The 72,089-nt window shown below is 35.5% G+C and overlaps 3 long non-coding RNA genes across 22 annotated transcripts; 1 reads left to right on the top strand and 2 right to left on the bottom strand.

Annotated features, from left to right (window-relative positions):
• Positions 1-4,155: 4,155 nt before the first annotated feature.
• Positions 4,156-9,548, bottom strand: LOC113298770. Of its 6 annotated transcripts, none has more exons than XR_003334365.1 (5): positions 8,961-9,548; positions 8,277-8,807; positions 7,208-7,667; positions 6,645-6,908; positions 4,156-5,068 (listed from the first exon to the last, which is right to left on the bottom strand). It is a non-coding gene; the product is annotated as an uncharacterized LOC113298770 (long non-coding RNA). The 6 variants fall into 6 exon arrangements; XR_003334369.1 differs by lacking the exon at positions 4,156-5,068 and having other exon boundaries at positions 6,344-6,908; positions 8,961-9,082; positions 9,337-9,548; XR_003334368.1 differs by lacking the exon at positions 4,156-5,068 and having other exon boundaries at positions 6,342-6,908; positions 8,277-8,348.
• Positions 9,549-29,918: 20,370 nt separating this feature from the next.
• On the bottom strand, positions 29,919-36,292 carry LOC113298771. Of its 7 annotated transcripts, none has more exons than XR_003334372.1 (8): positions 36,200-36,292; positions 34,901-35,947; positions 34,728-34,809; positions 33,344-33,539; positions 32,964-33,042; positions 32,639-32,710; positions 32,462-32,559; positions 29,919-31,799 (listed from the first exon to the last, which is right to left on the bottom strand). It is a non-coding gene; the product is annotated as an uncharacterized LOC113298771 (long non-coding RNA). The 7 variants fall into 7 exon arrangements; XR_003334376.1 differs by having other exon boundaries at positions 34,901-35,065; positions 35,854-36,292; XR_003334374.1 differs by having other exon boundaries at positions 34,901-35,091; positions 35,854-36,292.
• Positions 36,293-37,856: 1,564 nt separating this feature from the next.
• Positions 37,857-42,203, top strand: LOC113298772. 9 transcript variants are annotated; one of them, XR_003334383.1, is made up of 9 exons: positions 37,857-38,641; positions 38,745-38,848; positions 38,926-38,968; positions 39,225-39,615; positions 39,788-39,994; positions 40,094-40,176; positions 40,878-40,991; positions 41,127-41,351; positions 41,434-42,203. It is a non-coding gene; the product is annotated as an uncharacterized LOC113298772 (long non-coding RNA). The 9 variants fall into 9 exon arrangements; XR_003334385.1 differs by lacking the exon at positions 40,094-40,176 and having other exon boundaries at positions 41,127-41,131; positions 41,278-41,351; XR_003334382.1 differs by lacking the exon at positions 41,127-41,351.
• Positions 42,204-72,089: the final 29,886 nt, after the last annotated feature.

Genomic DNA, 72,089 nt, shown 5'->3' on the forward strand with positions numbered 1-72,089 from the left:
CCCTTCCAGATCTAATCAGTATCAACACATAACTGATATGTAGTATCATATCAGTATTCATACTTAACATTATCAATACATAACTGATATGTAGTATCAATACATAACAGTATCAATACAGAACATATTAATATGTAGTACCAATACACAACATTTTTTTTTGATATGTAGTATCAATACATAACATATTTATATGTAGTAACATACTATACTAGTAGTAAATAGTACTATACTAGTAACATATGCAGTATAATATATTAATATGTAGTAACACATGTAGTATCAACACATAACATAACACATATTGGTATGTAGTATCAATACATAACATAACACATAACATATGTAGTGTCAATACATATGTAGTATCAATACATAAAATATTAATATATGGTAACATATGTAGTATCAATACATAATATAACACATATTGGTATGTAGTAACATATGTAGTATCAATACATAACATGACACACATTGGTATGTAGTGATGCTTATGGAGAGCATAAAAGAGGTTTTTACATAGTACTATATGTTAGGATTAGCAGAGTAATTTTACTCTTTTCAAACCTTTTTTGGACTAGAGAGTAAATATATTTCCCCCCTGGACTAGTCATTAACACGTGTCGGGTTTAATGGACTAAACGTTCTCATTTATTTTTGGTTTTCTTAACGGGTACCTGGATAAATATAAACTGTTTACCTTTTTGGTCGATGAAGAATTTTATGTTCACAAGTTTCGAACTCGGGTCATTAGTTTTATTACCAATTAACTTAACTGCTAACTTTAGCGAAATGAATAGAAAATATACATACACTAAACCTGTGTATATAGGGTATTTTCAATAGCGATGTATTTTCCCTGCCTTCACGGCGGGAGGTCTAGGGTGGGCGCCAACCCCTCATAGATTATGGTCGACTTGACAGGTCGGATCGTTTAGGTCATGGCTTTTAGCGCCCTAGTAGGGTGTGGGATAACCTCCCGAAAATGGATTTTTTTTGTTTTTTGTAAACCTCAATTCTATATACAACATGTTTGGATAGTCAAGGAGAAGTAACTTTTCGACTTCTGAAAGTCAAAAAGTCGAAAGTAAATATGGGTATTTCATTTTTAATCAACTTCTACAAGCAAATAAGCAGCTTCTAAACGAAGCAAAAAATCTCGACTTCTTACTTCTCTCAGAAATCGCTTTCTTTCTTCTCCTTGATCTATGTGTAATAAAATATTTTATCTTTCCGCTCCATCTTCCTTTATCTTCCCTCCCAAACCATAATCCAGAGTTGCAACTTTCTGCGTGGTGTTTTTAGGAGTGATGAAAACCGATCTGTCTCATTACGAATTTAAGGGAGAAAATATCTAAATTCCTTTACTTGGTGATTATGATACAACTTCCCAAATCTAAGATATGCACGTTGATTTTTTTCCCTTTTCTCATCATTATCATCGATATTTCCTGACTTCTAAGGATTACAAGTTTACACATCATATTAATTATATTGATGGCGTATAATTGATCGGTTATAGTAGATTATAAGGTATGTAATTTTGATTTTTTTTTCTCTTCTGTTTGCTGATTTTTTCCGACTCTCCATTATTTATATCACTATTTTTTTTCTTTGGATATGTCGGTTGGTATTTTTACCCTAATTCCTGGATTTCCTTCGATTTGAATCATATTACTGATTTGAAAATTATGTAATACTCTTGTGAAATTGTATTTAGGGTGTCATACTAATGACCCTAAACCGAAATTGTAATGGGTCTCATTATCTGCACATTAATAGTTGATTGGTTTTAAACAGTTAAACATACTTGAAGTCCTTTAACAATTAAATTCAGGACTGTGATTAGAAATCATTTTTGTTTAATATATAAAGAAATTTTATGTGATTCTTCTTCATATTATACATCCATCAAACAAAAACTTGTTTTCTAACGCCTATAGTCCTTGTGACTACAACCTTAGAGCTGATTTTTGGGAGGATATGAAAGAGACAAAACACTGGTGGGCGGGTAGTCTGTGTGTTGCTGGTGATTTTAACTCGGTAAGATCATGGGATGACAGGAATTGGGGTGAAGGAGATATAAGAAATAACGACTTCCTCAATAATTTTATCATGCAACTTGAGTTAATTGACCAGCCACTGATGGGTGGATCTTACACCTGGTCAAACAATCATACGGACCCTCTTTTGTGTAAGCTGGATAGATTTATATTCAGTGTGGAATTTGATGAATTATTTCCGAATGCTATCCAGAGTGTTCTTACAAGAACAACTTCCGATCATAATCCAGTAATGGTTCACACTCATCCAACAGCCACAAGTAAGCCTTACTTCAAGCTTGAAAGGTCATGGGTGGAACATAAGGATTCCGTAAGCAACATTGCACTTTGGTGGAATACTATGGATTTCACAGGTAGTTCCAGTACTATTTTTTTCTTAAATTTACAGAATCTTAAATTTTTTCTTAAACCATGGGGTATCCAGGAGTTTGGAGGTGTTAATAGAGAAAAAAAGATTCTTACAGAAAAAATAAGTGAACTTAACTTGTTGGAGGAAAGCGGGGCTTTGCAATCTTAACAGTATGAAGAAAGACTCCAAACAAACACCAAGTTGAGGTGTATTGAAGTGTTTGAAACAAGAAAATGGTAGTTGAGAGCCAAGCAAAATGGTTTTAAATGGGGAGACGATAACACGGCTTATTTTCACAGAATTTCCGGTACTAAAAGAAAGAGAAATACTATAGCTAAACTGCAAATTCAGGGAGAATATTGTTTTGATCCCAATGCTATAATAGAGGAGATTCGAAACTACTATATTGATCTCTTTTCTGATAATGGATCCGGTATGTGTACTATTGACTCTCTTCCTTCCACTAAGATTAGTAATGAATCTAAGGTTTGGTTAGAAAGACAATTTTCAGAAGATGAAGTTTTAAATGTTATTAAGAATATGGGTTGCAACAAGTCACCTGGGCCAGACGGTTTCTCTACTGAGTTTTATAAAATTTGTTGTAGTGTAATCAAGACGGATTTCATGAAGATGATAGATGATTTTCATAGATTTGGTTCTTTGGACTGGAGATTAAACTGTTCGTTTATCACCTTAATCCCAAAAAAGGAAGACTCTTGTACTCCAGGGGATTTCAAACCATTGAGTTTAATTAGTAGTGCTTATAAGATTATATCTATAGTGTTTGTTGATAGACTGAAGACGGTTATGCCTAGTCTCATCTCTGACTTCCATGGTGCTTTTATTCATGAGAAACAAATTTTGTATGGTGTTCTCATTGCTAATGAGTGCGTCGATAGTAGATTGAAGTCAAAGAAACATGGTTGTTTGTACCATCCTAAAACGGTATATGGATAATGGCTAATCAATGAAGCCCATTTCGTTTATTATAGAAACACAACTAGCTTATTTAGGAAGTCAAGTTGACTTATTATTGAAGCTAATTTCGTTTATAATAGAAACACAACCGGCTTATTTGGGAAGTCCAGTTGGCTTATTATTGAAGCCCATTTTGTTTATCATGGAAACATGACTGACTTATTTTGGAAGCCCAGTTGGCTTATTATTGAAGCCAATTTTGTTTATTATAGAAACATGACTTGCTTATTTTGGAAGCCCAGTTAGCTTATTATAGAAGCTCGTTTTGTTTATTGGAAACCATTTTTGCTTATTATGGAAGCCCAAGGACCCATGGGTTAGCTCTTAGAACCCGTGGATCGGTCTAGCAATCCAAATTATCCTCTCTTTAGGAAAGGGATTTAAATTTGGGTAAGGGTCATGAGGACTAGGATATTTTGAATATTGACTTTGGAATTATCTAAGATAATTATGGTTATATTAAATCCTAACAAAAGAGGATAAATGTTACCATGGGATAATTATCTTGGGTAGTTATAGTTATATCTAAGATAATTATAGAATCCCTAGCAGAAAGAGGATGATTATCTTTAATTTTAATAATTATTTAAGATAATAATTAAGATAAATACAAAAACCCTAACAGAAAGAGGAAGAAATTTAGATATTATAATTATTTATGATAATTATAGTTCCTAAGAGAGGGGATAATTATTATTCAAGATAATAATTAAGATTAATCAGAATTGTAATAAATAACAAACTTTTATTATGAATCTGGTTGTTTTCTTGGATTTGTACAAGTAAGGGAAGTTATTGAAGATAACTATGAAAACCCTAGAGATAGACCTACTCCCTGCCTATAAATAGAGGCTAAATCTCAACTCAAAGGTAGAGATTTTCTAATCCTTTTCCACACAATACACCTGCTAAGAAACTCTCCCGGACTTTTGCAGGTACCCCCACTATTCAACATCAATTACACTATCATCAACTATTTCTTGTGGAGTTAAATCAACAGTTGGAGATCAATCGGCCAACATCACTCACAATTTCTTCAGCATCTTTGGAGGAATCAGATCAACGACAGAGATTTAATGCACCTATACGCATCTCGGAGAGTGTTGGAGTGAATATTTTTGCACCAACATCTGTTGGCGCCGACTAAGGGGAACGAGCAAAAAACTCGTGATCTACCAACAACGAACTGGTGTATCACAACATACTGGTTTGCTCGTTCCTTTCCATTTGTCTAATTATTACTTGGTACGGTACTATGATCATTCATATATATCACACCGTTATTTGTATAAAAATATACTATAATCTACCAATACTCCTACTTCGAAGGAAAACAAAATAGGAGTGGAGTCATCCTAACTTACTTAAGATCTAACTCAATTGTTTAGTGGTCCTTTTTGTGCCATCTCGATTTTTTTTGGTTGTTTTCCATTCATGTTATACTGTGAGAATGCTGGTCGTATTACCTTTTCGTCGAGTACCATACATTAAATTAAGAAGGCAAACGGAGTAGAAGACTTTGTATTAGGTAGCCCTCTCATTTGTTCCTGAAGCCTCGCCCCTGCCGTGAGCACTAAAATTTCACCTAGACGTGGGAAAAAAGCCTTTCCGAGCCAGCAGTTCTATGTTCTCATCTTGAAGCTTCTCCCCTGCCATGGGAACCAACACTTTTCACCTGCAGCAAGCACCAATCCAGGGTGTCAGCGACGGAGCCAAGTCTCGTTCTAGCTCAAGCTAAGCTTCCCTCAATCAGACAAGTGGGCAGCAGAGTGCAGAAACATTGCATCTAAGCTATGAATAGGCAACAACGCCAACTAGCAAAGCTACGAAGTTCGGCATCCAGGATTCAAGCTCGATTACAACGATTCCTCACAGTCACCAACAAAGAAGAAAGCTAGCAGTATGTATAAAACTTATAGAGTTTTACGAGAAAAAAGTTCATTGAGCAAGATTCAAATTTCAAACACGCGGTTACGAGCACGACTCTAATTAAGCCTGTGAGGATAAAACACAACACATGCTACATGCGATAATATGAAGACGTGGTAAAGGGAATTTTCTTCAAAACAAGTTACGGCTTCTTCCAAGCTAAAACAGCCTGAACTCGGTCCTACCATGACAAAGACAAAATGAAGAGCCTGTATACGGACCCAATAAAGAAGGTTCTTTAGGGACGGTCCTCTCATGGAAAATTTACTTCGATGAGTCAACACGTGACAATCCGGGCCATGCAAAGGTTATCGGGAGCAACCTTGCCCATGATAAACTACATATATTTGGGGGCGTCTTTCATGCTCCAGGATCTATTGGATATCAAAGAAGCAGCAGTGAAAGGAGCAGAAAAAAGAAAAAGAAAAAAGAACTTGATAAATGCATGACTTGTAAGCTACATGACCCTTTTCTGAAGAGAGCAGCAAGCGAGCTATGACCGGCTATGAGTCAGTGACATTCAACGAGATGGGGTTGGATATTATGGGTTCCTTCCCTGAGTTCCCTCCTCACCTGGGGGCGTCCTCGCTATTTGGGAGTATCTCTACAGATAATGGGGACGGCTAATGGGAGCAACCTGTATTCCGGCGAGGTATGTACCAAATCTTCATATAAAAGGGAAAAGATTCTTAACTGTTTTTCAATTAGAGAGATAAACAAGTTAATAAATTGAAGTGTTTTTCTATCAAAGAGAAAAATAAAGGAACGAATTATCAGGCAAATCAAATAGTTCGGGAAATATCGTACAAGAAATGCAAGCTTGGAAACGAAAGTTCTAACAAAGAGAACATCTTTAATAAAAGTTGGAGCGAAAGAAGGAGCTAAAGAAAGAAGGTACTCGAAGAACAAAGAAGAGTACAAAAGGTCAGAAGTAAAAGGCTCGGAGATGCTCCAAGTGGGAAGGAATTTATAGCAACCACAGTGCTTCCCAACCTCTTATCGAGGAAAAGAGAAGGAGGACTACCAACTATTGAAGAGTTGATAGAGGTACAAATCCAGGATCAATAAAGAGCATACAATGTTTATTGGCATGGAATTTCCAGTAGATGAGAAAGAAAGCTTGTTTACCCTTTTGAAATAAAATAAAGATGTGTTCACTTGGAGTCTCAGAGACATTTCCATGGGAACATGTAAAAGCAAGTATTTCCATGGGAACATGTAAAAGCAAGTAAAAAGGCATCAAACGTGATACGTAGGAGAGTATCAAAGACTCGGTAGAAATACTTAGAAGAGATAGTGGTACATGGAAAATTTACACTTACGGATTAACAAAGGCGGATGGTACAGCCGTTGCTTGTGTACTAGTTTCCCAAGAGAAATACAAGTCAAAAAAGCCATCCGACTAAGATTTATAGCTTCAAACAATCAATCGGAGTATGAAGCAGTGGTCTCTGGACTAAAGACTACACTGCACCTGGGGGCGTGTACTACTTGCTAGCTACAATTGACTACAACACCAAATGGATTGATGTAGTATGTGCTATCTTTGGTGAGTATGGAGGCGGTACACACGTCTACAAATTCATCTGAGAAAACAAATACTTAGTTAGTCATATAAGCATGCGTCGATCGGAAGCATGGGAATATCGATCAGATTACGAGTTACAAAAGTCTTAAGTGTGGCATAATCCGAAGAAAAATCAACACGTTTCAAAAAGGTCAGCCAACATGGGGCATGTTTTTCAATATCACTACAAGTAAAGAAGGTGGCTAGGGTCGAAGTAACGACCAACCTCCTGTGAGAATTGGGAACACTTTTTGCAAGTATTTAATAAGGAAATACTTGTAAAAAAGAGAGACAAAAATAATTGCAATGGAACCATACCTTCCTTGTGACTTGAGAGGAAGGGAAGCAATCGTTTGCTGAGGCACATGATGGGTGCTGTGTGGATCATTTTGAAGGCAGGAGGCTAGCGCATAAGCTTTTATCCCAATACTACTCTTGGCCTTATATGCAGAGTGACGCAAGGACTATATAAGAAAATGCTTGGCTTGTCAGCTTCATGGCCCTCTTATAAAGAGACTAGCAGAGTGAGTTGCATCTGGTTGTGAGCCTATGGTCGTTCAACAAGTAGGGACTGAATATTGTATGTTCGTTTCCAGCTGCACTTGGGGGCGTCAAGTATTTGTTAGCTGCAACTGACTACATGACTAAATGGGTATAAGCAGTAGCTTTGGTAAGAACAGGGGTAATAGACATCTACAAAAATTTACAGATTCGATGTACTGATGATGATCATTTCTGACAACAGAAAAGAATGTGCCTAATCAAATACAGGAGAAACCTGCATTCACATAAGGTAAAATCCTCGGTAAAGCTATTATGAAACATTTCAGGCGCGCATATGTTTCAAAATATTTTATAATTAAAGAGAAAGGTAAATAGCTTGGAACATTTTCTATTAAAGAGAAAACCAAGAACTTTGAATGTTCATTATTGTAGGAAGCTGTCTTCGGTATGACTACAAACCATTGAAATATCCTAGAGGCTAATCAGTTAAGAGGTAGCTGATCATAGAGGATGCTAACAAGAATCGTTATGCGGTTCTTGTAGTGCATCTCTAGAGGAGTCTAATCCGGTTGCATGTTATGGTCAATCACATAAAGTTTCTTTCGTGGAAGGTGATGACGAGTTGCTGGACATATTGATGATAATCAAGGAAATTTAAAACAAAAGCAAGTCTTGTACAGTTCAAATACTAGTAGCGATCTTAAAGGAAAGAACTAAGACAGGTGCAGCGACAGTGCTCGAGTTACCTGGTATTTTCGAAGTAGGAGTAAAGAGATGAGTAAGTTGTTACTCAAACAAACAAAAAGCTACATAAACATGCTCTTGTTTTAGAAAAACATGAAGAAAATTCGAGAACAACAAAAGGAAGAATGAAAGTACTTACATAGGGAGGTAGCAAACTTCCGTTGTGGGTAATGAAAGGAGGTGCGAAGACGCTCATATAGAAGGAGATTAACTGCCGTAGAAGAAAGGAAATACATATTTGACACGGACTAAGACTTTCAGGATTTCACAAATCATTGAATTTCAAGTGTTGACGGCTATATTTTCCACCAGTTGATATGGACGCGATTGAATGAGAAGTGGAGGCTAATGGGGTTCTATAACGTGTGCTACCCATTGGAGATTGCTCAAGTTTGAAAACAAACAGAATGATCATCCAACCCAATCCCAAGCAAGGACAGCTGACATGTACAAATTGGTTGATGTGGTGTTGTCGTTCCAGTCCAAGTGAATGGCAAAGAAAGATTAAGCTACCAAGGGCAGTCTAGTATCCATCATTGCACGAGAAAATCAAAGCATAGGATTCATGGTGGATCGGAAATTGTCATTTTGATATACAAACCACATGCAATTGGAAAGAGTAGCTACATATAGGCAATCAACGACTAAGCCACAAATCCTAAACACTTCGCTGTGGACAAAGTAGAAAAGGCAACTGAGGCATTAATACGAACAAGTCATATGCTCTTGATGCACTACCATTATTGGTTGATTAACATATTGAAGATTACGAACATCAACTGAAAAGACAACGTCCAAGGTACATGAGATTATAAAAGCTTACCTTTGTTCTTCTATAAAGAGGGCTGTTCTCTCTACAAACTCCAAGGATTCACAACGTCGAACTACTAAGGATGCTGCTGCAATTCCGTGTAATCTTATGATGAAGGTTATTGCTAGAGACACCTGTCAGGAAGGAAGACATTTAAAAAGATAAATGCAAGAAACAAGAATGGTCATTCAGACTTTTTAACAGGTCGTGAGCCATATTCTTTTTGCCATAGCCTTAAACTTTTATGGCTTCAAATTCTCCAAAACAATTCCCGCAAGGTTCAATTCATATTAAACCCATAATTCATAAGCCATCCAACACTCGAAAATCATTTCATCATCGTTAATCAACGACGGCACAATTAAAGCGTATTGAGCTTGGAGATTACTTTGAGTAGGAGAAACACTATCATACAAGGAATGTGAAAAGCCGCGCGTAGCAAACTGGCGTCCCGACCGTATGACCACCAGTCTTGATCCTGGAAGTTCGTTTCCTAATGAGACACACTGCAAAGAGTACTTGGATTTTTGGCGGTTACGAAAGCCAACACACCAACAGTTGGCGTGAATCACACGGGAATGGATTATTCTGCGTAGGGAAGAGTTTATGGCGGCTACGTTTCCACGCCAAAAAAAATTGTGACGTGTTAGTTAAAGAACTCTGTTATTGGGGATTTGAGGGGGTGGGACTTTTGGGGCTTGAAAGACTATGTGGAGACTAAGTGGTATAGGGGGAGATCAGATTTATGTAAAAGTTCAAAAACACCCTCAATAATTTTCACTTATAACATTTCTACCCTTCCATTAACTGATTAATTTAATAAAAAAATCATTAAATTAAAAAAAAAATTGAAAATCAAAATCATTAAAAGAAAAAAAAAACGTCCCACCATCACCTCTCTCTTTTCTTTCTTCTTCTTCTTCCCTTACTCCCCCTTTCTGATTTTATTCTTCTTCATCTATCATTCTTCGTTTGAAACGATTAACCGTCGATTCAAAAAAATTACGTCGTCGATTAAACTCATTGTATAAAATCATGAAAGCAAAGGAAAAATTAGGTCATTCTTTGTCGAATCAACCTCCTATTGAAGCAGAGAAACCAACTTCAACTAATGAAGTGGTAAGTGAAGATGAAGAGGAATTGAATGAAGGAGATGGACCAGCCTCCCAGACTCCTGAGATGACAGCAATAAGGTATGAATCGAAATACCACTGTTTATTTAAGCTCTTTCTCGATCTTTCAGTTGGTTTCGAAGATTTTGGGTCTGAAAAAACAGTTTCAGAATTTGATTACGGCTGGGAGTTCTTTGATTCCCAGCCGTAAATATATATCACGGTTGGGATATGTTGAATACCCAGCCGTTTAATTGTAACATGGTTGGGAGATATAAGAACTCCCAGCCGTTTTAATTTTCACGGATGGGAAATTGTTGAATACCCTGCCGTAATTCTGGTCGATGCGTACGAGATAAATTATTCCCATCCGCAAAGATTGAATCACGGATGGGACTTTCCTAGCCGTATATGTCTTTGAGTTCGAATGCATGTTTCAGCGGTAGTGGTAACGTCTAGGTTTTGTTATCCGTAATTGGTTTTCCAAACCGTAAATAATAGTTTCCTAGCCGATTTTATTAGGCGGCTAGGTCTTCCTATCCGTAATATGAGAAAGCAATGAAAATAAAAAAAAATCCCAGCCATTATGGTTTTTACGGCTTGGTCGATAAATCAACTTCCCATCCGTTATTATATTTGCGGCTGAGATTTTTTATTTATCCTAGACGTTTTTTATTTACGTCTTGGACTTTTGATAATTATCCCATCCGTAATTCTGTTTTCATATGGAACTTTGTACACATCCTAGCCGTTGTGACTTATCTTCTTTTGCATTTTGGTCTGGTTTGTCTTTGAACAGAAAAGAAGAAAAGAGGAAGAGAAGATCAGTAGAAGTAACACCTTCTAGTGAGCCCACTCCGCAACCCCGTCACGGAATACCATTGGGTGCAAACGCAAGGAATACAAGTGAAGGTGTACTTGATATTACTGAAGGAAATGATGGTGTTTCTCTTACTGGAGGAAATGAAGGTGGAGGTGAGACTGTAGGAAATGAAGGTGGAAGAAACGAAGGTGAAGTTGTTTCTGGAACAAATGAAGGTGGAGGAAATGATGGTCTTGCTGTTGCTGGAGGAAATGAAGGTGGAGGAAATGATGATGATGTTGTTACTGTAGGAAATGAAGGTGGAGGAAATCAAGGTGTACTTGCTATTACTGAAGTTGGCACTTCTAGTGGTTCTGCTATTGATAAAGGTAAAGCAGTGGTTGAGGAGGACAAGAAGGATGGAAAAAAGAAGTATCCACCAAAGGAAAATGTAAGAGAAATCATTGATGCCATGGAGTTTATATCTAAGAAGGGTAATGGGAAACCTTGGGGTGAGCCAAGAGATCGTTCCGTCTTGATGGGTTACGAGTCTTCATGGGCTGCTAGACTCTGTGCCGCAAACGTAATAAATCAAACCTAGTATATGTTGTTTTCATTTTATCATGGATATTCAATCATAAAAACCAAAATTTTATATTATGTGTAGTTTCCCGATAAAGCGGTTCCTAAACTAAAGCACCAACAACCAAGGTTTTGGCCTTTAAAGGGTGATGATCCAGAGCATCCAGATGTGGTAGCTTTGGTAAAACCTTCGGGGTTATGGTCTGCAATCGAGGCGCTGCAGAAATCGTATGATGTTGTGACAGTTTGTAATTTTAGAGAAAGATTCTGGCCCGAAACCCTGACTTTCCAACTCCCATTCGGCGAGATGACTATGATTCCGGATGATGTAAAGTCAATCACTGGTTTTGCTTTGGAAGGAAAAGCTGTGTATGAGGGTTTCAACAATTCTCTACCTTATGATGAGCTTTATGCCTTGACTAGACATTGTATTGGATGGAGCAAAGATTAAACGGAAGAAGAGTTTGAGATTGGTTATGGAAACCAGCCCAGAGCTAAAAGGGGACCTAAAGAATTGGGTGAACCTCGTGAAGGTGTTAATATGCCAAGTAATATTAACCTGGTTCGTCTGAGGGGCCAGTTTGAGCATTCTGACCGTAGGACCAAGAATGGAGAGTTCGTGATGGACGGAGAAAGAGCTAGACATACGGCTATAGCTTACTTGTTGTACGCTCTTGGGACCGTCTTTTTTCCCGATTTCTCGGGAAATAGGGTAAATGCTTGTTTTTTGCAGTGGTTGAAGACTCTCAGTCTCGATCCGGAAACAAACGAGGTACCTATGTACTCGTGGGGCACCGCCCTCCTTGCTAGTGTGATGGAAAGTCTTTGCAAAGCTACTAGGTGGAACGAAACACAAATTACGGGATGTGTTTCTCTTATCCGGAAATATTTTTGTGTTAATATAACAAATGTTGGTTTATTTTACTTTTATATATATTGGTCTGTGTATATAATTGATTAATTTTTGTTCCGTAGTCATGAGTTTATGACCATTTCAAATCCTTGAGGCCTACACGGGATAAAAAATTGCCTCTAGAGAAACCTACAGGAGGAAGATACCCCTTTAACGGGACCCAACACAAGTATAAAGAGAATGAAATGGTCGAAATGAGGAGAAATTTGGATGCTTTGACAATTAATGATGTTTTGTTTGATCCATATTTGAAACTTGATGAGGATGGAGATGAGGAAGTTGGTGATAGAATATTTTCTAATGTGGCGACTTATACGGGCCCTTTGTTTCATTCAACCGGGTTCGTCATTTTGGATCCTCGTAGAACGCTCCGCCAAATTGGTTTTGTCCAGAAAATTGTACCTCAAGAATCTCGTTTTCCACTGAGCGTAGCCAACTCCATCTTTAAGGAAAGTACTGTCAAATTGAATTATGCAACGAAAATAGCTCTATCGATCGAGCATTGGAATGCTCGTTTCCAATCGACAAACTAAATGAGTACAAGAGGGCTTGAAGCTGCTCATGGGACTTCTGAAGCGGATCCTAATTACATGGGATGGTATAAAAAGTGGGCTTATCCTTATGTAGAAAATTTGGATCCCGAGGCGCGGAAGCATTATAAGAAGGCGGCGAAAGAGAGTTCAAAATCAGCGGAAGAGATAAATGAACAAAAGGAATGGGAGAACATGGTGGTAAGTATACTACTAATTATGTTTATAAATATTTTTTTTTTGATTATCTATGAATAAGTGTACTTGATATGAAAAATAGATTGAACGAGTTAATTGGTTGTCCAAAAGCATCACCGGTATGATTGATGCGGGAGAGATGTTAACAATCCCTGAACTAAGATTACTTCGGAATCGAGTCCAAGGCATAATACTCCCTGAGAAAGGAGGTTTATATCCTGAAGAAGGTGCACGATCAAGGAGAAATAAGAGGGCTAGTCTCCTTCTCCTATTGACAACGACTCGGATACTCCCCCCCCCCCCCCCCCCCCCCCCCCCCCCGTCAGCAAGCTCCATCAAAGCAAGGGAGAGGCGGCAAAAAAGGAGGAACAAGTGCTAAAGGCGGCAAAAAAGGAGGAACAAAGGGAGGTCATGCTGGAACAAGTGCTGCTCGTGGTGGAAAAGGTCGAGGTGGAACAAGTGCTCGAGGTGGACGTGGTGGAGGTAAAAAGACTCCACCTCAAGGTGCCAAAAGAAAAGGAGGTAAAAAGGCGAGAGTTGTTGAACTGGCACCAGTTGACGATTTGGATGAGTTTCTGAACGAGTCCACGGGGGAGGACTCAAGTGAATGACAATCCACTCGTTTTTTAGTATTTTACTTCATGGATATTTTGTTAGCCTTTGACATTTTAATGTTTTTCGTTGTTTGGTTAAGGATTGAGATGGATGGATTTTCATAACTTTGCATGTATGAATTAATTTTAGTCTTTCAATGTGTTTAATCAAAGAAAAATGAGGGAAAAAACAACATCTTGGTTTTGTTCAGGCATTTTCGGCTAGGTCGATGCTTCACAAAACCTAGCCGAAAATGTCTATAAATCTTGAAAACAATCTTTCATAGACGTAAAAAGAACAACGGTTAGGAACTCCCAGCCGGGAAACTCAAAACGGTTAGGAAACCCGTCCGTAAGAGGTTCACGGTTGGGGAACGCCTAGCCGTTTTTTGGTCTGAATTACCTGAACTACAATGACTTATGTTTACGTCTAGATATCCAAGCCGTGTTGGAATCACGGTAAGGAATTATATCCGTAAATATATTTACGTCTTGGTCGACCTAGACAATTCCCTGCCGTTAAACTCCGCACGGTTAGGAAACCCATCCGTGGTTGGTTACGGTTGGGACATTCCTAGTCGTTTAGTACTCTGATAAACCCAACAAAAAAAAGGCTCATAAAAACGGCTACATATCCAAGTCGTAATGTTGTTCACGGACAGGAATCCCAGCCATTATTCTGCCTAAAATTAAAAAATCAGAATTTCGACCGGGAATCCCAACCGTAACTCTGACAGACCACCAAATCTGCAGGGCATACATAATTACGGCTTGGTATACCTAGCATTTCCCAGCCGTAATTCGCTATAATTTCACTTGTACCACTTCAAATCGCCTAGTTTTTTGGATTTTGAAAAATAGATCCGTTTAAAGACTAATCTATAGAAGGTGCTAGCTGTTCAACCACCTATTTAAACTTGAAATAACTTGTTCTCCATATAACCACCCATTCCAAATCAAAATCACACCTACAAGCTCTAGTAAAACTCTTAATAACTCAATGCAATGTACTCAAAGGATAAACCCGACTTTAATTTGGATGAAGACTTATCTCTTTGTCAAAATTTTGTGTTATGCTATCCAAAGAAGGGAGAAAAACGAAGGAATGGTGGTGTACCAAGTCAATCTTATTGGAAGACGATTTTTGAATTTTTTTGTAGTGAAACAGGTAACCCTAACAACCGCGATGGGATTGAATTGTATCTTCGATTCTCAAACATACGCAAAAAAAGTGGAAGAGTATATGGCTTTACTTCGTATGTGCAAGCAACTTCGATTCTCAAGCTAACAAGGAATGCAGAAAATGGAAAGGTTATAATTTCAACTTCGAAGCTCAAATGACCATCGTCAAAGATTTCTTGATACATCGGAAGGGATGTTACTAAAACCAACTTTGTAACGTGGATATATTAAGCATGTAATGAGTTTTATTGTGGTCTAGTTAATGAAAGTATCAGTAATTTTCAATCGTATTAAGAATTCATGTTGAATCAAAAAAAAATCAGCTTTCAAATCTAATTACGGTCGGGAAAGTTTGTATACCCAGCCGTTTTGCAGACTCGGGTAATTCATGGAAGAATTACGGCCAGAAGTTCGTAATGTCTCATCCGATATTTTTAATCACGGCTGGGAGTTCCTAATATCCCAAAGGTTTTAGTTATTTACGGCTTGGAATTCTTAATATCCCAACCGTTATGTGGTGTTTCGGCTGGGTCGACAAGTTTACCCAAGCGTTACTGCAGAAAATTCCAGATTTTCGACGGATTTGAACTGATAAAATTGATGTCGGGAGTTGATTATAAGGTTATCTTGAGTTTTGTGATGAAGGGTTTCGTCATTTGTCTTCAAAATTTGTCAATTTTTTTTCTTTCCAAAATCAACATTTATCCTTCTTCAAGACTCAATAAAATCAAATTTTGATTTTCAAATGATTAGTGTTTTGATTAAATCGATTCATTAAGACTGATTAATTAGCTTAATCAATTTAATTAGCACTAATCAAATGAAGGGTAGATTAAACATTAGAGAAAAATATAGATAAGGGGTCCTATGGGTTATTATTTCATGACTCCAAAAAAACCCCAAAAACCCATCTGTTTTAAGCCCCAATAATAGGATTCTAGTTAAAGGGTAAAAATTAATGGGCTCATTTTAACGTATAATGGTCAAGGCAAAGTTTACGAAGTTTAAAAGAGCCTATCAGATGGATTTAAAAGAACTTATCAATGGAGGTTTGGCTAAATGTAGAGCACAATATCATACCAAGATCGGCATGTTTGGTGTTCAAGTAATACTGGAATATAAAATGTAAAGTACATTTTAGGTGCTTTACATTATTATTAAGCTCAGCTTGGGGCGACTCTAAACAACCTGCTGGCCAAGGCCACGAAGGGCGCCAGATAAATGGCTTAAGGCGATTATAGACGAGCCACGACAGATGATCCGTTTTTTGATTTTCTTAATTCTCCAACGAGTTAACAATTAAGAGGGGTGATGTTTGTACCATACTAAAATGGTATATGGATAATGGCTAATCAATGAAGTCCATTTCGTTTATTATAGAAACACAATTGGCTTATTTAGGAAGTCCAGTTGGCTTATTATTGAAGCTCATTTCGTTTATTATAGAAACACAACTGGCTTATTTAGGAAGTCCAGTTGGCTTATTATTGAAGCTCATTTTGTTTATCATGGAAACATGACTGACTTATTTTGGAAGCTCAGTTGACTTATTATTGAAGCTCATTTTGTTTATTATATAAACATGACTTGCTTATTTTGGAAGCCCAATTAGCTTATTATGGAAGCTCATTTTGTTTATTGGAAACCATTTTTGTTTATTATGGAAGCTCAAGGACCCATGGGATAGCTATTAGAACCCGTGGATTGGTCTAGAAATCTAAATTATCCTATCTCTAGGAAAAGGGCTTAAATTTGGGTAAGGGTCACGAGGATATTTTGAATATTGACTTTGGAACTATCTAAAATAATTATGGTTATATTAAATCTTAACAAAAGAGGATAAATGTTACCATGGGATAATTATCTTGGGTAGTTATAGTTATATCTAAGATAATTATAGAAACCCTAACAGAAAGAGGATAATTATCTGTAATTTTAATAATTATTTAAGATAATAATTAAGATAAATACAAAAACCCTAACAGAAAGAGGAAGGAATTAATTTAGATATTATAATTATTTATGATAATTATAGTTCCTAAGAGAGAGGATAATTATTATTCAAGATAATAATTAAGATTAATCAGAATTATAATAAATAACAAATTTTATTATGAATCTGGTTGTTTTCTTGGATTTGTAGAGGTAAGTGAAGTTATTGAAGATAACTATGAAAACCCTAAAGCTAGACCTACTCTCTGCTTATAAATAGAGGCTAAATTCTAACTCAAAAGGTAGAGATTTTCTAATCCTTTTCCACACAATACACCTGCTAAGAAACTCTCCTTGACTTTAGCATCGGAGTGTTTTTGCAGGTACCCCCACTATTCAACATCAATTACACTATCATCAACTATTTCTTGTGGAGTTAAATCAGCAGTTGGAGATCAATCGGTCAACATCACTCACAATTTCTTCAGCATCTTTGGAGGAATCAGATCAACGACGGAGATTTAATCCACCTATACGCATCTCGAAGAGTGTTGGGGTAAATATTTTTGCACCAACACCGGTATTTTGTACAAAATTGACATAGAGAAAGGCTTTGACAATGTCAATTGGCAATCTCTCTTTTGCATTTTACATAATCATGATTTTGGTGGTAAGTGGATATCTTGGATGAGATGGTGTGTTACTTCTCCTCACTTGTTTGTGCTGGTTAACAGAGCTTCTACTGAAAAGTTTAAACCAACCAAAGGTTTGAGACAGGTAGACTCTCTTTCACCTTATCTTTTCCTTTTAGTTGTGGAAATTCTCTCTAAGTTGATGAATGATGTTGTTGAAATAAATCAGATTCATGGATTTCTGGTGGCAGATACTGGAACTATGATTTCTCATTTACAGTTCGTCGATGATACTTTGATCTTTTTGGATGCAACTGTGGAAGAGTTAAAAGTTTATTCATTATTCTTACAATGTTTGAAATTACAACCGGTACGAAGCTAAATTTAGAGCAGGACACAATGGTTAGTGTGGGTGCAGATGATGTTATTAAAAAAATTTATAAGGAGCTGGGATGTAAGACTGAAAAGCTGCCTATTAAATACCTGGGTCTTCCAATCGGAGCTATATCTAGAAGTACTTCAGTTTGGGAATTGGTTTTAGAAAGAACGGAGCAGATGTTAGCAACTTGGAAAAACAAGTTGTTAGAGCACTGCTCGGTCGAACTCACAAGCGTTGCTATCTCAAGCTTGTTTGTCAATTTTAGTTGCCAAAACTATAAGTCTTGATTTCTAGTCTACTTATAGCTAAGTCTCGGATCAGGATAGAAAGTGTAGTTGAGCATTAGACTTCACGGCGTTCATCGTTTGAAGACGAAGAACTACTAAGGAGAGCTTGTGTAACTTCATCAACAAAAGGTATGTGGAGACTTGAACTCATCCATCACTCAAAAGTCTATCTACTCTATCTCCTATTTGAGATAAAAGTCGTATTGCTACATATGCTTCGATTATACACATTTGATATTTCGAGCTGAGTTTAACCCGCTTACATATTTCTCGAAATATGTGTTGGTAAGCTTTCGCTTTAACCAAGTTCATCTTATATTCTTGAAGAAAGTCAAAAGATGATCATGTGAAAACCGATTGGTAACATATTACATGATTTGGGTGAGACAGTCATTTGATGTAGACTCAGAATGTTTCGTATTGATCATTCAATCACTTGAAAATTGCTTTGAATCTAATAGTTTGTGTGAGACAGCTATTGTCATCTTCCAAGAATGTTTTGACGGTTGAAATGTGAGTTTAGAACTATTAACCATGATTGGATATAACACAATATGCGTACTTGTATGTTAACTGTTGCAAGTTCTTCCAAGTCCGGGAACCATAGTATGCATACCCTTATGCGCACTGGTTGGTTTAATGAAAGTCCGGGAACTTAGTATGCATACCCGTATGCGTAATGGCGTAAAGTTCATGTCCGGAAATTCAACTGAGTTTGGAAGGTATGCGTACCCGTTCGCATACTGGCGAACCCAAACTTAATCCGGACACTTAGGTATGCGTACCCGTTTGCATACTTGAGTAGGTTATGTTTTAAAATCATTTTGTTCATGAACTAGTACATTTATATATTAAGGAATGCAATCTTTGCAAACCGTGGCTGTAATGTTCATGAACTGATTCGAGTGAATCAAAATCGATTTTGCTTCAATTGTGTCTTGTATACTTCTATGAGAATATAAACAATTGAACAACTCTAGAACTAGTTTGATTTGAGTCATTTGAACTAGTTATGGTTAAGATGAAAAAGGTTGATATGAAAGTATTCATATGGCTAACTTTGGTTAACTATTGTTGAGCCAACAAGGTGTACACGTTTAGGTACGGTTACTCATATCTAAATGAAGTTACTTTTCATTTGTGTGTAACAAGCTAAGTTCGATCTAATGGTTGAAAGATATTAGCTTGAGTCTAATCAGGTTTTCATCTAACGGTGAATATTGAATACTTTGTTACCAAGGTTACATTGATTGCAAACCCTAATTTAAAGACCATGTAAGGGAGAACTAGCAACTGAGAAACCTAATCCCAACACCTCCTGTGTGATACTAGTTGCGACTAGAGTTGATTATCCTTTAACCTTAGTTTTTTTCCAAAACCCTGTAGGTTAACGACTTAAAGACTTCATTGGGATTGTGAAGCCAGACCCAACTATTTTCTTTGTAGTTGCGTGTTCTGACCTTGCTTTTTTCTATCGTATTGAGTATTATCTTCTCTAAGATTTTCTCGAGATTTAATCTCCGACAGGAAATATAAAAAGTAGTCACAAACATCTTCGTCTCATCGTTTTTGGTTCCACAATATCTTTTTTCGCTACCATACGATTAAGATTATTGTGAGGTGATTGATATTACTAGGCTGTTCTTCGGGAATATAAGTCCGGTGTATCAATTGGTTCATGTTAACCTTGATTTATCAAAAGACGGAACAAAACTCACAGGTATTTCTGTGGGAGACAGATCTATCTATTCAATAAACTTTTCAGTGTGAGACAGATTGGTTTATCAAGTCTTCGACTTTGGGTCGTAGCAACTCTTAGTTGTGGGTGAGATCAGCTAAGGGAATCAAATGCGCAGAGTCCTACTGGGATTCAGAGGCGTAAGAAACACAATTGTACCTTGATCAATGTGATATTGGTTAGGGCTCAACTACATTCCAGTCCGAAGTTAACTTGGAGTAGGATAGTGTCTGTAGCGGCTTAATACAGTGTGGCTAGACTAGGTCTCGGGGGTTTTCTGCATTTGCAGTTTCCTTGTTAACAAAATTTCTGGTGTCTGTGTTATTTATTTTCCGCATTATATTTGTTTATATAATTGAAATACCACAGGTTGTTCCTAGTATAATCAATTAAATAATCCAACTTTTGATTGACACTTGAACATTAGTCTTTGGTACCGTTCAAGTTGTTTCGCATAATAATCAGGCTCGCGGATTTCTATCTGTTTGATTTGCTGATTACATTGTGAAACAGAGATACAACTCTTGGATATATTTCCATTGATTGAGTCGGACTGTTAGTTGATTCTCTTGGAATTATATTGGAGTTTGTCCATACAAATTGCCTAAACGAGATATTGGGTGAGGTTGTTAGACCCCCGTTTTTTCAGAAGTTCTTGAATAAAGCTGAAAGACTTATTCTAATCAAGAACAGTTTATCTTGCCTTCCCATCTATTATTTGTATTTGTATCATCTTCTTGTCATTGTTGAGAAGAAGATGATAAAGCTTATGAGGAAATTCTTATGGGCGAAATAGATGGCAAGAAGAAAATGTCATGGGTTGGTTGGATTGGACGAGAATTTTCCTTTCTAAAGCAGATGGTGGATTGGGAGTTAGGATTTTAAGAATCACTAATAAATCATTGTTGGTGAAATGGATATGAAGGTACTCTAAAAATAAGAATTCTCTCTGGAGAAGGATTATTCAACAAAAAATCAATGCAAAAGAGGATGTAGCCCTGCCAATTGATGATAATACATCACAACGTAGGAGTCTTTGGAATATGTTACCAATCTAGTTCCCGAGATGCAATCTCATATATATTTCACATTGAGGAATGAAAGGAGAACCCGGTTTTTGGCATGATAAGTGGATGGACAGGGGCGTGTTGAAAGACTTGTTTCCGGTCGTCTACAAAGCGATTAAACACAAGCAGATAGTGGTGGCTGACTCTATAAAGGATGGGAGATGGAATTGTGACTTCAAAAAACAGCTAAATGCAAATGCCAAACTTGAATGAGACCTGTTGAGGAGAGATTTGAGGCATGTTCCGTCTTTGGTAGATGAGGATGATGTTGTTGATATTTTGAAGAATTTCACCATCAAAAAATGCTTTGATATCTTGTCAGGCGAAGCTCCGGATTGCGCATTCACTAAGTATTTGTGGATAAAAGAAATTCCTAATAAGGTCAGTTTTATTATATGGGCTACATTTCGTAACTCTTTACCTAAAAGAGTGATGCTACAACATAAAGGGGTTAATGTTAAATATGACCCGTGTCCTCTCTGCAACTTAGAAGTGGATACATCTGACCACTTACTTCTTCATTGTCCCTTCTCCTTTGATATTTGGGACTACTTTATAAAGGCTTTCCACATTTCCTGGCCTAATGCCGGAAACAATGTTATATTTTTTCAATGCCTAGGAAACGAATGTGTTAGCGGGAAGAGCAAAGAAAATCTGGGACATCATACACTATGCAATAATCTGGAATGTATGGTTGGAGAGGAATAACAGGGTGTTTGGTTCTTCTAGGCCTAAAGTTATTGCAGAAGTGAAGATGTTAATAAAATAGAGTGTGGTACTCTGGAGCTGCGATCTCGGTACTTTTAGATTTTTTGATTCAATCCAAATACTTCACAACTGGGAAACGACCATTAATGCATAGTCATTGATCAACTATAAGCTCTGTATATGGATCTTTCTTTTGTACTTTGGCCTTTGGCATTTTTTCTTCTTTAATACCAGTAGTCTAATTTCATGGTACTGATGTCATTAAAGTATATATATTATACAGTCCCCATATAATCCCCATAATTAACCGAGGGATGTCTCTCTTATGCAGTCGAGGTTATGTATTACATGTATTAGGAATGGTGGTCGCAAGAGGCAAGCTCAAAAGGTGTATTCTATAGGTAAGCCCCAAGAACCAATAAATTATCTGAATGAATGCCCAGAGGAACAAATGGTCAGTCGCTAAACTCTTATTACTAGATCAAATGATTTCGGATTAGGGAGGGTTGGAAACAAATATCACGCGAACTAGGCGCAGTGTAGGTATACTCTCTGAACTTAATTGCGCCATCTAGTTATCAAATTGTCGCTTGATATGTAAATATACATATCTTTGTTGTTGACTTATCTGTTATTTTCTCTGTGAATAACTTTGTAAAGCTCTTACAATAGGTTGGTTTTTAAATGATTGGTTCGACCTCCCGAAAAGAAGGGAGAAAGTTACATATTACACGACCAAGGGCTTTAACTTGAATAAGAACCCACTTTTCTCTTCTATTTTATTTTTCGTGATTTCAAGTATTCTTGTTGTCTCCGTGGTGATTTATACCCATATGTTCTCTCGCTTTATACCATGTTGTAGTTTATTTGTATCACTGTACACATTCATAACTCATTTGCTTGTTATTTCTTCTCGGTCATGTTGTTTCTCCAATGTAGAATTCAACCTACAACTATTTTGAAATCATGGATGCCGCATATAATGTCGTTCTTAGCGTCGAAGGATCAACTCGAGTTGCAATCATGTTCACAGCTACATGGAATTTCGCTGGCTCACATCAGCTAATACAAGGTCTGTGAGAAAAAGGTCATTTTACTACAAGATCTTCACAAAGGGCTACCTAGATATATGCAATAACACAATCTTCCTCCCTTGTTATCGTTGAATTTGGATGTTTGATATATTTTGGATTCCTCAAATTTATACTCTGTATTACAATAGTTTTACAATAAGGAACATTTATCTTTGTTATGTTGCCAAACTTGCTTATTGACTTTTTGACTTATAAGTCAAATAGTTTTCATACTAACTTATCAATTTTTCTGGTATTCAAACAGGCTATTAGCCTGAAATTGAATAGATGTGATCTTTTCCATTCACCACCATTAATGCCTGTTGGAGGTATCTGTTGGTGATGAAAGGAATCTCTAGCATATGTAAATCCTAAATAGTGATCAATTGATTCTTAATTATCACATTAAATCTTTTTGTTTTCTCTCTTCTCTAAACATCATCAAAACCTTCTTTCTGTGTGTTCGTGGTTGAATCAAAGGGTCCAACCTTGGATTCAATTATATTGTTAAAGCACTTCGTCGTATCCTAAAAGCATTATTTCACATATCCATTTGTACTCTCCAATTGAATGGGAATGGTCGAAATAATTATCTAAAATAATCTTCACATGACCTTAGTCATATTACAACTTTCATGTTCTTTGTATATCAAACATCCTTCCATAAATTTCCAACAATGTATATTCACCAAGTTGTTGCTTCCAAAAGGCTAATACAGCTGATTCATCTTTACTTAAATCTCTAAAATTACGTATATGGCATAACTTTTTTGAGATTTGTAAGGCGGTTAACTGCGTGGTTCATGGTCTCTTATAAGTAACCGTCCAACATAATTAGTACTGGTTTAACTCGTGCTTCAACCGGGAGTACGGTCTAATTTGATACTCACCTCTGCATAAGTCATAAGGCCAGTGGCCAATACTACGTATTGTCAAGATGATAACAGTGTTTGTGTACGAAAAAGTTAAATGCTCAAGTGTCAATGCAAGATACATTTCTTTAGTCGTTTTGCAAGGAGATAATCAAAAGAGTAATATATAGTAAACAGAAAAAAATAGAGAATCCTCAAAAAAAACCTTATTCATGGAATCAAAATATCATCGTGCTAGTTTTTATACAACATTATACAAAATTAATTTGTATAACATGGATTATGGGTATAACATCATTACAAGTTACAACAGATAGGGAAAAGGGGAGATTTAGGAAGCCTTCAATAAGCATATACAAAAATGAGTGATGCAAATAGAGAAAAATATTTCCATCTGAAATGCACTGCATATATGCTTGAGGCTGTTTATCCTATTCACTTTAACTTCCGAAGAAAAATATTGCAAACACCAAGGCGGAAAGAAAATTAACCATCAGATTCAACGTTGTCTTAGTTTAGTAACAGAAACAATGTATCCAGCAACTCAATCAATCTACAATACTTCATAGTTCACCCGGTAAATTAACCATGAGATTCAAAATTGTGTTACTGTACTTGATAAATTGAATTACCCAACTCAATGAATCCACATACTTCACCTGGTAACTCCATACACTTCTCATTTCAAGCCTTAAAAATAACAAGGCATACAAAAAAAAAAAATCATAATATATGAACTTCTGGTAACGAGCTTGCCTTGGGGGAAATTTCGACACAAGAACCCATTTAAAGAAGCACACATTTAGGCTGAAGCAATGGAATTGTCATTTAGGTATGGTGTAAAGAATTGAAGAAAGCATATATTAGTGTTCTTTGTGCAGGTTTGAGATTACCATACCAAACGAAATTAACTGAGATTTGACTTGAAATTGGTGGATCTATGTGATTTTCTATTGGTATATATAGTTGGACTAACTCATTAAGATTTCTATTTATGGCTTAAGAGTAATGGAAGATACAAACAAATTAAATAGATGGAAACACAAAAGGGGAAGTAAAAGTAGAAGCCATTGACTGATACTTTCTTTTATAATGACGGTCTCCTGTAGCATCTAGTGACTAGCATGAATAATAGCTTTAAAGACAATAATGTGATTGATGAACATAGAGCCGAACTGGATTGTATTACCGTGAGCCTTTCCCATCCGTCCAAGTCAAAGCTCGATCCGGATGCTGTGGACCGCCGGATGACCCTCCCGGCTAAATCCTGTCAAGTGATTGACTCTTCGATCACAAAGACAAACACCACCTTTTTTTATAACAGTGAAGAATCGACCGAATACAGTGACGCGTTTATATGCGCCTAAACCTTGCTTGCACTGTCTAGTCCCTGGTCATGTCCTAGACCAACACATTAGTCATTGCATAACCAACTTCATGTCCTTACTTCCTTTTATTGGTTGGTACTAGAACTTCACCAGTGACGTAATGGCACGGTCTTAATAATAAGTAAAAGAAGAATATGTCCGTTTTAACCGTTGTAATTTTTTTATTGGATATATATAGTGACAATATTTTTTGATGTTTTTTTTTAGAATTGATAGGTTGACCGTAGCTGTCTCGAAGAAACCACCGCGTGAAACATGTAGGGGACCAACTGAAAACTTTTACTATCCAAATAGTAGATTATTACCCTATCATCCTTGAATTATTCTAAGGCTGTTTTTAGGGAAAATTACGGTCAACCTGTACAATTGTTTCTTCTGTATTATAACCAGCTTATTTTCACATTAAAAAAATCAACCACAACTTCCATTTTCACATTAGAAAAATCAAGCACAACTTCCATAATAGTTTACTTGCGTCCTAACGACATAGAATAATAATTGTCCATTACCTGGTTACCACACTGACCACTGCCTCATCACCATCGTCACCAGCTTCCATGGACCACCACCCGCAAGTACCACCCGACTGATATGATTATTAACGAATTTATTATTTATTTAATAAAAGTATCTATTAAGATAATTATAAAACATTTAAAACATTAACAAAAAATTTAATAACAAAACTATATTTATTTAATGATGAATATTTAATGTTGCGAATGTTAAAGTGAGAGATTTTTTTTTACGTAGGTTAGGAACTTAGGGTTGTCATTTAAAAATAGGTTGGAGTCCATCTTGTTGCAAGGCTCCCATCCAATTTCTTGTAATATGTTCCACTCTACTTCGTACTCTTTCCCACTAAAGGAAAATATGTTTAAAAATTATAACACATTTATAATGAAAAATTAATAAAATATTAAGTGAAAGTTAATTTATAAAGATAATTATAAAATATTTATGATGTAAAAAGATATTTATAACGTAAGATTAATGAAAGTTTATTTATGAAGATAATCATAAGATATTTATAATATAGGATTAATAAAATATTTATTATGAGAAATTATTGATATACAATTATGATGTAAACCACTACAACTGTTTTTTATCTTTTCCCTAAATAAATCTTGGCCACTCTTTATTTTTCCATAATGGCAAGGGTGTTATATAAATTACGTATAATCATGTTAGATTATTTATTGAAAATAACTTCTAGTCAAATTATTTTGTACTTTGAAACATAAGCCCGGAGAACAGAGGCTTTTGTATACATGTAAGATTATTTTGTAAATACCAATCTATTGTCAAATTATAATGTGTAATCTGAATAACCTTATAAGTTTCTCTCTAAGTTTATCTATCAAGATGAAATCAAAATTCTATTTCCTCTAATGTCTAAACCTAGATAAAAAAAGTTGTGAATAAATGAAACCCCGACGACGTGTGATAGACAAATTTTCATAACCTGACTAATCACAAAATACAGGCACCCCTAAATTTCAACCATGGAGTTATTGTAATCAATAAGGTTATCTTTGAAAATGTATGCTTCAGCTAAATATACAATACAACAAATGATATTCAAGAAAATGATAGAAATTCCAAAAAGTCATCCATGAAACAATATATATATATAAAGCGATTTTCTCATATGTTGTTAGCTCAGAGTAGTTTAAGGTCACAGATGTATGTTTTGGTGGACAAAGATTGAGAGAAAATTGAAACAATATTGAGCGGAACTATACTCTTAGATTTGAGTTTTTTCCTCTCCGCAATCTATCTCCCTTCCCAACTTTATTTCTGATTTTCGTTTGCTCTAAATAGGGGTGTAAATTGGGCCCGGCCGGGCAGCCCGACCTATTTATTAAATTGGACGGTATAGGGCGGGCCGGAACATCTCTTATTCATGAAATTAAAAGGGCCGGGCGGGCAAGGTTATTTATCTACAGTTAGTACCCATGGCCTACCTAAGCCTGTTTTGTAATTTGGGCTCGGGCGGGTAGGGCCGGGAGGGCCTTGAATATTACAAACAAATATATATATTATACATATATATATTGTTAAAAATAAAAAGAAAGTAGTAATAATACACAAGTTTTACTTAAAATTAATAATCAAATACGAGAATTAAGATGGGAATAAGATAAACCAAACTTCCTATAGTTTTTCCTGAATTGAATCATCAGAAAAGGAAACTGCCTTAGATTTTGCTCAATATTTTCTCTATATGGTTACAAAATTAGACTCCAATGGAATAAAAGTTAAGAAATACATATGAAAACTATGAGGGTTGACTATATTAAGTATATGTACCAAGTATACTCTAGGATAAAACAAATGAGAACAGTCACTTAGGCTAGGTAAATGGATAACACTAGCGGGCTAACATGGCGGGTAGCATTGACGGGATAATAGGGAGGGTATTGGACCGGGCAAGAAAATTTGAATTGTGGCATGTGCCCGCCCTCTTATTTAAATGGGCTAGGTCGGGTCAGCCCGTAAAGGGCCACGGTCACCCATGGGCTGTCATGGGACAGGGCGGACAGTACTGGGCCTCGGGTTGCCGGGCAAAATTTACACCCCTAGCTCTAAAGTAAGAAATTAGAGTTTTCAAACCCACTCATACTACCGAATGTGAGCGACAAATCAATTGGTCAATTTTATGGAAGGCAGGTTTGTTATTTTCAGTTGATCAAATTTTTCTATTTTGATTTTGACTTTTGAGATGGGAATAAAAGAATATGTATTGAATTTTTCTCAAATAAACGTGTACTCATGGGATTGACAGAAACCGTGGATTTACCGATTGGAAGGACAAATCAGGACCGGTCTTTATCTTCCTAACTTAGCTTCATTGTATAATACAATACAAAGAAATAGGAAGAAAAGTATGCATACCCAGGGTACATCCCTTACCATAACGACACCTCCCGATAATAAATAATTTTTTGTGTATTGGTTTTACCTTGTGCCCGATTGTTTATAGTAATTATATAACATGATATTTTTTGGTTTATTTTATTTTTTTGATCTTTCACGTATTTTAACCGAGATTATTTTATTAATAAGACCATCAACCACAACTTCTAATTTATAATGTTACTCATTTTGTAGCGACACAAAATTAACGTAGCCTATTGCTACTCACCAACCGCCGCCACCACTACAAAACCATCTAATACAATTTATTTCTCCACCACAACCGTCGCGTTCTCCAGTTGGCCGTTTGTCGTATCTCTAATTTTGAATCACACACATCATGAGCAAAGTTTTGATTGAACAAACATAAGTTGTTAATTAATTTATTCAATTATGTTTTTTATTGTTATACTAGGCATAACACGTGCCGTAACGGCACGGGCACAAATCTTTGTTTTAATATATCCCTTATTTCTGATCTAAGCATTTTTCTGGTGGTAAAATGACTTTTCTTAAACTACAACATATAACGAGTACCCGTGTAATTTTTGGCGGTTAATGAGTAATAAATCACCTCTTTGCAAACCACACGTTTTTAAAAATCGAACCATAAATACAGATGGACTTTTCCGCGGCTATACATATTGCCATGCTTATACCTCAAGCACGTAGCTGCTGAATGAGGGAACTGAATGTATAGTTCCCTTTGACGTTATTGGAAGTTTAATATGAGATGACAAAAATAATTTTGTTTTTATAAGGGATGAACTTGAGTCAGTGAATAAGATCTCTAGAAACGTTAAGTTTATTGCAAAATAGGATCCCTGAAAAACGTTAGTTCGGTGAATGGTATAATATGAGAATTGAAGCATATTACATCTTATCTCCTAAGATGGTGAACCGGAAAGGATTGACATCATCTTGCAACATGAGAGGAAGAACTGGAGCTCAAGCCCATGATATACCTAATAATTTGTCCGCCAAAAGGTTTATTTAAAGTCATAATAAAACTATTCTATAACACTAACTCATGATTTTCTTGTTTCCTATTGATTTAGTATGTCAGTGCTTAATAAAGGGTTTTGGAAGTAGTGTTTGATAGAATTTTGGTTATTTTTTCACTATAATCAGCCTTGTCTCATTGGTATTACAAAAACTTTGAAAAAGGAATACCAATAACCGAAATATAATGCACAATTATCATGAGAATCAAAACTTCACATTACAGCAATTAAACCAAAAATGTATGTCAGAAAGTCACCGCTTCAATTTGATGTACACATAACACATACATTTCATATGGGACCTCAACTTTGCACAACTTATTTGAAGCACGTCAATGACTATCCCAAACTGCTTGATCAACCCCTTTTTGTGCACCCAATAAAATCATTAGCTTTCACATACGAACCCAGAAGTTATAGTAACAGTTGGAATTATTGGGTGTTGGTAGGCTCGAAAACCTACAATAAATTACTGCAAGTGCACAGTGTCTAACTATTAGAACAATGACAAGTACAGGTCGTTCCCACGAGGAGTGTGAAAATACTACTATTAACTAATATCAATAATCAACAAATCAAATTCAATATTTTAGAAATTTATAGAACTACGAACGCAAAATATGAAAGACGTAACCAAATATGTGAGAATCAGTAACCAGGGTTATAAGATATCCACCATTACTTCTATTTAATCACTGAAATAAATCATAATTCTGAATATGTGTTTATCGTCCGTTCTATTGGCATCACCTATTATAAACATAGAGTCGCAAATATCACTAGCATACCAAAAGCATAGCACATCAAAGAAATTAAATCCAAGTATGCACTATCAAATTGTATTAGCGAGTAAATTGTAACGAAACTAAAATACTAATTCATAATTTTTATCTGGCTCTTCTAAGCATAACCCATCAAAGAACTTAAACCAAGTATGAAATATCAAATAATTAGACAAACATTTGTAGATCTATCAATTACGCACATATGTTTTCCCAACCGGTGAAGCAACAACTCATTTTCAATAAATCGATAACAATATTCGAAAATCAAATCTATTCAAATCATAATGATCTTATTGCTAAATCATTCGATTCATAGTAGCCTAATATCCAAAATGGTTTCCATCATAAATCCTATTTACAAAAAAATCAACAAAGCATGGCTTTCTCCAAAGCCATAAAAATATCAATGGAGAATCACTAATCAAAACCGAAGAATGGGAGAAAATCAACTCAAACCCTGTTCTCTAAGTTGCGGCTCCGTAGCCGCGCCTCCTTTCTGGTCGTCTTTCAGCCTTCAGCCGACCTCCTTTCTGGCTCAATCTTTGAACGTATACATAGCCTCTCAAAGAAATCTAATTTCCTTATTAATTCTCTACACCACATCATCAGCCAATTAACTTGTGACACATGTTGAGTGATAAACAAAATCACCCAATGAAGTTTCTCCACGTCTTCTTCTGCAACACTCGTCTGCCATCTGATCTTATAGATGTCTCGTGCTCATTTTGTTTCCATAAACGTTGTGGAAGAATCTTACAACAATATGGGGAAGTTAAGATATGATGTTGACATAAGTCATAAACATTTGAACTCCACAGAGAACCAGAATACAATAGTCCATTTCCGAATTATTAATTGTTTTCTTTGTTTCCTGACTCCATGAGCACAGCTAGCACTTTCTTTCTCCCTTGAGAATTGATACCGGTGACCAAACCCCATACGAATGTTCAGCTAGTTATTGACCGTAACTTCACTTCGAACAACTCCATTCCCGTTCATCTCCCTCCCAAGATCGAACACAGCAAACCCTAGATTTCTTCATCGCTTTCTTGAACGACAGAACCACTCGAGCCATCGACAGTCCCTCCTTCCATCTCTGTTGGCGCTGTCCTTCACCATTTAATCATGACCCAATTGTAGGTACCAGTAAATATCGCCACTGCAATCATTTCCAATCGAGAATACTCTTGCCAAACTGCAATCAAAATCCATTGCTGCTGACATCACGATGAACAGCTTCCATGATCATCATCTCGGTCTCAGACTTCAGACTCTTCTTCGCTTCTGCAATATGAGCAACTCCATTATCACAGCTCCATCTTCTCACCATTTCATTTCAGCTCCTTCCCAGGCAACCACAATTTGCAGCTCTAGCTGATTCATATACACAGCCTCACAGAAAACCCAATCAACCACCATTAATGTCGCCCTAAGAACTGCTGCTTCTGATTTCGGAAGAAGAAGTTGCACTCCATCAGCTAACAGACAACCAACTCAGTACCTTTCTTCTCGCTGTTAACATTATCACCCCAATTTCATATGCTTTCATGCATATATACACGGCCACCATGACCGGATGCCATGATTCATTCCTAAATTCCAACCAGAATAGCGGTGTCTACTCTCTGTTGCAACTAGCTCAGACAATCACCGAACACATTTCAATATATAACTCCAGACATTCCATTCTCGTCAACTGGTCTGTCTTCTCCAGTCACATTTAAACTTCATACACAGACATCATCTACTGCAATCTCCCATCAATATCTTTCACGTTTCACAGCCATGAATCACCGTCTTCCTTTCTTTGCCTTGGAACAATCAATGCCCTAAATCAACTATTGGTGCTGCTGTTGTTTCGGTCTGAGAATTAGACATTGTCGGACAAAAGAGAATGGCAGAAAAAGAAGAACAAGACGGCAGCAAATTGAAAAATGCCAAATGCTCGAGATAGTGCTCTAGGGTCCCCTTCTCTGTTAGGAAGTGAATATGTTGACAAATCCCTCAACAAATGTGGGTGCTGATATATAAATACCAGGCCAGCCACATTTAAATAAATTCCTTTGGAGTATTGGTATTTTGAGTCACAAGTTCCTCTAATTTGACCATTTTTGGTGTTTATCACATCGGTCATCGAATTCGCTTGTATTTTCTGCAAAAGTACTAAAATAGTGTTGTCAGCCAAAATATTGAGTCCTAGCTAATATAAATATGGGTATAAAATGTAGCACTTACGTGCTTATCAGGTGTGGCAGATTCTCCTGAAATTTCAGCAAGCATCGAATGACTTTCTTATTTAATCATAAGGGTGAAGTACACCCTGTATGTTTTCCTTGTAATTACATGTTGGAGGGAAAATTATAATGCCCCTAAGACAACCATTGTAAGATTGACTAAAGAGGTAACTACATATTAATGAAGGAATTTTACATCCCCTCCATGACAGCCTTAGGCTCCCTAAATAATAAAAAATAACGAAATAACATAAAGCAACCCACTGGTAAAATCTTGTGGACGTGCACAGAGCATTCAAAATATGATAGAGTCATATAGGAGACAGATGCATAAGATAGGAAATCAAGTCTCCAAAGCAGAAAAAAGTAGGAGAGAATCTTCGGGAACCCTAAAAGATTTATTTAGGACTGAATATGATTATCAGTTCAGTCTATCATATTTCTGATTAATCTAAGTAGAAATAATTTTACTATGCATGATTGTGTTGATGTTCTGACACCAGAACGTATATAGCTTACATGTCAAGCTAGATTCAAGGCCATCATAAGGAAAACGCTAGAATTTGTCTTAGAAAATCACCTTTGATTAGCATCACCAATTCTTAATTGTGCTCAGTAAGGAAAGATTTTCCGAACTGTCCCTTCTAGAAGATTCTCTTCTTGCAGGTGCATCATACCCTGCAAATTTTTAAAACAGTCACAACTTCAACGTTACAAACAATACATGATAAAAGTAGAATATGAAATTCTGGTTGACCTTGCTTCTCTTTCAGTACGGATTTGTTATTTTCATCTATTCTACTGATGCAAACAAAAATCCAGCATCCAACTATACAATCAACAAAGCAAAAAATCCATTATAAAGATATAGATTTCTCAAAGTAATCAATGGTTCTGTCACCTGCATACATAGATAACAACAATGGATAGAGATCAACTAACCAATTTTGTCAAATCAGTAAAATTATTAACTCTTTTCACCAACTTCGCTTTAGGGAGAATGCACGCAAACCCCGTGAAAAGAAAAATTCAATAGGGATAATTATGAATGCATTGATAGGGATAATCTAGTGAATGCTTACATCTAAAAGAAGTCACCCTTTAAAAATCACCGTGACAGTCTCTTGAACAACATCCATCCAATCATAGCATAAATAGCACCTTCATCAGTAATTGAAAAAGTGATAAATAGGAAAAGTATGAAACCCAGATTCAAAATATGTTTGTCAAAGTTATCCTTGAATCCCAGGTCCTTTTCAACCAAAATATGAAAAATAAAGTGGGTCATTAATAGTGAGCGAAGTATTCTAAAATTGACTTGAAACCTCATATATTATTATACGTACTGAATGTGACAAACACATTTTACCCGGATCCTAACTGATGGTCATGGGATCCCTGAGCAAGAAACATAAATTAAATCGCTTATTACTTGAACCATCAGAGATGAGAGGATACTTACAAAATTCTGAACCGTCATCTCCTCCATGTATGTCCTCTTATAGGATAACCTGATACATAAACCATCATCTTTCCATAGGTCATCTCTCACGCAGATCATGTACCGTGTCTTTTTACGCTGATGCCAGTCTCTGCTACATCCTTAGAGTGGGGAAAAATTCCATTTGCTGATTTGTCTGCTACTGTAGGACTTACACCTGGATCACATCACCCAGGAGTGTAGCTAATTTGAATATGAAAGAAAATATCATAAAAGATTATAGATCTTATGTTAAGAGTAATATTTGTAGTGACTGATGTCACACGTATTTGGGATAGGTTCTCCTATCAGTTAGGAGTCAGTTATAAGAAACGGTTATTGTCGGTTATGTATTGCCTATTTAAGAGGCTTGTTTATACGATCAATGAAATAGAGTTAGTGTGTATTTCTCCTTTCTCTCTTCTCTGTTCTTAGAATCCAACATCTTACACGTCCAGCGTACTCTGGAATCTAACATAAGGTCTTTTGCAACTTTAATGGTGAAATGAGCTATAAATTAGTTCGTCTATTTATTTCAATAGTATTGCCCAAATATAGGGTAACGCGTATGTCTATTTGTTAAACATGGAAGGAGCATCTATCTGGTAGAACCAAACTTTCAGTCATAAGCACAAAATGGCAGAACATGGCAAGGAGGTCAAGTAGAAAACCCGACAATAAAAACTGAAACTTTAAACATCTTAAAAAATTACATAATTCTTAAATACCATATCCCGTCACGAATCGTAAACATATAAGCTCTTTTATAAACATTAATGTAAGGCAGTACTTGAAAAAAAATATCCCTAACATACACATTATCTTTCTCCACCTATGCAACGATATCCATTTCTCCAGCGTCTTTATTGATCATACGAATAAAATACAATTCGAAGTTAGAATAAAATACGATTCGAAGTTAGAAAACGCTTACTTGTAAAAAGAAGTTAGAAAGGTTTTAGCTTATGCGGAGTTTCACTCTTTTGGGCCAGTAACAGTAAAGCAAATCATATAAAATCTACTACCCAAGATTGATTAATTTCGAAACAAAATGTGGTCGGATTTGCACAACTTGGGAGAGATTCATAGCTGATAGTGGGAAATCAAGATTCTTATGCTAGGGACAGGATGTTGCCTGAGAGGAAAACAACGGAGTCAAGGACAGTTTTTCACTTCAAGTTAAACGACGTAATTATTAGTTGGTAATTCATCACCAAATTCAATATACATTCAACCACCTAAGTCTTGCATTTTTTTTTAATTAGAAAAAAAATCAAGTTGTTTAAGGGTTGTTACAAATACATGTGGGCTGCAACTATAATTTACCTACGGTAGAACGTGTTCAGCAAGGCTATGAGAGGCATACCTCCCCGTTCATGAATAATTAAGTCCGATGCGGTGGATCTGACGATTTTTTGGACCTCAATTTCGAGCGTAAAAACATGGCCCTGGATTTTAAGAGGAAGCAAGAACCTACATGGAATTAATTCATTGGGCGAGGAAAAAAGAACTTAGTGAATCATAGAATATATAACATACCTTGGCAATGGCTCCTCGACAGTTGATTTGCATTTTGTGCAATCACAGTGGCCGACATCACCAACTTTTCACACTCAGAGAAACAACAAAACCAATGCTAAAGAAATTATGCTCCAAGATTGTAGCCTTTGGTGCCTCCCCAGTGTTCCAGATACATGGAATCAGCTATTTTATGAATTTATGATGCATCTCTCAAGTCGTGAATATCGAAATAAAAAATTCAGTAAGAAATCAATCCAACCCAAGTGCATTCCTCTATGTTGCACTTCTAATGCAGCTAATGCAGTAGTGTTCCAAATTTTACTTTATTTTTCAACATAATAATTAATAATCAACACCGCAATGTACCTTTATGATGTTCACAACAATTTAATCCATGTAATGACTTATCTTATCCTATTATGTCCTTTCAGCATATGATAATTGTTGTAGTGCGAGCTTTCTTGATCGAGGTGCCTCCTTTTTGCTAAAGTATTTTTTTATATATTTGATCTTCATCGAACACATCTAATTTATGTTAAAAGTTTAAGGTGTATTATAGGTCTTTCATCTAGCTAATTAGTTGCATTAACATCATGGTGTCTTTGGTTAGACTATTGAAGACATTTGGTATTTCATTCATGCGCTTTGTGATTGTGCTTTCTCTACTGACCCATAAAACGTCTCTGCAATCAAGCACCGCAGATTTACCTTATTATGACAAAGTGTGGAAATGATTTGTAATTTTCAAATAGTAAGCATATTTTTAAGTGAACTGTCATAACACTGTGAGCTTTAAATGAATCCGTAGCTTTCAATAAGAAATAATCACCAACGTGTTAAAGAGTTCACACAAAAATATTTAAAAGTTCAGGGATATCATAAAATAAATAGCATCAAAAAGTGTCAAGTTCCTCCACTACTCCTGTCATTAGAAATTTTATGGATAATTAATGATAAATAAGAATACTCACCTTATCAATCATCTGGCTTGGATCATAATGTTACTCCGCGGAACTCATTTTCAAGTTTTTTCTCAAACACTTGAAGGGCACAATTACTCTTTCCCTATTGACAAATCACCTTAATTAAATCGCACCAAAAGAACACAATTGACCTATTCGCATACAACAGTTCATAATCCAACCGACCCATATAAGAAAATCAAAACAGATGAACATATCAACTATAAACGGAGTTAAACTACCAATTTGACAATATTTTTGACATTGATTAATCACAGATAAAAAATATTTGAATGGAAAACTCAAATAAACCGTAAAATTGAAACTTTAAACTTAAGCCAAAGAAGTCGATTACATCTATCAAAAGATAATAATTAGAGATGTAGAAATCGAATCTCCATTGGACTGTGACTTGATTATTGAGAAGTGGATGTCGCACAGAACATACGGAAGATGAAGGTGTGAGGGAGGCGTCTCGCAAAGAAGTCGATTAATGAACGCCACACGTGCGAGACGTAAGGGGTGGTCTGAGGAACCACATCCCTTGATTTATCTTTGTCTGGACAAATCCTGACTACCACTAACACATGCAAACTTAGCCTAACTTTGTTTTGTATTAATGATACTATGTTGTATTGCAATCAATTTTATTTTAACCCGTTTTTGAATTAAGATGAAATCAAAATTTTATTTCTACTAAGTCTAAACAAATATGAACAAAAAATTGATTCTTGACAAAATCTCACATTTCTAGACCAAAAAGTTTTGAATAGATTGAAACCTCGACGACCTGTGATATCCAAATTTTCATAATCTTGCTAATCACAAATTTTTGTAGCCAAATTTTCATATTTTCACAAAATATGATATATGTTTTTATCAATCGTGATGACCAACTACATCTTTCACAATGCAATGTTTCCTGTGTTGTAAATATATAGAACTAAAAATGTTCACGACTATTCACCAACATCGCCATCATAAAACCACCCTTTCAGCATTATTTTTTCCACCACCACTGCTTCTACCCGCCACTATTTCTTCCACTACTAACCACTAATTTCTATTGATATAATTTTTATTAAAATTATTTATTAATATAAAAATACATATTTATTAGATTAATTAAGAGGACATTAAATGATGAAAATTTAATAAATTATTCATTATGAGAGACTAATGAGACACTAGTTAATAAAACACTCATAATGATTAATTTTAATTAAAGCAAACCACAACCATGGATTTAGCTTTCGCAAAAATGAATCCGGACCACTCTTTGACTTGCCTAAGTTGTCCAAACTATCAGTATTTTCTACCAAGTCTAAACAAATATGAACGAAAAATTTGTTCTTGAGAAAATCTCACATTTCTAGACCAAAAAGTTTTGAATAGATTGAAACCCCGACGACCTATGATAGCCAAATTTTCACAATCTTGCTAATCACAAATTTTTGTAGCCAAATTTTCATATTTTCACAAAATATGTTATATGTTTTTATCAATCGTGATGACTAACTAAATCTTTCACAATACAATGTTTCTTGTGTTGTAAATATACAGAACTAAAAATGTTCACGACTATTCACCAACATCACCACCATAAAACCACCTTTTCGGCATTATTTTTTCCACCACCACTGATATTATCGCCTCCACCACCACCGCTTCTACCAGCCACTATTTCTTCCACTACTAACCATTAATTTCTATTGATATAATTTTTATTAAAATTATTTATTAATGTAAAAATATATATTTATTAGATTAATTAAGAGGACATTAAATGATGAAAATTTAATAAATTATTCATTATTAGAGATTAATGAGACACTAATTAATAAAACACTCATAATGATTAATTTTAATTAAAACGAACCACAACCATGGGTTTAGCTTTCCCAAAAATGAATCCGAACCACTCTTTAACTTGCCTAAGTTGTCCAAACTATATTTTATAAGGGAGATATTTGATTCTCGGATATCCAACTAACTTTAAAGCATACGTTTTATCGTCTAAATTTGACAACTAACTTGACATACCAACGCCAATTGGTTCAACGGAGAAATGCTCCAACACATTTTATCATGTGACAATTAGTTTCTAGGCATAAGTTTTCTGAATGACTTCCAATCAAATCTTGATACCCATTGAGGCGTATGTTTGTAGACCTTCATGAACAATTAGGGATCTAATCAAACATAACAGTGTACAGAAATATAAATATTTTATAGATCTAATCCACAAAATAGAAAAATCAAATCTAAGATTCATTATCACCACCACTATAGTATTTACAGGGAGAAATATAATCTCGAGATAATAATGGTGAATGGAGCTTAATGGTTGTTGTCGATGGATCTAAAGAAAAAAAGATGCATACTCGCACTGTTCTTCAAGATATGGACGGAGTTGTGGGACCGATTTATGGGAACGAAGAATCCATCTTACAAAAACAAATGTATTTTGCCCAATTTAATGGTTCTGAGTAGGCTTTTTACAGCGATCGACGGTTCCCATTCGAATGAAAGTGCAAAAGATAAATCCTGGTCGAAAATAATCCCTCCTTTTAAGCCTCGATCTAATGCATGTGATCACTTCGTGCCCTAAATCTCTCTTCTGTTACAAAATAAATTTGGCTTCTTTTCCACTTTTTTTGCTTCCGATCTGTCAAAATCGGGATTTTCTTCCACTTTTTGTTCGCACGTTACAGAAAACGCCCGGCTAATGAATTTCATACGTTACATTAGAACAGCTTGGAATGTTCCATAATCTCCTACATAAACCTCGACAGAGGTTATCATCTTCCCAAGTTTCTCCTTTTGTTTCTTCGGAGTACTCTCTAAGTCTATTAAGTAATTACTTGAACTAATTTTTCTTTATAATTGTATTTGATTAGTGTATTTTCAAAACAACATCGAGGTGATGCATCTGTCTTCGATCGGTATATTGAGAAAATGAAGTTATAGGAAACCTCACCCACATCGGCTTTCACACATCAAGGTTTTCGATTGCTATATTTTCGGCTTCTTCATCATCTTCCATTGGAATTTCTTAACTTTTTCGATGTAATCTTACAGATTTTGGTTGGTATATTGAGGAAAGAGCTACCATCCATCTCAGGTATCGATGCATATAATTTTTATCTGTTCTTTTAACTGTTCGACAATTCATCATTTGTAATGATTCCTACCTCTACCGAGATTACTTTTCAAAAATTCCTACCTCTTCTAATAAGTTCTGTCAATGCTAATCTGTTATAATTTTGGGGATACTACTTACATTGCCATCGAAAAAATGCCGTTAGGGTGTGAGTTTTCTCCTCCAGTAATCAAATTCCTAATCTTGCTTTTCTTTTATTTTTTTAAAAAATTTGCAGGTAGTTTGTGTTTGACTTTTTATCAAAAGGTTTGGGATATAATCACTCTTTTAAAGACATATAAACTGTTTGTTTAAATTTTTAAGTGATATGTTTTTTCATATTATATTTTCAGCAACTGTTTTTCTCACTAAATTTGGTTCAGTGTTCTAAGTTTCTCATAGAAAAGACAGAAAGTAGCAATATGTGTTGACTATTGATTAATCAATTAAGATGACATGATGGTCTTGGATGAGAAGTCTCTGAGTTAGATGAGAAATGCTTGGAAATGGTTCCAACCTCTTGGTCTGTTGGGTTCAATGGCGATATTGGAATCTGAATCTGTGTAGCGCTATAAATGCCAGAAATGTTGGTAGAGGAATATATATGATAAAAAAAAATATGAAAATTGGTACTACATAATATTTTGTGTATTCTTTTGTTGTCTTATCTTCTTTGAGAGTTGAGACGATCCTTCTTTTGAACAAATTGGTTACTTTGAATTTTACTTTTCAAATATGATGTATTTTTTGGTGTGTTATATCTGTAGTGACTCTTTTCTATTTTATTGTGATCGTTGGCAGCGCCGGAGGAGTCGACAGAGGACTCGGAGGTGGCGGTAGAGAAAATTAACCCTGTACGAGTACTTGGTAGGCCTTTTTTGGTCCAATACGCCTCTGTATATCTCCATTTGCATGATGTTCATACAATAATCTGTGCAACGGGGGTAACAAATGTCAGAACCAATTTGTGATGGCCTGAACCAAATTGGGATTATTATGGCAGCTGAGGTACACAATATCTATGGTAGTTCTTATTCATTTAAGCTTTATACGGTTATTTTATTATTTCCAGGATGCTATGCTTACACGTGATGAATGTTTTTGAAGGTTTTATTGGTCCATTCCATTTGTGTGAATAAATGATATGCCATGTACAACTTAGAACTATAATTGAGTGCAGAAAGTATTGGGTGAGTAGTAGAAAAACAAATGAGTTGAATTTTTATTTTTCTTTCTTTTTTCTATCTTAAAATTGGAGCTTGACAGGAATCATATGTGAGCTAACTTGATCTTTTTTTCGATGCCCATTGCTTAAGAAAGATGACTCCGTCCTTTCATTTGATGGCGTGCCTGTAGTGAATTATGCGACAGGGAGATATTTGTGTGCTTTAACTTTTACATATTATGAAATCTCAATCAGTAGTTGAATGGTTACTTCTTAGTTTTTCATTTATTCTTCCGTTATTCGTTCTTATATGATTTGTAGGACTGTAAGACTCAAAAAAAATAATGGAGTTAGAATACTAAATTGTAGTAGCCTTTGATACTACTGTCATTATAAGGTACAACTAGGTTGATCCCCTTCCCTTCATGCAGTAAGAGGACCTATCACCTAAGACTTCGGGAACAATATTGTGGGAACAATATATACCTATTTATTAAGTTTTTTATGGCATCCTCTTCATATTCTTTAATTTTTTTCATGGGTCAGCTCCAACTCTTTGCTATGGCATGTTATTCATGTTCTGTCTAATAAGAGATTTATATTTTATGTATGAATTTTATGGTGTGAGAGTTGTTTTGTTATCCATGGATGTCTAAATTTATTTGTTTGTGCTCATAAAATCTTAGCGCCAGTAATGAGTGTCAATTAACTGAAATACTTTTACAGGCAATCAATGTGATGGGTGAATGCAAAGGAGAACTTCGGGAACTCAGTCAGTATGATCGTACATATACTGTGAAATCATCTTATTCCTTAAGGTTTCTACTCCGGCCAACTAAGGTAAGGAGACTCTTTATGCAGCACCTTAAACATCCTCCATATTTAATATTAACTCTTCCTTTGAAAATAACCTGATAGCGGACAGCCGCATTTAGTTTCATGGCATTCTCAAGTCAACATTTTTTTGATTTGTAGGAAAGGTATCACTTGCATGTACATGGCCATTATAATTTGTCATGGTTATGCAACAACGAATCTAACTCGAAATTAACTCACATGTGCAACATGTCATACTTCCTTAAACCGGTACGCCAAATAACAATCCCAACTCGAAATGCCCCTCCAGCGCTGGACCTTTTTATGCCGAAATATAAAGACAGATTCTAAACTAATGATGCCAAATAGAATCCCACTTACCAAGTACATTTCTAACTGTCCAGATACGTTACATTTCTAATAGAATTACTCGCATCGAAGATGGCTAACCAATTGTGGCATGTAGGCACTCAATGGAATTATCGTCAAAGACAGTGCAACTCGAATGTTGGATACCAGCGGGTGGCACTATTTGGCTACAACAAATGCACGCCTAAAGGGGTTGGTGAAGTCGGAGACTGTAGATGCACCAAATTTCGAGGAACCTGTGCTGCAATGTATTATTATGGGATATAATTTCCAGTAGTTTCACTAAACAATTCCGCTTCCCCCGTTGTTCATGGTATACACCCTGATTAAGCGGATGCAGGTTCCTTCTTCACTTTGAGGTGACAGACCATACCGTCTTCACCATATTATCTGCGCTGGACAATTTAAGTCCAGCAGTCCGCGCCACTTCGTCGTACATTTTCATAATGGGAGAGGTACCCAATGATCCGTTTCTCTTTACTTTATTAGGCATCCATAAGTGAGACAAACAAATTTTCCTGTGTACATATTTAAGTTCCAAAGTGAAGAATTTTTGGTTTATGTAAATTCGGTTTCATGTTTAAATGGCATCAGGAGAAGGGAAGGTATCATGGGTTTGCAGTTTTTGAAGAGATCCTGAATGTTAAAATGGAATACCATATAACGCTTACCGCGTATGACAACCACATTATGTAATCCCGTTGTTTGTTGTTGTTTTGGTAGTGTTTTATACTTTTTCAGCAGTTCATCTTTGTAGGTTACGTGTGGGAATAAAATGGCTAAAAAATATGTTATATTTTTAGGAATTTTGACGATCAACTGGCTGTATATCTGTTGTTCCCTTAAATTTGAAGTTCAAAATACCGTTATTTCTACATTTACAAGATGTCTGCTAAATACATTTAGCATTTAATCAACCCTTTACATCACATATTTTGAGGTTTAATATAGGTGAGAACTTATTGAGACCGCGTGAATATGATCATTATGCATTACTCTCAACTCTGCAATCATTTCCATTACTTTGAGGATATTTTTTTCAGGTAGCCAAACAGACGATTCCCTCTTCTACAGTGCTACGACCAGAAAGGAGAGTCGGTTTACACAAACGATAGTCAATGTCGAGTAAACATTTTCATGCCATGTTATTGAATAGTTGTTCTCTGAAAAATTGTTGCTATTGTTTCGAATTCTGTAGCCGGTGGATGAGATATTGACTCCCAATACGGACAATATTCAGATATGGTTTGGTTAGCACTCAGCTGTGTGGTCTGTATATTGTTTCACATGGAGCTGTTAGCCTGTGAAAAAGCGAGGGTCTAACAACACCATCCAATATTTCTCTTAGCAATCTGTATGGACTAATTCCAATATACTTTGCTAGAGAATAACTAGACAGTCAGACTCAATATAGACTAAAGTATATCGAGGAGTTAATATCTCTCTCTTGTTTTGATTTACTCGATCTAATAGAAATCAGCGAGTCTTAATCAAACACAAGGAATAACTTGGATGGTACTAAAAACCAATATCCAAGGATCAATCAATGACAATCAACAACCGAAGGTTGGATCACTCTAATTGATGATCTAACGCACAACCTGCATTATTTCAATTATAAAGATAAAACAATACAATGCGGAAATTGAAATAACACAGACACCAGAAATTTTGTTAACGAGGAAACTGCAAATGCAGAAAAACCCTAGGACCTAGTCCAGATTGAACACACACTGTATTAAGCCGCTACAGACACTAGCCTACTCCAAGCTAACTTCGGACTGGACTGTAGTTGAACCCCAATCAATCTCCCATTGATCCAAGGTACAGTTATGCTCCTACGCCTCTGACCCCAGCAGGATACTGCGCACTTGATTCCCTTAGCTGATCTCACCCACAACTAAGAGTTGCTACGACCCAAAATCGCAGGCTTTGAAAATAAACAAATCTGTCTCACACAGACAAGTTTATCAAAGGATCAATCTGTCTCCCACATATAAACCCTAAAGGTTTTGTTCTGTCTTTTGATAATAATCAAGGTGAACATGAACCAATTGATAATCCGGTCTTATATTCCCGAAGAACAGCCTAGAGTTATCAATCACCTCACAACAATCTTAATCGTATGGTATCGAAACAAGATGTTGCAGAATCACAAACAATGAGACGAAGATGTTTGTGACTATTTTTTATATCTTGCCTATCGGAGATATCACTCTCAAGCCAATTAATCTGATTGTACTCGAAGGATAGAAGATGCAAGATCAGATCACACAACTACGATAAAAGTAGTATCGGTCTGGATTCACAATCCCAATGCAGTCTTTAAGTCGTTAGCCTGGTTTTAGAAGAAGAAAACCAAAGGTTAAAGGAGAATCGACTATAGTATGCAAACTAGTATCACACGTAAGGTGTGGGGATTAGTTTTGCAGTATACTAGATGTCTCCTTTATATAGTCTTTCAAATCAGGGTTTTGCCTTGGTCACAAAGCAAACAATATCCACCGTTAGATGAAAACCTCATTTAGATTCAAGTTAATATTTCTCAACCGTTAGATCAAAAACTTAGCTTGTTACACACACTTGACAATGCACGCTTCTAGGTTAACCATACCCAAACTTATGCACTTGCTGGTTCGGTAATAGTTAACCAAAAGGTTAGCCATATGAGCATTTCATATCAACCATGTTCTTCTTCACCATAACTAGTTCAAATGACTTCAAATGAACTAGTTAATGAGTTGTTCAATTGCAAGGAAATATTATGTACCACACAAGACACAATTGAAGCAAAGATGATTTGATTCACTTGAATCGGTTCATGAACTTTTATAGCCACGGTTTGCAAACTGCATTCCTTAGTCTTTTTAAGTTTAAGTTCAGAAATCATCTTCAGATATATAACCTCCTTAAGTTCTCAGACTAGGTTCGCGTACTTAAGCAACCGGGTAGAGTTTACAAACTCCAGCAAAAAATCTCGGCAAAAGACCTTTTGCCGGTTCGCGGACTGGGTTCGCGGACGCAGCTAGTTCGTCAACTCCAGCACAATTTCTCGGGATGAGAAGTTCGGCAGTTCGCGGACTTGGCAAAGCCATTCTTCCGGTTTCTCTTGATCAACAAAGTTCGCAAACTTTGGTTCAAGGAATAGGACTTATACATAAATGTGTTTCCACAACAATGCTTATGTCCATCATTGGTTATGTAATCTAAACTCTCATTCCAATCATTGAAACATTCTTAGAGGACGTTATACAGTTGTTACACCATTTCTCGTCAAAGAAATTTTCAAAGTGATTGAAACATATCATGACTTTCGTCACTAGGTAAAGATAAACTTGATCGAAGCGAAAAGCTTACCAACACATATTAAGAGATATAGATAAACGAGGTATACTCGGCCCGAAATATCAAGTGTGTATAATCCAAGTATATATATATATATATATATAGCATACGACTTCTTGTCTCAAACAGTAGGAGATAGAGTAGATAGACTTTTGAGTGATAGATAAGTTCAAGTCTTCACATACCTTTTTGTCGAGAAGTTTCACCGGTTCCTTGAGTAGTTCTTCTGCTTGAATGATGAATCGCCATGAAGTCCTTGAGATTAATTACACTTTCTATGCTAGTCCGAGACTTAGCTATAATAGACTAGAAATCAAGACTTTTAGTTTTGATCACTAACATTGACAAACATGCTTGAGATAGCAATGCATGCGAGTTCGACCGAGCAGTGCTATGACAATCTCCCCATTTGTCAATTTTAGTGACAAAACTATCAATACATATGGAATACTAAAAAGATAAAGAAACTTTAGTAGCTCCTATTCCACATGTCTAATATTCAACATTCCTCGAAATCTTCATCATTTCCAAGCACTCCAATGATCCCAAAGGTTGTAAGTTTAGCATCACCGTTGTTGAAGATCCGTAGCTATAACAATGAGAAAGCATCGGTCTCGATCATTGTTATACAGTATCATAGTATTATTACACAGTCAAAGTCCAAGTATATCACAACTTCAATAATAATACTATGGTGATATGTATCACTCCCCCTTAGTCAATACTCCATCTCACATGGAAACCACTCCCCCTTACACAATGATCCGAAAACCATATGTATTTGTAGTGTGAACTACATATTAATTCTCCCCCTTTTTGTCAATAAAATTGGCAAAGGTACAAGAACGGGATCATAATGAAATTTCCTTAATAGACATTTCATGACTAAAATAAAAATACATACCATCTAATTTAGATGCAATCATATAGCCGAAGCTAATAGCATTCATCAAGGAGTTTAAAGATACGAGATAACCCCTCTAATATTCCATAGCCGCACTCCCATAAATATATTACCATTAAGCACAAGTTCAAAAGAACTCTCCCCCATTTGATGTCGTTCCCGAAAGAACAACAAGAGCGACCTTAATTTCGAAAGAAAAGAAGGATTTTATTGGACACCAAAAACCATGAGATTGATTTTCTATATCCAAAAACTCAATCAAATTAATCACAAGTAAACCCATGATTAATTTAATCGGAATACGCAATCAAATTAAACACAAAAAGTGATCAACTTAATTGACTATGCTCGACATAAGAGAACTTACGGAGCATACGACTAACATAACCATTAGAAAATAAATAGGATAGTCATTCATATACTCAACATAAGAGGAATCCTACGGAGTATGAAAATATTCAACTAGATTAATTACAAGTAAACCCATAATTAATCTAATTGGAATACACAACCAAACTAATTACAAAAGTAATCAATTTAATTGTCATTTATTTTGCTCGACATAAAAAGACTTATGGAGCAATAACCAAACAAGATGATTAATTTAGTTCAAAAATGCTCAACATAAAGTACCTTACGGAACAACCAACAAATCTAATCAAAAATTAATCAACTTGGTTGTATCCTGCTCAACATAAGACACATTACGGAGCCTCACAGTAATATATAAAATATGGATCATGGATGATCAATACTGCGGAATACACAAGGATTCATTCTGTCTTCCATCACTATTTGCATAACGATATTTAATAGACATAATCCTTGAAAACAAAAGATTTTAACCTATCTTCCATCAAAGAATTGACAATATAGGCTTAACTTTTGTATTTGTCAAAAGTCTATTCATTATTTTACCAGTACGTGAATACCGATCACAAACGACTTTACTTTTGACAGAATATGGGACCTTCAAGTTCATGGACGCAAACATACATATCCCATAACAAATTGCAATGTAACAAATCATAAAGATTAATACTGCAAAAACATCATCCTCCAAATATTTTTAGAATTTAAACCAAACAAACCTAAAAAAAACAAGAAGATGAAAATAATAGCTATGTGTAATCACAATCATTGCTATTCAAGCACTAGTTATTCTCCCAACTAAATCAAAAAGAAGACATACTAGGCAACAAGAACACAAATTACTCATCTTCTTCCACATCGAAGATACTCCAAGATGCTTGAATTGCGTTCAAATCTTCCTTGATCTCAGGAAACTTTGTTGCAACCAAGGACAATTGTTCTTGAACACACTTTACTCTTAAATCAACCTTACACACACCTTTATGAATTTTTTGAAGAAGGCTTATAGTAGTAGGGTCACTAAAATCAAGAGAAGCAATTCTTTGTCGCTTGCAAGAATTTTCCCTTATGCGCCTAAAGGTACACGGACTAACCGGTTTGGGGACTCCAAGAGAGTTTCCAATTGAATCACACCCACGATCACGACAAATTTGACTAGTCAAGCAAGGGTAACCCAACATTTTGACGGGTGAAATCATCGAAATCATATGAAAGATAATGAAACCACAAATATCGAGACTTGAAATATCTGAATCAAGGAAATAAACCAATTCCGCAAACTCGTGACTCCACCAAGAATTTTCAATTGTGGAGGGACAAAGATTGGGGATACCAAGTTTTCCAAAAACCATCAAAGCAATACTAAGATCATTAGTAGGGAACTTTCCTTGACTCTAGACGACCTTCTTGCCACAAAGCCCAACCGAGATATCATCACAAGACGGACGTTCATCACATGGTCTAGGTAGCCGTACTTTCCCCAACGGGATTTCGGTAATCCTTGAAATTAATTCTCTATCAACAAGGAACCTTTCTCTACCAATCATGGATTTGAATTCCATCTTGTTTCAACATCATGAATATTTGCATAGAAAATCCTTGTAAGAGAATCAAATCCTTTACCAAGACCATCAAAGATATTTCCAAGCTTGAATTTTGTAAAGCATACCAAATCCTCTTCATTCCCACTAGAGAAATCCAACCTCTTTTATAGAATGAAATCTTTTGAATCAATCTTATCAAACATTCTAACACAAGAATCACCCACAAACCTAATTCTAAGAGAGTTTTGGTCACAAGGAGGATTCAAGCTAGAGGATTTTGAGTTTTTAGAACTCCTTTTTGTGCCCTTAGAATTCATCATAGGTCTAAGAAATTGAAAGAATCAAGATGATTTTACTTACTTGGAGTGAGATTTGAACACCCTTTCTTTCGATTTCTCCAAGAAGGCTTTAATGGAGGAAATACACAAAACCCTAGGTTCACGTATGCTTACGGGTAAAGAAGAATACTAGGGTGCGCGAACTTCTTCTTTAGAAGACCACACATGGGCTTGGACCCGTTTATGAACCGCGATCTGGTAGGTTGGGAAACCGACAATAAAATACTGCAAGTGCACAGTGTCTAACTAGCAGAAAAATGGCAAGTACAGGTCGTTCCCACGAGGAGTGTGAAATACTACTACTAATTAATATCAAAACTAACTAATCGACAAGATGATGTTTGAACGATTTTCAGAAATTTGGAACAAAATGAAATAATAATAATTCTAACAGTAAACAAAATGAGAGCGGGTTATTAGGATTTTCGGTTTCCACCAATTAATTATGCAAATTCTACTAGTCATTAAAAATATATTCCATGCATTTTCAAATATTGTTTCCCCGCTGTAATTTTCTTCGCTTCATGGGTAGTGATTCTAAAGCATTACCTATCAATCCTAAAGCATATCACGTCAAAGAACTTAACCAAAGCATGCCATATCAATTGAAAAGCATAAATAATCAAGAAAATCACATGAACAATAAAATACCAAGCCATATGAAGAAAAACTACTAGTCATTCAAATCATTATTGAGCATATAAATGTAGAGTTTACACAATTAAATTGGTTTCTACCTAAACCCTAACATGACTCTAGCTAGACATGGCTTTCTCAAAAGTCATAAACATATTAAAATCAAACTCTAGCTAATGAAAAATGAAGAATCGAAAACAAAACTTCAAAACCTTTCTCTACTTACGGCCCTGTGGCCGGGCTCCCCTCTCAAATAGTCGACCCCCTTCTTATAACCTTCCCTTTCTTTTATTTCATTAATCAAAGAATCAAAATAAATTATTCTATGAAAATATCTTGCATGCAAGTTGGTGTTGTCATCAGTATCTTTCCCAAATAGTATTGCCACCTCGTTCTTCCAATGAAATAATAATCTCTCCTCATTTTCAAAATCTCTCAAATGAAGAAAGAGTTACTTTATTTCCAAAATAATCTTACGTGTAAATATTCCTCAATTAATTCTTCACATGGAAAATAAATTATCTTTCCCGGTGGAATATATTTGTAATAAAGTAAGAAAGATAAAATACTCCCATTTTCAGTTTGCATGTGTCACCCCCACTTTGATTTCAATTCATTTGTTGCGTTTGTGCCTCGCCTATGAAACAATTTTATGCTGCTGATATATATGGATATACCAGGCCAGCTACATTTTGTCATTTTTTTCATTGTGGTTGCTGATATATGGAAATACTAGGCCAACCTCATTTCATCATTGTGGTTTCTGATATATGGAAATACCAGGCCAAGCCCATTTCATAATTTTGGTTGCTGATACATGGAAATACCAGGCCAACCCGGCTGCTGATACACGGAAATACCAGGCCAGCATAATAAGTGCTGCTGATGTATAGAAATATCAGGCCAGCATAATTGATCATTGTGGTTACTGATACATGGAAATACCAGGCCAACCACATTTCATCATTGTGGTTGCTGATATATGGAAGTACCAGGCCAACCACATTTTTCCATTTTCGTCGCAAACACCATTAAGTCTCACATTTTGTTGTTTATTCGCTGGATGATCGAATTCACTTGTACTTTCTATAAAAGCACTAAAATAGTATTAGTAACTAAAATATTGTATCATAACTAATATAAATATGGGTATAAAATGTAGCATATACATGCTTATCAACACCCCCATACTTCTATTTTGCTAGTCCTCGAGCAAAACAGAAATATCATGCAATTGATTTATTTTTATTTTTTTTAATTCTAAGAAAAGTGAAAACCTGCAAAAATATGGATAATTACCCACTCCCCCACACTTAAACATTACAATTTCCTCAATGTAATTGAGTCATCCAACGTAGAAATTAAGATGGGAAATACAAAAATAAACAATAAAAATAAGAGATAGAGTAGAGGGAACAAATCTGATGGGTTGACTCCCATGAAGCGAAATGTATTTGTTTGCCAACTTACCAATAGCATGTAGTCTCAAACAAGGTGAGGTTGGTACCCCAAAGTAGAAATCCAATCATATATATAAAGTCTAAAAAGTTGAGGATCATCCCAACTAATCCGGTCAACTGAAAATATGCACCTGCAAATACTATAAACCTCCAGAACGATGTTTAAATTCATTCCCACTGGAAAATTGTAAGTGCAAATTAAATCACTCCCATAAGCAACAGGTTCAAATTGTTTGACAATTTCTATTCGCAGCACTCTCTAAATCAGGTTCTAAATCAGCTGAAATGATTTCTGCAGCTAATATTGGTTCAAATTCATCCGCAGAACAAAAGCTCAATGGAGCAATAATATCACGAATCATAGACCCATTATCATTTAAAAACGGTTTAATTATCAATATCATCAAGACAAAAAAAAATTCAGAACTTAATGACTTAAGGGTCAAGGTCGGATCTTTATCGTCTAATAGAACTAGTCGAGACTCTGACAAACTTAGAGGTTCTAGTTTGGGTTTCCATTTATTAGTGTCTAGCATTGGTGTGGAGTCTAATAAGGCATTGACTTCACATATAACACTATCATCATCAAAATCATTCCCAAAATGAGCTAACCAAACCTCTAGTGGATCTTCCAAGTGGCTCTTGCAAAAGCTTTGTGAGTGCATCTTTTCGCTGGTAGCACTTCAAACTAAGGTACCTGGAAAATTCCAAGCAAACTGCGTAAAAAGAACTAAAAGAAAACTAAAATAAAAAAAAAATCATGTACAGAAAAAAAAATAAAAAAATAATAATAAAAATAAACTATGTACAAGATATCAATCAGAGAGTATTATGCAACCACTCTCCGGCAACGACGCCAAAAACTTGGTAGGTTGGGAAACCTACAATAAAATACTGCAAGTGCAGAGTGTCTAACTAGCAGAAAAATGGAAAGTACAGGTCGTTCCCACGAGGAGTGTGAAATACTACTACTAATTAATATCAAAACTAACTAATCGACAAAATGATATTTGAACGATTTTCAGAAATTTGGAACAAAATGAAATAATAATAATTCTAACAGTAAACAAAATGAGTGCGGGTTATTAGGATTTTCGGTTTCCACCAATTAATTATGCAAATTCTACTAGTCATTAAAAATATATTCCATGCATTTTCAATATTCAAATATTGTTTCTCTGCTGTATTTTTCTTCGCTTCATGGGTAGTGATTCTAAAGCATTACCTATCAATCCTAAAGCATATCACGTCAAAGAACTTAACCAAAGCACGCCATATCAATTGAAAAGCATAAATAATCAAGAAAATCACATGAACAATAAAATACCAAGTCATATGAAGAAAAACTACTAGTCATTCAAATCATTATCGACCATATAAATGTAGAGTTTACACAATTAAAGTGGTTTCTACCTAAACCCTAACATGACCCTAGCTAGACATGGATTTCTCAAAAGCCATAAACATATTAAAATCAAACTCTAGCTAATGAAAAATGAAGAATCGAAAACAAAACTTCAAAACCCTTCACTACTTACGACCCTGTGGCCGGGCTCCCCTCTCAAATAGTCGACCCCCTTCTTATAACCTTCCCTTTCTTTTATTTCATTAATCAAAGAATCAAAATAAATTATTCTATGAAAATATATTGCATGCAAGTTGATGTAGTCATCAATATCTTTCCCAAATAGTATTGCCACCTCGTTCTTCCAATGAAATAATAATCTCTCCTTATTTTCAAAATCTCCCAAATGAAGAAAGAGTTACTTTATTTCCAAAATAATCTTACGTGTAAATATTCCTCAATTAATTCTTCACATGGAAAATAAATTATCTTTCCCGATGGAATATATTTGTAATAAAATAAGAAAGATAAAATACTCCCATTTTCAGTTTGCATGTGCCAACCCCACTTTGATTTCAATTTATTTGCTGCGTTTGTGCCTCGCCTGTGAAACAATTTTATGCTGCTGATATATATGGAGATACTAGGCCAGCTACATTTTGTCATTTTTTCATTGTGGCTGCTGATATATGGAAATACCAGGCCAACCTCATTTCATCCTTGTGGTTGTTGATATATGGAAATACCAGGCCAACCCCATTTCATAATTGTGGTTGCTGATACATGGAAATATCAGGCCAACCCGGCTGCTGATACATGGAAATACCAGGCGAGCATAATAAGTGCTGCTGAAGTATAGAAATACCAGGCCAGCATAATTGATCATTGTGGTTGTTGATACATGGAAATACTAGGCCAACCACATTTCATCATTGTGGTTGCTGATATATGGAAGTACCAAGCCAACCACATTTTTCCATTTTCGTCGCAAACACCATTAAGTCTCACATTTTGTTATTTTTATTCGTTGGATGATCGAATTCACTTGTACTTTCTATAAAAGCACTAAAATACTATTAGTAACTAAAATATTGTATCATAGCTAATACTAGGATATGACCCGTGCCGTTCTATGAGTTGTTTTTGTGTTGGTTAGATATTTTTTTTCTTGTGAGACAACCAAGAGCTGAGCGTGGGAACCCTGAGGGAACTATAATCTTTCTCAAACTGAATTCGAAGCTTTGATCGATACTATTAACATCAACCTGACCGGTTTGTTGTTAGGATGTCCACATGGACGTACACAGACATATATACAGCAAAAAGTATTTTTTTAGTGATTAAGATATCCAATATAAGTGTGTACACTGGGATCTTCACCCATTTTCATTTATGGTAATTGAGATGACCATCCATTCATAGTTGTTGCAAATAATACCAACAAACTTGAAAATCTAATGCCCCAAGAGGGAACATGTAGAAATTACAGGTTTGAATAAAAGTAACTTGTCGATTGCATTCCAAATTACAAATGCAATTCAGTCATCATTTAGATAGATTGTCATTTTGTGCTAAAAAAAATTAGTATTTTTTTTTTGAAATTCAAAAAGTTGAATCTGAGTTGGGAATCCTTCTTTCATATCCTTAAAGAGTGTTATATCTACATTAATTTTTGGAACCTCTAACTGTTTTAAAATACGAATATTGACTTTGTGCTTGTATCAATGTATAGTTGGCATGGTTACACATTATTAATACTTGAACTCATGGTAAAAAAATTAATCGGTTGGGTAAATATAATTTACGGCCAGTCATTTTACGGCCATTAAACGTCAGCATTCCCTACAATATTCTAGGTTTGAGAGACGTTATACTGTAATATGAAACCTCTTGATAAAGAATGATAACTATACATTTATGGTTTAAACTAACATATGAAAAACGCTCAGCTTACAACGTTACAAAAAAATAAAAAAAAAATAAATAAAATTTAAAACATTAAATCCTACAACATTCGCTTGGATATTAGTGATACGAAGCGTCCTTGAATCTTTCTTACCGGTGAAAAATGACGCGCATGATGATATTACATATATCATGTGCCAAATATGATTTTCCTTACAAATTAATAATACAATCTTATTGTCTTAACTTAGTAGTGAAAGACTCGCATTAAATAAAATTTCATATCCAAACAAAAGAAATTTCCCCCTCTAATATGATACATGTATAAGAGAGTTTCTCTTTATCAGCATATGTGTTTGATACCTAGAAGTAAATAAGAGACCGAGTCTAAATATGAATGGTATGAAAACTTGGAAATGGAACTGATATTACACCTTAACCTAAGAGTACATAAGAGACTTAAAACATCCATAATTTTATAATTTGGTAGCATAAAACGAACATGAAAATACAATTGAATATTAAGATATTTTTTAAATCAACTTCTATAAAGTGTAAGATATTTGTACCGACTTTGGTTACTTGGTATCTTCAATGAAATAAAAGAAGCTTAAGTATTAGATGATATCCACATAGTAAAAGATAGGTAATGGATCAAGTATTAGTCATGGTATCTTTAGATGAAAAATGTAGATGAGTTCCTATGCACTAAGCTCTCTTAAACCAAGATAATCTTTAAAAAACTCGACAATTTAGTTATTGGAATCACATATGTGCATATGAACCACATCTTCTAGCAGAAATTAGACTTGTACCTTTCTGTAATACCAAAACTTCTTCATTTGCATCAATGATAAAATGCATGCAATGAAAATTTGTGTACTCCCGACACATATAGATATAGTGACGCATCACAGTGAAAAAAAAATGTATTATTGTATTGCTCCCTAAACCGCTTTCTTCATTGCTTAACAATAATCTCTTGAGATAAGAAAATGAAAGATCATTATTTGACTATGCATGAAGAATTTAAGATAAAAAATTACTCATTTTGTAAACCATCAAAAGGTTATAAAGATGAAGAAATGTAATTTAAAGTTTCACATGATACAAAAAATTTGAAGAATAACGCACACACATAATCAAGAAACTTTAATCCATTTGATACGAACATGTACACGGCTCTAATCCAACAAAGAGTACGAACTCTCTAACAACAGTATCAATACAGTTAAAAAATGCTATTTACCGATCCAAGTTAAGTGCATAACAATGGAACCATCATTTTCTTCGTTATTTATTTTCACTCCATGTAAATCCTATGATTTTGTCCCGAAGAAGTCAAAGTCTAATTGGACAATTTCCTGTCCAGGGAAAAATAAAAAATTTAGTGTAAAAAAATAGGAACTAAATGGTATGGTATTAAAAAGAACCTAACATAAAAATAAAAATGAATAGATAGCAATCGTATCTGATCAGTATATTTGGACTACAAATGAAATAAAAATTCGAGATACCAAAATACAATATTAACGAAAAGTAACAAAGAGAAATTAAATTGCATAAATGACATAAATATTAGGCACGAGGAGAACCTTTTCTAGGAACTGCTTCTACGCTTGTCATCGGATGAGTTCTATCTACCTTATGAAGAGATGACAACTTAAGAAGAAAGTTAGACAAAAAATTAAGAGAAAAGCTAACAAAAATTATCTCAATCAAGTAAAACAACAAAGAATCATACCTTGAGAATAGAGTTGCACAAAGGGTGAAAATCTAACAAAAATTAAAGAGAAAAGCTAACAAAAATTATCTAGAGAAATTAAACTGCATAAATGACACAAATATCAGGCGCGAGGCACCATGAACCCATTGATGTTAAACAAAACATTAAAGATAAAAGCTAACAAAAATTATCTCAATCAAGCAAAATAACAGAGAATCATACCTTGGAAATAGAGTTGTTCAAAGGATGAAAAGCTAACAAAAATTAACAAAAATTAAAGAGAAAAGCTAATAAAATTATCTCAATCAACCAAAACAAAAAAAATCATACCTTGAAAGTAGAGTTGTGCAAAGGATGAATAGAGTTGTTAATTTAGAATAAAAGAAACGGTTTGACATTAAATGTGAGGTATAACTCCCAAATAAATGACATTAAAAATCTACATTCATTGTCTTGAGTAAAATTAATATGTGAATTAATCTGGACCATTCTTTATATGCCTAAAATGTGGAAAATTAATATATGAATTAATCTGGACCATTTTCTTTATATGCCAGAAATGTGGTTGAATAACTGAAATATGTATCTCAATCTGGGCCATCCTTTATGTGTCCAAACTGTAGATCTCCGACCATTAGTAAAAACACCATTGTCCCTTGTAGTATAGACTAGGATATGACCCGTGCCGTAACGGCACGGGCTTTGGTTTGAAATGTTTGCTTCACTTGTTCGATTAGTTATATTATTGTAAATCATACTCCTTAGGAGTTCAATGTGTAATAAAACATTGTTATTGTGACGATTTCGTAATACTATGAATTTGTATAATGTATGTTACTTTATATCATTAGTTGTTAGTCTGATGGACCTAATGGTCGATCTATCATCAATGAGATTGGCAATGAAACCTTTTTCCACCATTGTTTTTCTGTTTCTGAAGTTGTATAATGTGATGGTCCTATTGCTATACCGACAAATTATCACTTACCGTTTTTCTACCCATTACAATCATTTGATGATGTATGTGAATGCAATTGAATTATTTCCATTTACTGTAATTTTTGTAGTATTCTTACTCATAAATAAAATGAATCTCCAATAATATTATTATTAATTCAGTTAGAGTGTCAATTCGTATACGTTAACCCAGAAAACTCAACTACATTCGTGTCTCCCAGTAAAGAAATCCCTTGGTTGCTCATATTTTCCCTTCATTCGATTTTAGGCTCCCTTTGTCATTGCTTGAATAGTTCTATCAGTTTTTCCATTTGGGTTTATCAGTGTAACCTTCGAAGAAAATTATTGCAGCATGCTAGATTTTGTTGGTACTGAACAACTGTTAAACCTAAAATGGTCTAATTATGGTAGCCTTTTTAAATTCATATTCTGTCGGAGATCAACCTAGGAGGGAGGTAATGCATTTCCAGGATATTTTTTGGTCCTTTTTTATGTTCTTGGTGTATGGAAATTTTCAATAAACTTTCATTAATCATATATTTTGTAAGCGATACGTGAAAATCTGATGGATACCGTCAGATTTCAACCAAAGATTGTGAAGTAACACATGTGAGGGTGATCTTTGATCATTCTATTTTAAAATCCTACACGAAGGATGTGTCAATAAAATCTTCATACGTGTATCATTTAAATCTACACCAAGGATGTGCCAATCAAATAACAGTAGTGTTAGAACTTTCCTTTTTGTCGTAATAGGAGGAGATTTAAAAAGTATTGGTAAAATGAAAATATGCAATCTCGTACTAATTTCAAAAGCAATATGTATGTGTATTTACATGATATGTAAATTGGACGGAAAACAATGGATAGTAACGTACCGTAGTAGCCGTGGAAACTCACAATGAGAGAGAAAACAAATGCCTGACATGAAGGTGGACACTATCTCGAGTCTTCAAGCATCAATTCGACTAAAATATGTAAAAGTTCAATCTACTTTAAATTGAATTGAAAAGAAGTATTAGCAAGATCGATAATGTATAAAGAAATTAAGAGTATCTTCTATGAGAATAACCATTTTGTTTTATGTCAACTGCGTGTATATAACCATTTTTGTTATCTCAAATTTAAGATAAGCAAATACTCTTTTTGTAAGCCATCCAAACATTCTAAATATGAAGAGATGTAATTTCAAGGTTCATATAATATAAATAAAAAGAATAAATAATCAGGAATCCCCAATCCATAGATACCAACATGTACATGACTTAGTCCAAATAAGAGGCTGAAACTCTCCGGCAGAAGTAGCAATACAATTAAAAAAATATTTAAAAATTCAAAGGGAAATAACGGTAGAACCAGCGTTTTCTTCGTTAATTATTTTCCATGAAAATCTTCTTGATTTTGGTCGAAGAAGTCAAAGTTAATTTGGACAACATAAAAAAAATAAAAGATTCAATGATATGGACGGAAAACAATGGGATTTAGTAACGTACCGTAGTAGCTGTGGAAACTCACAGTGAGAGACAAAACAGATACCTGACATGAAGGTGGACACTATCTCGATTCTTCAAGCATCAATTCGATTAAAAAATGTAAAAGTTCAATCTACTTTAAATTGAATTGAAAAGAAGTATTAGGAAGATGGTTGATTATGTATAAAGAAATTAAGAGTATCTGCTAAAGAGAATAACCATTTTGTTTTATATCAACTGCATGTATATAACCATTTTTCTTATCTCAAATTTAAGATATGCAAATACTCTTTTTGTAAACCATCCAAACATTATAAATATGAAAAGATGTAATTTCAAGGTTCATATAATATAAAGAAAAAGAATATATAATCAGGAATCCCCAATCCATAGATACCAACATGTACATGACTTAGTCCAAATAAGAGGCTGAAACTCTCCGACAGAAGTAGCAATACAGTTAAAAAAATGTTTGAAAAATCTAAGGGAAATAACGATGGAACCGGCGTTTTTTCGTTAATTATTTTCCATGAAAATCTTATTGATTTTGGCCGAAGAAGTCAAAGTTAATTTGGACAACATAAAAAAATAAAAGATTCAATGATATGGGTTTTAGGAAACCTAATATAAGAGTAAAAATGAATAGTGAACAATCATTTTTGAATATCTTTTAACTGCAAACGAAGAAACAAAATCCATACTTTGACTATGAAAGGGATTAAGTTAAAAGGGAACTTAATTTAGAATAAGAGAAACGGTTTCACATTAAATGAGAAAAGTAACTCTCAAATAAATGACATTGGGAGGGTGGAGAGGAAATTAAAAAACTTATTAAATATGTGGCACACTCTAGGTCACTCTTTGTATGCTCAAAATATAGATTGAAAATCTTAAATTTGTGGCTCAATCTCAACCCTTCTTTATATGCTAAAAATGTAGATTGAAAAACTTAAATCTAAACCGTCTTTTATGTGTCACAAATGTAGATAACCGTCCATATGGAAAAACACCATTGTCCCTTATAATATAGATAAATATGGGTATAAAATGTAGCATATACATGCTTATCAACACCCCCATACTTATATTTTGCTAGTCCTCGAGCAAAACAGAGATATTATGCAATTGATTTATTTTTATTTTTTTTAATTCTAAGAAAAGTGAAAACCTGCAAAAATATGGATAATTACCCACTCCCCCACACTTAAACATTACAATTTCCTCAATGTAATTGAGTCATCCAACGTATAAATTAAGATGGGAAATACAAAAATAAACAATAAAAATAAGAGATAGAGTAGAGGGAACAAATCTGATGGGTTGACTCCAATGAAGCGAAATGTATTTGTTTCCCAACTTACCAATAGCATGTAGTCTCAAACAAGGTGAGGTTGGTACCCCAAAGTAGACATCCAATCATATATATAAAGTCTAAAGAGTTGGGAAACCTACAATAAAATATTGCAAATGCACAATGTCTAACTAGCAGAAAAATGGCAAGTACAGGTCGTTCCCACGAGGAGTGTGAAATACTACTACTAATTAATATCAAAACTAACTAATCGACAAGATGATGTTTGAACGATTTTCAGAAATTTGGAACAAAATGAAATAATAATAATTCTAACAGTAAACAAAATGAGAGCGGGTTAATAGGATTTTCGGTTTCCACCAATTAATTATGCAAATTCTACTAGTCATTAAAAATATATTCCATGCATTTTCAAATATTGTTTCTTCGCAGTAATTTTCTTCGCTTCATGGGTAGTGATTCTAAAGCATTATCTATCAATCCTAAAGCATATCACGTCAAAGAACTTAACCCGCCATATCAATTGAAAAGCATAAAATAATCAAGAAAATCACATGAACAATAAAATACCAAGCCATATAAAGAAAAACTACTAGTCATTCAAATCATTATTGAGCATATAAATGTAGAGTTTACACAATTAAATTGGTTTCTACCTAAACCCTAACATGACTCTATCTAGACATGGCTTTCTCAAAAGCCATAAACATATTAAAATCAAACTCTAGCTAATGAAAAATAAAGAATCGAAAACAAAACTTCAAAACCTTTCTCTACTTACGGCCATGTGGCCGGGCACCCCTCTCAAATAGTCGACCCCCTTCTTATAACCTTCCCTTTCTTTTATTTCATTAATCAAAGAATCAAAATAAATTATTCTATGAAAAATATCTTGCATGCAAGTTGATGTAGTCATCAATATCTTTCCCAAATAGTATTGCCACCTCGTTCTTCCAATGAAATAATAATCTCTCCTCATTTTCAAAATCTCCCAAATGAAGAAAGAGTTACTTTATTTCCAAAATAATCTTACGTGTAAGTATTCCTCAATTAATTCTTCACATGGCAAATAAATTATCTTTCCCGGTGGAATATATTTGTAATAAAGTAAGAAATATAAAATACTCCCATTTTCAGTTTGAATGTGCCAACCCCACTTTGATTTCAATTCATTTGCTGTGTCTGTGCCTCGCCTATGAAACAATTTTATGCTGCTGATATATATGGAGATACCAGGCCAGCTACATTTTGTCATTTTTTTCATTGTGGTTACTGATATATGGAAATACCAGGCCAACCTCATTTCATCATTGTGGTTTCTGATATATGGAAATACTAGGCCAACCCTATTTCATAATTTTGGTTGCTGATACATGGAAATACCAGGCCAAACCAGCTGCTGATACATGGAAATACCAGGCCATCATAATAAGTGCTGCTGATGTATAGAAATACCATGCCATCATAATTGATCATTGTGGTTGCTGATACATGGAAATACCATGCCAACCACATTTCATCATTGTGGTTGCTGATATATGGAAGTACCAGGCCAACCACATTTTTCCATTTTCGTCGCAAACACCATTAAGTCTCACATTTTGTTGTTTATTCGCTGGATGATCGAATTCACTTGTACTTTCTATAAAAGCACTAAAATAGTATTAGTAACTAAAATATTGTATCATAGATAATATAAATATGGGTATAAAATGTAGCATATACATGCTTATCAACACCCCCATACTTATATTTTGCTAGTCCTCGAGCAAAACAGAGATATTATGCAATTGATTTATTTTTATTTTTTTTAATTCTAAGAAAAGTGAAAACCTGCAAAAATATGGATAATTACCCACTCCCCCACACTTAAACATTACATTGTCCTCAATGTAATTGAGTCATCCAACGTAGAAATTAAGATGGGAAATACAAAAATAAACAATAAAAATAAGAGATAGAGTAGAGGGAACAAATCTGATGGGTTGACTCCCATGAAGCGAAATGTATTTATTTCTCAACTTGCCAATAGCATGTAGTCTCAAACAAGGTGAGGTTGGTACCCCAAAGTAGACATCCAATCATATATATAGAGTCTAAAAAGTTGAGGATCATCCCAACTAATCCGGTCAGCTGAAAATATGCACCTGCAAATACTGTAAACCTCCAAAAAGATGTTTAAATTCATTCCCACTGGAAAATTTTAAGTGCAAATTACATCACTCCGATAAGCAACAGGTTCATATTTTTTGACAATTTCTATTCGCAGAGCACTCTCTAAATCAGGTTCTAAATCAGCTGAAATGATTTCTGCAGCTAATATTGGTTCAAATTGATCCGCGGAACAATATCTCAATGGAGCAATAATATAACGAATCATAGACCCATTATCATTTAAAACGGTTTCATTATCAATATCATCAAGACAAAAAAAATCAGAACTTAATGACTTAAGGGTCAAGGTCGGATCTTTCTCGTCTAATAGAACTAGTCGAGACTCTGACAAATTTGGAGGTTCTAGTTTGGGTTTCCATTTATTAGTGTCTAGCAGTAGTGTGGAGTCTAATAAGGCATTTAATTCACATATAACACTAACATCATCAAAATCATACCCAAAATGATCTAACCAAACCTCTAGTGGATTTTCCAAGTGGCTCTTGCATCTTTTCGCTGGTAGGACTTCAAACTAAGGTACCTGGAAAATTCCAAGCAAACTGCGTAAAAAGAACTAAAAAAAAACTAAAAAAAAATTATGTACAAAAAAAAAAAATAAAAAAAATAAACTATGTACAAGATATCAATCAGAGAGTATTATGCAACCACTCTCCGGTAACGACACCAAAAACTTGGTAGGTTGGGAAACCTACAATAAAATACTGCAAGTGCACAGTGTCTAACTAGCAGAAAAATGGCAAGTACGGGTCGTTCCCACGAGGAGTGTGAAATACTACTACTAATTAATATCAAAACTAACTAATCGACAAGATGATGTTTGAACGATTTTCAGAAATTTGGAACAAAATGAAATAATAATAATTCTAACAGTAAACAAAATGAGAGCGGGTTATTAGGATTTTCGGTTTCCACCAATTAATTATGCAAATTCTACTAGTCATTAAAAATATATTCCATGCATTTTCAAATATTGTTTCTCCGCTGTAATTTTCTTCGCTTCATGGGTAGTGATTCTAAAGCATTACCTATTAATCCTAAAGCATATCACGTCAAAGAACTTAACCAAAGCACGCCATATCAATTTAAAAGCATAAATAATCAAGAAAATCACATGAACAATAAAATACCAAGCCATATGAAGAAAAACTACTAGTCATTCAAATCATTATTGAGCATATAAATGTTGAGTTTACACAATTAAATTGGTTTCTACCTAAACCTTAACATGACTCTAGCTAGACATGGCTTTCTCAAAAGACACAAACATATTAAAATCAAACTCTAGCTAATTAAAAATGAAGAATCGAAAACAAACTTCAAAACCCTTCTCTACTTACGGCCCTGTGGCCGGGCTCCCCTCTCAAATAGTCGACCCCTTTCTTATAACCTTCCCTTTCTTTTATTTCATTAATCAAAGAATCAAAATAAACTATTCTATGAAAATATCTTGCATGCAAGTTGATGTCGTCATCAGTATCTTTCCCAAATAGCATTGCCACTTCGTTCGTCCAATGAAATAATAATCTCTCCTTATTTTCAAAATCTCCCAAATGAAGAAAGAGTTACTTTATTTCCAAAATAATCTTACGTGTAAATATTCCTCAATTAATTCTTCACATGGCAAATAAATTATCTTTCCCGGCGGAATATATTTGTAATAAAGTAAGAAAGATAAAATACTCCCATTTTCAGTTTGCATGTTCCAACCCCACTTTGATTTCAATTCATTTGCTGCGTTTGTGCCTCGCCTATGAAACAATTTTATGCTGCTGATATATATGGAGATATCATGCCAGCTACATTTTGTCATTTTTTTCATTGTGGTTGCTGATATATGGAAATACCAGGCCAACCTCATTTCATCATTGTGGTTGCTGATATATGGAAATACCAGGCCAACCCCATTTCATAACGGTGGTTGCTGATACATGGAAATACCAGGCCAACCCGGCTGCTGATACATGGAAATACCAGGCCAGCATAATAAGTGCTGCTGATGTATAAAAATACCAGGCCAGCATAATTGATCATTGTGGTTGATTATACATGGAAATACCAGGCCAACCACATTTCATCATTGTGGTTGCTGATATATGGAAGTACCAGGCCAACCACATTTTTCCATTTTGGTCGCAAACACCATTAAGTCTCACATTTTGTTGTTTATTCGCTGGATGATCGAATTCACTTGTACTTTCTACAAAAGCACTAAAATAGTATTAGTAACTAAAATATTGTATCATAGCTAATATAAATATGGGTATAAAATGTAGCATATACATGCTTATCACGACCCACATAAGAAAGATGGGATTTTCTTAGCCATTTGCACATTAAAGGTTATGCATTCCGCGACAACACACATGTGAATGACAACGGATGCAATAGAAAGCTAAAATTGATATTCAAACAACGAATAACAAAACTGTACACAACTCAAACCATTTCTTGCCCCATTCCAAGATATACAAATGGGGAAATGCCAGCCTTGTTACCAAGAGGCATAATGCGCAGAGGACTTCTCATGCGACATTTCTGGTTGATATGTGTGAACAGTCCCTATAGTATAATCAAAGTAATGATGATAGTCAGGGCAGTTAGATCTTTCTATCATTCGTTTGTTCTTGCTAGAAGAAGGATACCTCTGATTTCTGGGTTGCACGGTATTAACAGGTTTAACACATACAAAACCCTTTTCGGAATGATTCTCAGACTTAACAGATTTAAGTTTTTCTAAGAATTTAAAAACGCCTTCGAACACTTTGAACAGATCTTTATCAATTGATCCATTATGATAGTATTCCTCAAAGGGATCAAGAGTTAATCTAGTGAGGTTCCATATCCTTAAGCGTATTGAGTGTTTTCTCAATCTTTCCTTCTTTTTAATTTTTCCTTCTGATTGATTCTTAACATCTAAATCTCCCCTTTTAGATGAAGTAAGATTATCATGAGAAACCAGAGGTTTTAGCCATAATAATATTTGAAAAATCTTTAAGGAATTCTGGCGTGCGTTACAGATGCCAAGAGCAATTTTTCCAAAGAAATTTCCCATATGATAATTTATAAGGAACGAACAAACACAAACTTATTAGGTTTACGGTGTTTGCCTGCTCTGATACCAATTGAAAAAACGGGGTCTAGCAACACCATCCAATATTTCGCTTAGCAATCTGTATGGACTAACTCCAATATAGTTTGCTAGAGAATCAACTAGACAGTCAGACTTAATATAGACTAAAGTATATCGAGGAGTTAATATCTCTCTCTTGTTTTGATTTACTTGAGCTAATAGAAATCAGCGAGTCTTAATCAAACACAAGGAATAACTTGGATGGTACTAAAGACCAATATCAAAGGATCAATCAACAACCAAAGGTTGGATTACTCTAATTGATGATCTAACGCACAACCTGTATTATTTCAATTATAAAGATAAAACAATACAATGCGGAAATTGAAATAACACAGACACCAGAAATTTTGTTAACGAGGAAACCGGAAATGCAGAAAAACCCTAGGACCTAGTCCAAATTGAACACACACTATATTAAGCCGCTATACACACTAGCCTAATCCAAGCTAACTTCGGACTGGACTGTAGTTGAACCCCAATCAATCTCCCACTGATCCAAGGTACAGTTATGCTCCTACGCCTCTGACCCCAGCAGGATACTGCACACTTTATTCCCTTAGCTGATCTCACCCACAACTAAGAGTTGCTACGACCCAAAATCGCAGGCTTTGACAATAAACAAATCTGTCTCACACAGACAAGTCTATCAAGGATCAATCTGTCTCCCACAGATAAACCCTAAAGGTTTTGTTCCGTCTATTGATAATAATCAAGGTGAACAGGAACCAATTGATAATCCGGTCTTATATTCCCGAAGAACAGCCTAGAGTTATCAATCACCTCACAACAATCTTAATTGTATGGTAGCGAAACAAGATGTTGCAGAATCACAAACAATGAGACGAAGATGTTTATGACTACTTTTTATATCTTGCCTATCGGGGATATCCCCCTCAAGCCAATAAATCTGATTGTACTCGAAGGATAGAAGATGCAAGATCATATTACACAACTACGATAAAAGTAGTATCGGTCTGGCTTCACAACCCCAATGAAGTCTTTAAGTCGTTAACCTGGTTTTAGAAGAAGAAAACCAAAGGTTAAAGGAGAATCGACTCTAGTATGCAAACTAGTATCACACGTAAGGTGTGGGGATTAGTTTTGCAGTATACTAGATGTCTCCTTTATATAGTCTTTCAAATTAGGGTTTTGCCTTGGTCACAAAGCAAAGAATATCCACTGTTAGATGAAAACCTGATTTAGATTCAAGCTAATATTTCTCAACCGTTAGATCGAAAACTTAGCTTGTTACTGATAGACGCATTTATGTGTCTATTTTGTTCTCAATATTCTGTATTGTTAGACTCGATTAAGTACTTATTGTGTTATTTTGTGTTTTTGTAGATGTTTTTAGAGAAATAAGCCTTTGCGGCGAAATGAGCTCGAAAAGTAGTGTTTTACACCCCAGGATAATGTACCGGAGGCACCTCAGAAATGCACCGGAAGCGTCCTAGAAATGTACCGGAGGAACCCGGAAAAATTACTATTTCCACCCAAATTGCTATTCGCGTCCCAGCTTTGGTTAAGGGGCAACCCTTCTTCATCATTTGAAAATTCGAATTGGCGGGAAATTTAGTTATCGTCTGCAACATTTTGTGGAGAAGAATTGGACGAGATTTTATGTGAGTTTTTTTCACGGGATTAGATTGCAAACAGCCTGTTTCACTCAAACAGGGAAGGTAGTTGACTCATGCACATATTAAAGGGAAGATATGATACGATTCTAAGTGACACAGGGAATGGAAAATTTTGAAGTTAAAGCAGAGAATACGTATCTTATGAGAACAAGGAAAGAATATATTCACAGGGTAATCATATATATCACATCCACAGAGTTTAGGAAAGTTTTGAATGCTGCAGACGCGTGATCAGAAAAGAAGGGAATAATCCCGTGAAAATATTTTTTATTTATCACGGAGATTTTTGGAGTTATTAGAGGAGATTCGAAGTCCTGCGGTGTATAAATAGTCTACTGTGGTTGATTGGAAGGGGTTGTCGGTAGTTTGGGATCTATAGGAGAGCTCAGGAGCGAGAAATCAAGAGTTGATGAAACTCTGTTTCTGCTCCTGCTGATGATGAAGAACACCAAGAACACGAAGAACGGACTCGCAGGGACAGTCGTTTATCAACAGTGAAACCGTCTCACAGGCGTGGGTCGTAGCTGTGGGTCTTAGAACCACATCGACAATAGCACTTTCCTTTTATCGTTCTTTTGTGACGCTTCCTGTGGGTTGCACATTAGCTGTTTACACCATTTTCTCTTCTTCTCTTCATTGTAAACACCATTTGAGCAGTAAATAAATATTTTGAGCGTGTTTTTATCATGATGAGATAAACCCAACACTCGGACGACGGAGGAGGTCGAATTTCATCCATGTGGTAATTTCATTAATTTTTTTATTTACTTTTTGCACTAATTTTAATTGAATTAAGATTTTAAATTAATTACTTGTGATTTCATTTGATGGAGTATGCTTAGTCCTAGGGATTTTTGATATGCCATGCTTAAGAAATACAAGTAATATTTTATAAAATCTATCTTGGCAATAAACTAGAGTTAATATTTGTTTTGTTTTTGAACTATAATTGCTAGAATTAATTTCTGAACCATTTGAAAATGAAAAAAAAACGGCTGAATCTTTAGTCCCAGTACTCTTGCCCATATTGTTAATATTTTTTGTATATATTTATTTTCTATTAAGTCTAAAAAATTATCCTTCACAAGTCCGAGAGTTTGAACCTCATTACTACAACAACAATCAAAAATATTAATCAGTTACACACACTTGACAATACATGCTTCTAGGTTTGTTAACCGTACCCAAACTTATGCACTTGTTGGTTCAGTAGTAGTTAACCAAAAGGTTAGCCATATGAGCATTTCATATCAACCATGTTCTTCTTCACCATAACTAGTTCAAATGACATCAAATGAACTAGTTAGAGAGTTGTTCAATTGAAAGGAAATATTATGTACTGCACAAGACACAATTGAAGCAAAGATGATTTGATTCACTTGAATCGGTTCATGAACTTTTATATCCACGGTTTGCAAACTGCATTCCTTAGTCTTTTTAAGTTTAAGTTCAGAAATCATCTTCAGATATATAACCTCCTTAAGTTCGCAGACTAGGTTCGCGGACTTAAGCAACCGGGCAGAGTTTACAAACTCCAGCAGAAAATCTCGGCAAAAGACCTTCCGCCTGTTCGCGGACTGGGTTCGCGGACGCATCTAGTTCGTCAACTCCAGCAGAATTTCTCGGGATGAGAAGTTCGGCAGTTCGCGGACTTGGCAAAGCCGTTCTTCCGGTTTCTCTTGATAAGTTCGCAAACTTTGGTTCAAGGAATAGGAATTATACATAAATGTGTTTCCACAACAATACTTATGTCCATCATTGATTATGTAATCTAAACTCTCATTTCAATCATTGAAACATTCTTAGAGGACGTTATATAGTTGTTACACCATTTCTCGTCAAAGCAATTTTCAAAGTGATTGAAACATATCATGACTTTCGTCACTAGGTAAAGATAAACTTGATCGAAGCGAAAAGCTTACCAACACATATTTCGAGATATAGATAGGCGAGGTATACTCAGCTCAAAATATCAAGTGTGTATAATCCAAGTCTATATATATAGCATACGACTTCTTGTCTCAAAGAGTAGGAGATAGAGTATATATACTTTTGAGTGATAGATAAGTTCAAGTCTTCACATACCCTTTTGTCGAGAAGTTCCACTGGTTCCTTGAGTAGTTCTTCTGCTTGAATGATGAATCGCCATGAAGTCCTTGAGCTCAACTACACTTTCTATCCTAGTCCGAGACTTAGCTATAATAGACTAGAAATCAAGACTCATAATTTTGATCACTAACATTGACAAACATGCTTGAGTAGCAACGCATGCGAGTTCGACCGAGCAATGCTCTAACAGCCTGTTATATGACCATTTTGGTCGGTTTTTTTCTTTTTTTTGGAAGGATAAATAAGTCTAGGCCTCTTAGGGCACCTGACTAATCTTTGGGGCAGATTAAGGTGAATCATTTTCATCTTTCTATTGATATCACATCTTATCAGCAAGAATTTCAAATACGAAAATAAAATGAAAATATATTAATTTAATGTTTGTCACCCTGTTTAGGACAATGTAAAATGGCCCGTGCCATTACGACACGGGTCATTTTCTAGTATAAGAATAAAAAGAGAGAAATAGTGGTTGGGTGTCTTTAGGGAATTAAAAGGTGGTGTAGGTTGATAACATATTGAGAGGTTGTTTAAGTTATTTAAACTGGAAGCGAACAACAACGACCACGTATCTAGTATGGTTGTTAGGCAGCTGTGATAACAACCACTGGTGAACAAGTTCAATTCCCACTGAGAACCTAATTTTTTGTGATAAAAAGAGAATTTCTATGAATCATTAAAATTTCCCGAGCTAACCCGCAAACCCGTCGGGCGGACCCGTCTAGGGTTAGGGCTGAGTATATTGAACCCTTTTGGAAACGGTCCGGGTTAGGGTTGAATATAGTTAGCACGTAATCCGCCTAACCCGCCACGGGTTGGACCTAATCCGTCCCTTTGCCAGGTCACTGGTCGAAGTTGGCGAACCAAATGTTGGGCGGGTTCACGCTCTTGGCCTTTTGTCTCTATTTTCCACGTCCAGCCGAGCAGTAGATTTCTTCTTCTACGTACTGAGTTCTTCTTTTGGTTCTCCAGCACTGCCACCACCACCATTACCACCAGAATCTATAGCTTCATCTACTTTTCCTTCTTCTTTTCTAATGCAGATGAGCAGGCTATATCCTATTTGGAGGCTAAACATCCTAGTGTAGTAATTTAGATCATTAGGGAGTCTGTTTGAGTCGTCGTTGTAGTAATTTAGATCATTAGGGAGTCTGTTTGAGTCGTCGTATTTTTAGTTTTGGGGTTTTTTCATCCTTTCTTGACTAGCAAGTTAGGGTTTTTCCCCAAGTCTATAAAAGAGTCCTCCATAAACTGTTTAAAGGGTAATGAATATATCTTCTTTATCAACCTTGTTCAAGTTTAACCGATTTTTATCTAAAGATGGGAAACCAAAGCCTAGATATTAATCAATGTTCATAGTCGATATTCTTAGGAGTATTTGAAGTCTGAACAACATCTCTCTATTCTTTACTTTCGCCAACATTCGCTGCATCAGTTGGCATCAGAGCCAATTCGATTCTAGGGTTAGTAATATGCCAAGACTAGCAATTGGTCGAGGACGTGGACGAGGCCAGGGAGTTGATCCATTTGATTATAATATGATGAAGGAATAAATATTGAATGAAATCCGAGTGATGATGGGCCAGAATAATATTCGACATGAAGAAGAAGACGAAGAAGAAGAAGGGGATAATACCATCGAAGAAGAAAGGGATAATACCAACCCTTTTGGTAGAAGACGCCGTGAAGGTAGGATAATCCGACGTGACGATTCTGAGCGCTGGAAGGCCGGAATAAAAGTGGAGGTTCCAGAATTTTATGGTGGTTTAGAACCGGAAGAGTTTCTTTCGTGGTTTAATACAGTTGAGGAAGTATTGGAATTTAAGGATGTACCAGATAACAAACGAGTTCAGCTGGTAGCAACTATGTTTCGGGGAAGAGCTAATTCGTGGTGGCAACAACATAAACTACAACGCTCTCGTAAAGGAAAGCAGAAGTTAGTTTCATGGGAGAAGATGAAGAAACATATGAGAGCAGAATTTTTACCACACAACTATATCAGTTTGATGTACCAGCAGCTACAAAACCTACGCAAGGGAACACGTTCTATAAAAGAGTACACGAAGGAATTTTATCGATTACTTTCTCTTAACGATTTGTCGGAGTCAGATGAGCAAAGAGTCGCACGTTATGTAGGTGGTCTCCCTCAGCAATATCAGGATACACTTAATATGTTTGACTGTTGTTCTATTTCAGATGCACATCACAGGGCAAGGCAGGTAGAGAAACATTTGGGGCGTAGAAGTTCAAATTGGGGTAACAATGTAGCATCTTCCCAAGGAAGTAATCGTAGTACATCAACAAGTAGTACTATTAATAAACCTAATTCGGTGTCGTCACCAAATAAAACTCCAGGCAGCTATTTTGGAGGCAAGTGTAATAAGTGCGGTGAAACTGGCACAAAGCCACTGACTGTCGCAAAGTAGAACGTGTGAACAAGGCTCTTTTCAATGAGAACGACCGTGAAGTAGATGAATGGGTACCTGAATATGAAGAGGATCCTGAGGATGATGCTGAAACTAATGAAGAAATAGTTACAGGAGATACAGGAGTGAACTTTGTAGTAAGAAGAAGTTTTCTCACTCCACGTAAAGATGAGGGCGACAACTGGTTACGTAATAATATATTCCAGTCGACATGCACGATCGAAGGAAAAGTTTGTCGTTTAGTTATTGATCCTGGAAGTTGCGAGAATATTATTGACGAAGAGGTCGTGAAACGGTTCAGGCTAGAAACCAAGGCTCATCCGCATCCATATAAACTTTCTTGGCTTAAGAAAGGGAATGAGGTAACAGTAAACAAACGTTGCTTGGTTTCTTTTTCGATTGGTAACAAATATAAAGATAAAATATGGTGTGACATTACTAGTATGGATGCTTGTCACTTGTTGTTGGGTCGTCCATGGGAGTTTGACAGGAAAATTAGTCATGACGGGCATAAAAATACCTACAGTTTTTTATGGAATGAAGTACGTATAGTACTTGTACCCAACAAAGACTTAGTACATAAACCATCCACCGGACAAACTACCAATCTCTTGACGCTTAAGCAGTTTGAAGATGAAGTTGAAGATGCAGGAGAACTATATGTGTTGATTAGCAAAGACCAACCGCCGGATGAAAGTAGTATCCCTATTTCCGTTCAACCTTTAATTAAGGAATTTATTGATGTTTTCCCTAACGAGTTGTCGGACGAGCTGCCACCTCTACGGGATATACAACACCATATTGATCTCGTTCCTGGATCAAGCCTGCCAAATAAAACGCATTATCGAATGAGTCCTAAGGATCATGAAGAACTTCGTCGTCAAGTGGAAGAGATGTTACAGAAAGGTTTAATCCGACAGAGCCTAAGTCCTTGTGCAGTACCAGCCTTGCTGATTCCAAAGAAAGATGGAACGTGGAGAATGTGTGTTGACAGTCGAGCCATCAACAAAATCACAATAAAATACCGTTTTCCAATTCCTAGATTGGATGACTTGTTAGATCAGTTGTGTGGAGCGAAGGTGTTTAGCAAACTCGATTTGAAGAGTGGGTACCATCAGATCAGAATTCGAGAAGGTGATGAGTGGAAAACATCTTTTAAAACGCGAGAAGGGTTGTATGAATGGATGGTTATGCCGTTTGGATTGTCGAATGCGCCTAGTACATTCATGCGTATAATGAATCAAATTCTCAGGCCCTTTATCGGTACTTTTGTGGTCGTTTACTTCGATGATATTCTTATTTATAGCGTTGATATGAATTTACATGTTCAACATCTTCGAAAAGTGCTTTCAACTCTACGTCGGGAAAGGTTGTTTGCAGCCATCAAGAAGTGTTCATTCATGACTGACCGAGTTGTATTTCTCGGCTATGTCGTAACCAAGGATGGAATAAGGGTAGATGATTCCAAGGTTGAAGTTGTAAGAAATTGGACTACACCCACTACATTGCACGAGGTAAGGAGTTTCCATGGTTTCGCTTCTTTTTACCGGCGTTTTATTCATCATTTCAGCACCGTTATGGCACCCATTACTGAATGCATGAAAGTAGGAAAGTTTTCATGGTCTGAGGAAGCTGACAAAGCCTTTGAAGCAGTCAAGACAAAACTAATAACCGCACCACTATTGGTGTTACCTGATTTCAGCAAGCCGTTTGAATTACACTGTGATGCATCGAAGGTGGGAATTGGAGCTGTATTGAGTCAGGAAGGACGACCTGTAGCGTATTTTAGTGAAAAGCTGAATGGTGCTAAGACCAACTACAATACTTATGATGTGGAGTTTTATGCCATAGTTCAAGCCTTGAAGCATTGGCGACACTATCTAATTCATAACGAGTTCATTATGTTTTCTGACCATGACTCTTTAAGGCATATCAATAGTCAAGAGAAGCTTTCATC

Source organism: Papaver somniferum, chromosome 7 (genome assembly GCF_003573695.1).
Source record: "Papaver somniferum cultivar HN1 chromosome 7, ASM357369v1, whole genome shotgun sequence".
Lineage (NCBI taxonomy): Eukaryota > Viridiplantae > Streptophyta > Magnoliopsida > Ranunculales > Papaveraceae > Papaver > Papaver somniferum.